The sequence below is a fragment of the Nomascus leucogenys genome, chromosome 22a, assembly GCF_006542625.1.
Source record: "Nomascus leucogenys isolate Asia chromosome 22a, Asia_NLE_v1, whole genome shotgun sequence".
NCBI lineage: Eukaryota > Metazoa > Chordata > Mammalia > Primates > Hylobatidae > Nomascus > Nomascus leucogenys.
The window spans coordinates 115,803,281-115,865,773 of NC_044402.1; the positions used below are offsets into that span (position 1 = coordinate 115,803,281).

General features: G+C 41.6%; 1 protein-coding gene and 1 non-coding gene across 2 annotated transcripts; both read left to right on the forward strand.

Moving 5' to 3' along the window:
- Positions 1–10,368: 10,368 nt before the first annotated feature.
- LOC115832720 lies at positions 10,369–10,467 on the forward strand. Its single transcript, XR_004028229.1, has one exon. It is a non-coding gene; the product is annotated as a small nucleolar RNA U13 (small nucleolar RNA).
- Positions 10,468–18,648: 8,181 nt separating this feature from the next.
- ATIC (5-aminoimidazole-4-carboxamide ribonucleotide formyltransferase/IMP cyclohydrolase) lies at positions 18,649–57,399 on the forward strand. The gene is made up of 16 exons (XM_003254044.3): positions 18,649–18,836; positions 19,167–19,293; positions 24,820–24,896; positions 26,322–26,388; positions 31,898–31,986; positions 32,628–32,779; positions 33,455–33,611; positions 38,978–39,103; positions 39,941–40,048; positions 41,499–41,584; positions 42,609–42,698; positions 46,387–46,515; positions 52,435–52,527; positions 54,401–54,583; positions 56,730–56,885; positions 57,171–57,399. The coding sequence occupies exons 1-16, from the start codon at positions 18,818–18,820 to the stop codon at positions 57,288–57,290; spliced, it is 1,779 nt and encodes a 592-aa protein (XP_003254092.1). The 5' UTR covers positions 18,649–18,817; the 3' UTR covers positions 57,291–57,399.
- The last annotated feature ends 5,094 nt before the right edge of the window (positions 57,400–62,493 follow it).

Below are 62,493 nucleotides of genomic sequence, written 5' to 3' on the forward strand. Positions count from 1 at the left end.
CCCAACACACACATACACACACACACACACACACACACGCACATCCCACATCACCTCTGTTGATGAGTGAAGCTGCAAAGGTAAGGATTAAATTCTAGACCCCAATATTTAACCATCCTTTGAACTCAGGCTGCTTGGCAATAGCATTTCTCCACTTTTTTCTATGTGCTTGTTTCCCTAGACTGATAACATTGAGGACCTACAGCAGTAATAGATATTTAGAGCTAAATGACCCTTTATAAATCATTCTAGCATGATACTTGCCACACAAAATTGAATTTCCACATCCAATCAAAGATGCCATTGATTGTAATATGCACCATTATTTTTTGCATTGCTAAGAAAGAAAAAGCAGCCATTTGATATATCATTGATATTTTCTTATTTATCTATGACTTACTGGACATAGATTTTTAAAAATTCATATACTCTTATGCATATGTAAAAAGGAAAATATAACAAAGTAAATTAAAGTATTTCTAAAATTTTTTCCTTTATTAGGTCATTAATTACATTTTATTCAATGTTATAAAGTCCTCAGGCAACCAGAGTTAGAACATTATGCCCCTAATTAGTATTAGTTCATCAATTTCATCAATAAATTATAGGAAACATGGATTAGACAAACTAGTTCAACCATTGTGGAAGTCAGTGTGGAGATTCCTCAGGGATCTAGAATTAGAAATACCATTTGACCCAGCCATCCCATTACTGGGTATATACCCAAAGGATTATAAATCATGCTGCTATAAAGACACATGCACACGTATGTTTATTGCCGCACTATTCACAATAGCAAAGACTTGGAACCAACCCAAATGTCCAACAATGATAGACTGGATTAAGAAAATGTGGCACATATGCACCATGGAATACTATGCACCCATAAAAAATGATGAGTTCATGTCCTTTGTAGGGACATGGATGAAGCTGGAAACCATCATTCTCAGCAAACTATTGCAAGGACAAAAAATCAAACATGGCATGTTCTCACTCATAGGTGGGAATTTAACAATGAGAACACTTGGACACAGGAAGGGGAACATCACACACCAGGGCCTGTCGTGGGGTGGGGGGAGGGGGGAGGGACAGCATTAGGAGATATACCTAATGTAAATGACGAGTTAATGGGTGCAGCACACCAACGTGGCACATGTATAGATATGTAACAAACCTGCGCATTGTGCACATGTACCCTAAAACTTAAAGTATAATAAAAAAAAGAAAAGAAAAGAGAAAGTAGAAAATAAGCAAGAAATTAAGGAGAGAAAATAGAAAATAGGTTTTGCCTCTCCTGCTACCAAATTATGTTTAAGTCTAACACCTATTTTAGATCCACCATTAAAACTAGATAGACTAGCTTTAGTCAGTTTGGGTTGTAAATAAAGCATGCATAATTGTATGAATGCCTTTGGGCCCTGCAACTTCCTTGTATTCAGAGTCCGACTCCTCTGAAAGACATTTCATTTCAAACCTATATTAGCTGTATAACAAAGTACTCTCAAGTTCAGAAGCTTAAAACCACAAAACTTGATTATCTATTTCTGTGGGTTCCAAGTCCAGGAGTGGTTTGCCTGGCTGGTTCTGGCTGGGGGCCTCTCATGAGGCTGTGTCTCACGGTTAGCTGAGGGTGCAGTCTTCTGCAGGATTGACCAGGGCTGGAGAATCGCCTTCCCAGCTCACCCACATGGCTGTTGCTTGGCCTCAGGTCCTTGCCGGCTGTTGGCCGGAAACCAGTTCCTGGCTACTCTGGCTTCTTCAGAGGGCTGTTGACAAAATGACAGCTGGCTTCTCCTGAGCCAGTGATCCAAGAGAGAGGGAAAGCAAGTGAGAGCCTGAGATGGAAGCTGCCCCATCATTTTCACAGTATGTTACAGGGCCCACCAACCAACCCTGCTACAACATGAGATAGAACCACCCAAAGGTGAGAAGATGGAAGATGAGCATTATTGGGGACTATTTTGGAGGCTGGCTCCACAAATTTAGTTTTTTCAATTTCCATGTTTCTCTGCATAATAACTTCCAGTGTACCATCAAGAGAACTGACAATATAGCGGGGCACGGTGGCTCACACCTGTAATCCCAGCACTTTGGGAGGCCGAGGCAGGTGGATCATGAGGTCAGGAACTCAAGACCAGCCTGGCCAAAATGGTGAAACCCCATCTCTACTAAAAAAAAAAAAAATACAAAAATTAGCTGGGCATGGTGGCATGCACCTCTAATACCAGCTACTCAGGAGGCTGAGACAGGAGAATTGCTTGAACCTGGGAGACAGAGGCTGCAGTGAGTGGAGATCATTTCACTGCACTTTAGCCTGGGCGACAGAGCAAGTCTCCATGTTGGGAAAAAAAAAAAAAAAGAGAGAATTGACAATGCAATATTTGCTAAAAGGGTCAGCCATTTTGCATTTAATGTTGGCACTGTCTTGATCTTGGCAGATATCATTGGAAAGTTTTTTTTTTGTCTGAAAACTATTTATTTACCTTAATGTTCCCAGAGCCAATCTATGTGCAAGACACAAGGTAGGTACTGTATAAATATTTGTTGAATGAATGAACTTTTCAGATGATCTAATCTAATTTCTTCATTACAATATTAGCCCATGGTTTCTCAACCCTTCAAAAACCCTGGCTATCAAAGCAATCATAATTCCTACTTACTAGAATTGCCTGGTCATCATCAGTAGGGGGAAAAATATGTAAGGCAAGAAAGAGGTAGGCGTAAGAATGCAACCTAATAAGGGTGGAGGATATATCCACCCCCATAGCATTTTTGAAAGGTGTTGCAAAGTCCACCCCCACCTTAATATCTTCTTCTCTTTTGATACCAACTACCACTACGACCTGATCTAAAAATGGACTGCCTTTTTAAAAGGAATAAGTACTTTTGAGAAGGGAAGGAAATGAAAGGATTCTACCCTAGCTTTGCTAATGAATCAGGACTGATCTGACAAGCATCACTTTGAAATTTCAAATGAGTATTGGCCTTAGGGCAATGAGATTAAAATGAACACATTTCAATGAGAACCAAAAAGAGGAAGCATTAGGAAGACACGAGGCCAAGGATGACAGGAGCATAGACTCTTGGTCTCACTGTGCTGCTTTCTCTAAAGGATTCTCAACACACGCTAAAAAAGGATATTTGAATGGTTTATAGATACTATATTCTGAAGTTTATAGCATGTTTTTTATTTTTTATATTTCAATTTTCTAAAATTAGAATGCACCTTAATGTGGAATGCTATACTTCTCGAAAATAAGAACGGAATACCTATCCTCAGCAACAACGAAGATAGAAAAGCAATGGCACACATTAGAATTCCAAAATTCAGTGGTTTCTCCTTTCCAGGCTGAAATTTATGCTCCAGGAGGGTGTCTTTTATTTATTTATTTATTTAGTGACACAGTGTTGCCCAGGCTGGAGTGCAGTGGTGCGATCTGGGCTCACTGCAACCTCCATCCTCCGGGTTCAAGTGATTCTCATGCCTCAGCCTCCCAAATAGCTGAGATTACAGGCACACACCACCATGTCCAGCTAATTTTTGTATTTTTAGTAGAGGTGGGGTTTTGCCACACTGGCCAGGCTGGTCTTGATCGCCTGAACTGAAGTGATCCTCCTGCCTTGGTCTCCCAAAGCACTGAGATTATAGGCATGAGCCACTGCGCCCAGCCCAGGAGGGTGTCTTTTAATCATTAGTTCTCTATACCTAATTAGTCCAAGCATCAGACTTCAGAGTAAGAAAAAGCAGTTTCAACTCTACCATTTCCTGGCACTGTGACCTTAGAGCTTCTTCAGGTCTTCATTTTCTGCATCTCAAAAATAGGAGTAGGAATAGAATGTCCGTCTTTGGGTTATAATGAAAATGATTGATAAGAGCACTTCATTAACTGGAAGTCATTGTGCAAATGTAGTTGGTTGTCCTTGAAATTCTGAGTTGCTACTGATGCCCCAGAGAAAAACCTTTGCCCCTCCCTAGTGGTGGTGTGTTCTCCTGGGAGCACAGCTCCTAGAAAATCAGCCTCCTTCATTACCCATGAGGAGATGCTTCTCTGTGGATTCGCTTAATATTTCGTGTGGAACAACTGCATGAACGCATTGCATAAAGAATACGTGGAGGCCGGTCGCGGTGGCTCATGCCTGTAATCTCAACACTTTGGGAGGCTGAGGCGGGCGGATCACGGGGTCAGGAGATCGAGACCATCCTGGCTAACACAATGAAACCCCGTCTCTACTAAAAATACAAAAAATTAGCCGGGCGTGGTGGTGGGTGCCTGTAGTCCCAGCTACTCAGGAGGCTGAGGCAGGAGAATGGTGTGAACCCGGGAGGCGGAGCTTGCAGTGAGCGGAAATCACGCCACTGCACTCCAGCCTGGGCGACAGAGGGAGACTCTGTCTCAAAGAAAATAAATAAATAAATAAATAAATAAATAAATAAATAAATAAGTGGAGAATAATCTAAGCAAGGAAAGGTTGGAGTGTTCTTCTGTGCTTGCACCTTCTTAACCTTCTCCGTTTCTCCACTCTTGTTAAGCCTAAATGTCCTCAGTGCCCTCCTTGCCTCCATTTCCATTGCCTTGTCTTTAACATCTTTGAAAACATCAAATTTTGGTGAGAAGGAGCAAGTCTATAAATGAATTTGTGCTATGGACACTTTGATAACTCACATTTATGTTCTGTTAACTGTAGATCCTCTCTCCTTTCTAGCTTGCACAACCCTTAAAAATGAAAGTATTGTTTAAATACAAAATGTTTATTTAAATGTAGCTCTTTCTAGATTCCTTTCCCTTTAGTCAACACAAAAGTTTTTCCTGAGGGCAAGAATCATGTTTATTCTCTCTCTCTCTCTCTTTTTTTTATAGATAGGGTCTTGCTCTGTAGTCCAGGCTGAAGTATAGTGGCTTACTGCAGCCTCAACCTGGGCTCAAGCAATGCCCCTACCTCAGCCACCTGAGTAACTGGGATTACATGTGTGCACCCACCAAGCTCAGCTAATTTTTTTTTTCCTTAGGGACAGGTCTCACTGTGTTGCCCAGGGTGGTCTTGAACCCTTGGGCTCAAGGGATCCTCCCACCTCAGCCTCTCAAAGTACTAGGATTATAGGCCTGAGCCATGGCACCCTGCCAGTTTATTTTTTATTATGTTGATTTAAGAACCCAGTCCTTGCCCCTGTACTCTCCTGCTATTCATGTCCATCTACTCTTCATATCCATGCTGAATCAACTCCAAAAGTAAATAAAGGAAACACATTCTTAAACGCTGATTGAAAACCTAGCAATGGGTTTTCAAAACCGGGCACAGTGGTTCATCCCTGTAATCCCAGCACTTTGGGAGGCTGAGGCGGGTGGATCAACTGAGGTTGGGAGTTCGCGACCAGCCTGACCAACATGGAGAAACTACATCTCTACTAAAATACAAAATTAGCCCGGTGTGGTGGTGCATGCCTATAATCCCAGCTACTCAGGAGGCTGAGGCAGGAGAATCGCTTGAACCCAGGAGGCGGAGGTTGTGGTGAGCCGAGATTGTGCCATTGCAAGTCAACCTGGACAAGAGCAAATCGCCATCTCAAAAAAAAAAAAAAAGAAGAAAAGAAAACCTAGCATTAAAGAGCTGAAGTAAATTATGTTTTATTCCTTCAGAGAAGATGAGGGGAAATAAAAGAAAAAAGTATATATATATATATATATATATATATATACTTTTTTTTTTTTTTTTGAGACGGAGTCTCGCTCTGTTGCCCAGGCTGGAGTGCAGTGGCATGATCTCGGCTCACTGCAAGCTCCGCCTCCCGAGTTCACGCCATTTTCCTGCCTCAGCCTCCCGAGTAGCTGGGACTACAGGCGCCCGCCACCTCACCCGGCTAATTTTTTGTATTTTTAGTAGAGACGGGGTTTCACCGTGTTAGCCAGGATGATCTTGATCTCCTGACCTCGTGATCCGCCCGCCTCGGCCTCCCAAAGTGCTGGGATTACAGGCATGAGCCACCGCGCCCGGCCAAAAAAGTATATTTTTAAAAGTATAAAATTATGTTAGGGGTTTCACAATACTTGAACTTAAAATTTGTATTTATGGTTGACATCCTTTAACATTTAATGATAAAAAATGTGATAATAAATTATACTGATGCTATTCCCAAGTTTTGCTTCTTCTTGAAAGGTCTTCTGACATCCCGGTTTGATAACAAATAGATGCAATGTGTGGTCTCTTGGGTCTGATATTTAATCTTAATCCTAAACTAAATTGTTGAAAAGAAAGAAGACATATGACAGATGACAACTGTGTTTCATCTTATAATTGAGCATATGGAGTCTTTCTTCTTACTCCTGAAGGGTGACACATTTTCTGCCCCAAGAAAAACATCCAAGTATTTTATTATGCTCTTATTGTTCCAAGTGATCCAAAATATTTTTCTTTTGCTATTGATTTTTATATGGAGCTTTTCCAGATACTAGATTGAAGATTTTAGTTTAACCTTGTAGACTGAACTTTTCTTTTGAAATGCGTAGGATAGTGGTTCCAAGTTCTGAAAATATGATGTATTATTAAAGGTTTCATTTTTTATAAATAAATTCTAAGAAAGTACATCTGATTAAATGAATTCATCTATGTAAAGTGTAGAGAACAGTGTGTGGCAGGTAGTAGTGATATATAACTGTTAGCTATGTATTTATAACGAACATTGTCATAGCTATATATTTGTAATGGGCATATATACATTGCTAGACATCAGTATATTTTATTGAATAAAGTTGTATAAATAAATCCGTACAAATTATTTTCCTTAAAACTTAATGCAAATGAGGTTTTTTGAAAATCCTTAAAATGTGGAAATTTACTTTCCCAGGTGTTCAGCCATGATATATACTTTTAAATCTATGTATATATTCAATTATTTTACTTTGAAAATTACAAAATCGACATATTGGCAGGCAACCCTAAGATGAAACAACACTTTCACGTGCTGATCACTTTTCAGCCCTCAAGCATGTGGGAAGGGACACAGTCTGCCCACCTCCTCAGAGTCCTTTATGGAAATACAAGGATAGTCTGTATCAGGCTGGAGGTTACTAAGGCTTTACTGCGGCTGCCATAGTTTACTAGGGCTGCCATAACGTAATACTATATACTGACTGGCTTAAACCAGAGAAATAATTTTCTCACAGTTCTGGAGGCTAGAATTTCAAAATGAAGGTAATGGAAAGTTTGGTTTCTTCTGGCTTCTCTCTCCTTGGCTGGCAGAGGGCTGCCTTCCTGCTGTGTCCTCACATAACCTTTCCTCCGTGGGGGCGCATCTCCAATGGCTCTTCCTTTTCTCATAAGGACACCAGTCACTTTGAATTAGGGCCCACCCTCATGACCTCATTTAAATTTAAGTATCTCTTTAAAGTCCCCATCTCTAAATATAGTCACATTATCTCTCCACATAGTACTGGGGGTTAATATTCAACATGTGAATTTGGAGGGACACAATTTAGCCCATAACACAGGCCCTGTTCTACTTTTTTCTAATGTTATTTACATTTTTATTCTTTTGGGGCTTTTTTAATTACATCTTTTTTTTTTTTTAGACAGAGTCTCCCTCTGTTGCCCAGGCTGGAGTGCAGTGGCACAATCTCGGCTCACTGCAACCTCCACCTCCCAGGTTCAAGCGATTCTCCTGCCTCGGCCTCCCGAGTAGTTGGGATTACAGGCACCTGCCACCATGCCCAGCTAATTTTTATTTTTAGTAGGGATGGGGTTTCACCATGTTGGACAGGCTGGTCTTGAATTCCTCACCTTAGGTGATCCGCCCACCTCAGTCTCCCAAAGTGCTGGCATTACAGGTGTGAGCCACTGTGCCTGGCCAAATTACACTTTTAAAATAAAGTTTTAATTTGGCTTTTCTTGTTATTAGAAACATTGCCAATCATAGAACTCAAAATCTAGGATTTTTAGAATCAAAGGAACTTACATTTCTGATCTAAAGATCCCTGTATATTATTACTTAGTAACATCTTTCCCTGTATATTACTTAGTAACTTGGACACAGGAGTAAGATATGAAGAATATATCTATAAGGGTCTGGTACCAAAATCCTGAATTTATGCAAACTAGATTCTATATAATCAGTTCTAAGTCTCTGGATTTTTTTTTTTATGAATTCTGGCAAAACCAAGTATATATTGGTTACCACATTTTAATTTCAGAAAATTACCAAAATTTGTAACTTATAGTTGAAACATGCTATATAAATAATATTTAAAAAGTGTTAATGTAAACCTTTTCAAGAAATTCTATGCCTTATTTCAGCTAGCAACTGACAGACAATTCTTAGATTCCATCTAGATCAGTGGTGTCCACTAGAAATATAATGGGGATGACATATGTAATTTCATTTTATTATTTATCTGAGACAGAGTCTATTCTGTCACCCAGGCTGGAGTGCAGTGGCACCATCTCGGCTCACTGCAACCTCCGCCTCCTGGGTTCAAGCAATTCTCCTGCCTCAGCCTCCTGAGTAACTGGGATTACAGGCATGTGCCACCATGCCCGGCTAATTTTTGTATTTTTAGTAGAGACGGGGTTTTACCACATTGTTCAGGCTGGTCTTGAACTCCTGACCTCAGGTGATCTGCCCGCCTCAGCTTCCCAAAGTGCTGGGATTGCAGGCATGAGCCACCGCGCCTGGCTGACGTATGTGATTTTAAATGTTCTAGTGGCCACATTTAAAAACTAAGGAGAAAAAAATAAATTAATTTTATTAATATATTGCATTTAACCCAATATATCTCAAATATTGTCATTTTAATATGTAATCAATTAAAATTACTAGAAATATTTTATATTATTACTGTTCTTGCCTAAGTCTTCAGAATGTGGTGTTTGTTTTATACTTACAGAACTTCTCAATTCAGGTTAGCCATGTTTCAAAGTGCTCAATAATCACATGTGGCTCACGGCTATTATAATACAGTGCCGGTCTAGATAGTTAGTTCAATGGTCAGCAACACTTTATATTAGGTGCAGGTCCATGCTATCCTTTGCTAGTGTGTTTCTGAAACAAGTATATTCATTTATTTTTAAAAATCTTTTAGGGTGTTTTAGGTTACTTCTATAGATTTCAAATCAACTGCCTTCCACAAAAATGACATTGCTTACTCAAATAACAATGTTTGAAAGTAGGATGGCCCAAGATTTGGTTAATTCAAAGCCTTCATAATGGCATAAAAAACTCCAGGCTCCTCTCATCTTTCTTAAACCTCAAGATTCTCTCTCTGGAGGTCTCCATTAAAAATACAAAAATAGTCAAAAGATGGCTGTGACGATTACTATAACCATTTCCATAGAGGAAAAGGCATTGCATCTTCCTTAAGCTTCTTTCTAAGAGGTAGGAAAAATTTTCCCAAAATATCCACCTAATGCAAAAAGAGACACTAAAGAAGAAACAGAGGAACAAAAAAAGTTAGACATATAGAAAACAAATAGCAAAATAGCATAATTAAATATATCAATAATAATATTAAATGTGGGCCAGGTACAGTGGCTCACGCCTGTAATTCCAGCCCTTTGGAAGGCTGAGGTGGGAAGACTGCTTGAGCCCAGGAGTTTGAGAATTAGCCTGGTCAACATACCAAGACCTTCTCTCTACAAAGAATAAAAAATTTAAAAATTAGCTAGGTTGAGGTGGGAGGATTGCTTAAGCCTAGGAATTCGAGTGTGTAGTAAGTTATGATTGTGCCACTGCACTCTAGCCTGAGTGACAGAGCGAGATCCTGTCTCAAAACACCACCACCAACAACAAAAAACATTAAATGTAAATGGAGAAAACAATCAAACTAAGAGGCAGAGATTGTAAAATTTGTTCTGATTTGGACAATAAATTATGGTTCACCTAAAAATAATATATTTTTATTTGGTTTTAATGTCATTAATAGGTAAAAACTCATATTGAAATTCTAATTATAATAACATAATTATAGGACTTTCTCAAGGATAGTTCTAAGGAATTAACACCCACACATTGGTATTGATGTATTTAGAGTATCTTTCTCATTCTTGGAATCAGAGAATCGAAATGCAAGGATATGCAATGAGCCATTGATGGGGATATTGACGTTACCAAAATAATGTAGGAGTTGAGGTAGAACACAAAGACTGTGAACCAGGTCCCCAAATCTCTGTGAATGAATGTCTCTGTCCATGAATTGGGGGTGACGGAGACTAAGAGTAGAGAGTAGTAGAGATAGATCTTTTAAGTGTCTACAGTTAGTGTGTTATCTGCTAGTTATTTTATTAGGCACTCAGATAAGCACAGAGAAAAAAAATGTAGTCCCTGCCCATAAAGAGGGGTTCCGCGTGAAGGGGCAGGCAGCTTAAAAAGAAATGAGTGTGATCCTTTTGCAGTTCATAAGCATGAAGTTTGGGTTTTCACATGCAACTGTGAGAAGTACCTTCCTCAAACCCTGTTACAATGGTGGCTCACATCTGTAATCCCAGCACTTTGGGAGGCCAAGATGGGTGGATTTCTTGAGACCAGCAGTTCGAGACCGGCCTGCTCAACATAGTGAAACCCATCTCCACTACAAATACAAAAATTAGCTAGCCATGGTGGCCTGCACCTGCAATCCCAGCTACTTGGGAGGCTGAGGCACAAGAATCACTTGAACCCAGGAGACTGAGGTTGCAGTGAGCCGAGATTGTGTCACTGCAATCCAGTCTGGGCAACAGAGCAACTCTCTGTCTCAAAAACAACAACAAATAAACAAAATCAACCTTGTTACAACAACAGGACATCGGCACATTATCTGTCTAACGTTAAAAAAAGAAACGGGGCGGGTGCAGTGGCTCACGCCTGTAATCCCAGCACTTTGGGAGGCCAAGTTGGGCGGATCACGAGGTCAGGAGATCGAGACCATCCTGGCTAACATGGTGAAACCCCGTCTCTACTGAAAATACAAAAAATTAGCCTGGCGTGGTGGTGGGCGCCTGTAGTCCCAGCTACTCGGAGTCTGAGGCAGGAGAATGGCATGAACCCGGGAGGTGGAGCTTGCAGTGAGCCGAGATCGTGCTACTGCACTCCAGCCTGGGCGACAGAGCGAGGCTCCGTCTCACAAAAAAAAAAAAAAAAAAGGAAGGAAGAAAGGAAACAGACAAATGAGTGAAATTCAGTGCTACACGTGTTACAATTAAATAAGCTCCTGGATCAAAAAAGTGGAAACAGTCAATCCACCACATGGAGGATACAGCAATCAAGAAAGCCTTTAGAGACAGAGGTAACATAAGATCTATTTGTTCTTGGATTCATTCTGACATTTTATTTGTAGAAACACTGGTAGTAGGAGTCCAGGTGCTGAGAAAGCTGTAACAACTATTAATGCTGACGGTGGCTATTCAGCCAAGTGTGAGATATGGTAGAGACTGGAGTTAAGTGGTTGACATAAGTAATCTAAAATAAGAGGCAGAGGCCGGGTGCTGTGGCTCACGCCTGTAATCCCAGCACTTTGGGAGGCTGAGGTGGGTGGATCACTTGAGGCCAGGAGTTCGAGACCAGCCTGGCCAACATGGATAAACTCTGTCTCTACTAAAAATACAAAAATTGGCTGGGTGGGATGGTGCACGTCTGTACTCCCCACTACTTGGGAGGCTGAGGTGGGAGAATCGCTTGAACCCGGTAGGCGAAGGTTGCAGTGAGCCGAGATCGCGCCACTGCATCCAGCCTGGGCAACCGAGTGAAACTTTGTCTAAAAAAAGAAAAAGTTATTTCCTTGAAGAAGCTTTTCCCTCCCCACCCACAGTCCCTAGGTAGATCCCTCTCCAATAAGACTTGCTTCTGTCTTGCATTATCGGATTTCCCTCTTCACTACTGAATCGATCAGTGTTATGGACGTACAAATGTGAGTATTCTTTCAGATTAAGAAAAAACAAGGCTGAGTGTGGTGGCTCACACCTGTTATCCAAACATTTTGGGAGGCCGAAATCAGGAGGCTCACTTAAGCCCAGAGTAACATAGTGAGACTAGTCTTTACAAAAAATTAGCCAGATCTGATGGCGTGCATCTGTAGTTCCAACTACTTGCTAGGCTGAGGCAGGAGGATCTTGAGTACGGGAGGTCGAGGCTGCAGTGAGCTGTGATGGCACCACTGCACTCCAGCCTGGGCAACCGAGTGAGACCCTATATCAAAAAACAAAAATAAAAACAAAATATCAATAAGCTCCCTGGACCCACTTGTACCACCAGCTACCACCCTATTCCTCTACTCTCCTTTTAGAGTAGTGGTTCTCATCTGGGGGCAATTTTTCCCACAGGAGACATTTGGCAATGTCTGGAGACACTTCTGGTTGTCACAACTGGAGTAGGGGTGCCACTGGTATCTAGTGGTAGAAGCCTCGAATACTACTAAACATCCTCAAATGAGCACGACACACCCCCCATTCCCCCCACACACACAATAAAGCATTATCTGCTCCAAAATATCTATAGTGCTGAGGTTGACAAACCCTGTTTAAGAGCAAAACTCCTTAAAAGTGTCATCTTTATTCCACATCTCCAATTCCTTCCCTCTTTCTGTCTCATTTTTTTTTTTGATATAGAGTCTTGCTCTGTTGCCCAGGCTGGAGTGCAATGGCTCACTGCAACCTCAGTCTCCCAGATGCAAGTGATTCTCCTGCCTCAGTCTCCCAAGTAGCTGGGATTACAGGCGTACCCCACCACACCCAGGTAATTTTTGTATTTTTAGTAGAGATGGGTTTCAGCATGTTGGCTAGGCTGGTCTCAAACTCCTGACCTCAATGATCCGCCCACCTCAGCCTCTCAAAGTGCTGGGATTACAGGCGTGAGCCACCATGCCCAGCCCCCTCATTCTCTCTTGAACCTACTCCAGCCAGACCCTCACCTCTACCACTTCCCCAAATGTGTCCTTGTCAGGATAATCCAACATCTAATGGTCACTCTCAGTCCTCATCAGACTTGACCTGCTGGCAGTATTTGACACACAGTATCATAGGTATCCAGTGTCCTACACTTAACTCTGTTCTTCCCCCCAGGGCTACTACATTTGTATCCTTCCCAATTTCAGCTGATGTCAACTTTATTCTTCCATTTGTACAAGTGATCGTCAATGCTCCTTCTCTTCCTTCCGCACTTGGCATCCAATTTGTCAACAAATCTTATTGGCTCTTCCTTCAAGATATATCTGGGATTTAATTACTTCCTCCAACGTCCACTGCTGCCACTCTGGGCCGTGCCACCCTCATCTTTCACCTAGTGTCAAGGTCCTGGATCACTGCGAGAGCTTTCGTAGGGATCCCCCTGCTTCCACCTTTGCTCTCATACAACCAGAGTGAGTGTGTGAAAGAGGTAAATTAGATGTCACTCCTTCCCAAAACTCTCCAAGGGCTTCCTTTCTCATTCGGAATAAAAGCCGAAGTCTTTACGATGTGCCCACGCGGCCTCATCCAACCTGATTGCTGACATTGTGTCCTCCTTCTCCTAGTTAAAGTTGCCTCTGTTGCTACCATACCGCCCTTCCTGACATTCCTTAGACACTGCAGCCACACTCCCTATGCACGGCCTTTGCACTTGCTCCCACTGCCTGGAACTTTCTCCTTCAAATACCCTGTGGCTTGTTATCCCCCACCCAGCCCTCCAGTCCTCACTCAAATGTACCTTGTCAGTAAGAAATTCTCTGCCAAGCCTTCTTAAAGGTGCAGCTACCTCTGCCCTGCCCCTCTTCTCTGCTTTATTTTATCCAAAAGGATAAAGTGTCTCTTCACCTGTCAGCTGCAGTGGTCATGCCTGTAATACCAGTACTTTGGGAGGCCGAGATGGGTAGATCGCTTGAGGTCAGGAGTTCAAGACCAGCCTGGCCAACATGGTGAAACCCTGTCTCTACTAAAAATACAAAAATTAGCTGGGGGTGGTGGCATGCACCTGTAACCCCAGATACTCCGCAGGAGAATTGCTTGAACCCGGGAGGCAGAGGTTGCAGTGCGCCCAGATCGCGTCACTGCACTCCAGCCTAGTTGACAGAGCAAGACTCAGTCTCAAAAAATCAAAAAACATTAAATTCTTTCCTGAATGAATTTTATTTCTTTTGCTTTTTTTGTCGCTCAGGTTATCTACTAGACCTAATTAAGCAAGCTTATCTTCTTCCAGGCTTCAACTACTACTTGAATTTCATTAACTTTCCACATTTATTTATCTTTAACCTCATTTTTATTCCTGAATTTCATTTGTATTTCCAGCAATTTGCTGTATGATTTTAACTGTGTCCAATTATCTAGACTTTAAAATCAATATTTAGAAACTCAAACATATTTACCCAACCACTCACACTGAACTTAAATTAAAATAAACACATGCCACAACTGTTCTTTCTCTTACATACATTTTTATATTTTGGGTATTGCCTCACCAGTTACTCATATGACGAAGCTAGAAATGATGGAGTCATCCCTAGTTTTTTGTGTCTAATATTTCCTATATTTCATTGATCCCTGCATGCTGCTAATTTTACCTATTTTGAATCGTCTCACATAGATCACCTCTTTTCCACCTTCTTATGTGTGAGTGGATGCAAAACCTTCCTAACCAGTTTCTCTACTTCCTACTATTCCAATTCATTCTTTGTATTATTGTCAGCTTTGTATTTCCAAACATCTCCAGGACTTTCAAGAAAAATGTTTGGGCCGGGCACGGTGGCTCACGCTTGTAATCCCAGCACTTTGGGAGGTGGAGGCGGGCGGATCACGAGGTCAGGAGATCGAGACCACAGTGAAACCCCGTCTCTACTAAAAATACAAAAAATTAGCCGGGCATGGTGGCAGGCGCCTGTAGTCCCAGCTACTCGGAGAGGCTGAGGCAGGAGAACGGCGTGAACCCAGGAGGTGGAGCTTGCAGTGAGCCAAGATTGCGCCATTGCACTCCAGCCTGGGCGATAGAGCGAGACTCCGTCTCAAAAAAAAAAAAAAAAAAAAAAAAGAAAAATGTTTGAATTTCATAATAGGTCATAAATTAGCTTAATGTTCTGAACTACAGTAGAGAGGAATTTTATACCAAGCTCCTGGGAATCCCTTTATATGACATACTACATCCACTTGAGTGGACAAACCCTCAGAGCAAGTCAGCCCAAGATGATGCAGCTTTATTAATCGTTAGAGTCCAATAGGAGATCCAAGATTTGAAAGGGAGATGGGGGTTTTTCAAAGAAAGCGATGAGTTTGGCAGGGCGCAGTGACTCATGCCTGTAATCTCAGCACTTTGGGAGGCCAAGGCGGGCAGATCACGAGGTCAGGAGATCAAGACCATCCTGGCTAACACGGTGAAACCTTGTCTCTACTAAAAATACAAAAAAATTAGCCGGGCATGGTGGCGGGCGCCTGTAGTCCCAGCTACTTGGGAGGCTGAGGCAGGAGAATGGCGTGAACCCAGGAGGCAGAGCTTGCAGTGAGCCGAGATTGCGTCACTGCACTCCAGCCTGGGCGACAGAGCGAGAGCGAGACTCCGTCTCAAAAAAAAAAAAAAAAAAGTGATGAGTTTACACAAGAAACAAACAACATAGGGGCAAAACCAGATTATAACACCTTCAAAGAACTGAAACAATTCATGTACATTAAATATTTTAAGGTATATTACCATGATTTTAGGGTCTTCAAGCTTCTCTTTGGAGGTATGTGAAGTAAGAAGAAAAGAAATGAAAATGTAATCATTATAGTGTACACACACCCTTTCTGTCTTTCTGAAACAATAATCCTGCGATAAACCATTGGTAAAAGATGCATTCTCATCTTTATGAGAACATGTCCCTTTTCTAAGACACTAGCTTGCTGGTGACTAGATCTTTGAAGACATCCCTTGGTGCCCAGAAAGATACCTGATTAGCCAGACCAAGGGAACCAAGGAGATCACACCTCTATTTTACTCTTATTAGTCTCTTTGCAGTTTGTACTTTCAGTAGACTACCTGTACTTAATTTGCTTCTTAAAATATGATGAGGACTGCAGAAAAAATATTATGTCCATATTACCGGTAAAGCAACAAAGGTCCCCAAAAGATGGAGTGACTTGGCCAGGATCACAAAGCTAGTAAAAAACTCATTTACTCTTTTTGTAATTAATATAATAAGTCTTATCAAGTCGGGATGCTAAAACTATGGGAGAATTAATCAGAGTAAATATCTTTATTTTTATTTTTTGAGACGGTCTCGCTGTATAGTGCAGGCTTGAGTGCAGTGGCACTATCTTGGCTCACTGCAACCTCTACCTCCTGGTTCAAGCGATTCTCCCACCTCAGCCCTTCCGAGTAGCTGGGATTACAGGCACTGCCACCATGCCTAGCTAATTTTTTGTATTTTTTTAGTAGAGACGGTGTTTCACTATGTTGTCTAGGCTGGTCTTGAACTCCTAAGCTCAGGCAATCCACCTGCCTTGGCCTCTCAAAGTATTAGGATTATAGATGTGAGCCACTGTACCCAACTTACTTTTTGTATTTTTAGTAGAGATGGGGTTTCACCTGTTGGCCAGGCTGGTCTCAAACTCCTAACCTCAAGTGATCCACCTGCTTCAGCTTGCCCAAGTGCTGGGATTACAGACATGAGCCACTCCCAGCCTGTTATTTTTTTTTTAATTTTATTTAAGAGACAGGGTCTTGCTCTGTAGCCCAGGCTGAAATGCAGCCATGCAACTTTAGCTCACAGTAACTTCGAACTCCTCCCACCTCATCTTCTCAAGTAGTTAGGACTGCAGCCATGCACTATGTTGCCCAGGCTGGTCTCAAACTCCTGGCCTCAAGTGATTCTCCTACCTCTACCTCCCAAAGCACAGGGATTACAGGCATGAGACACCACACCAGGCCCCAGAGTAAACATCTTTAAATGGAAGAGTCTGTAATGAAAGAGGCTCTACAAAATCAGTTTAATGCCGTATTTTCTCTATTATTATTATTATTTTTTATTAAATTTTTTGAGACAGAGTCTCACTCTGTCGCCCAGGTTGGAGTGCAGTGGCACAATCTCAGTCACGGCAAGCTCCGCCTCCCGGGTTCACGCCATTCTCCTGCCTCAGCCTCCCGAGTAGCTGGGACCACAGGCGCCCGCCACCACGCCCGGCTAATTTTTTTGAATTTTTAGTAGAGACAGGGTTTCACCGTGTTAGCCAGGATGGTCTTGATCTCCTGACCTCGTGATCCGCCCGCCTCCACCTCCCAAAGTGCTGGGATTACAAGTGTGAGCCACGCACCCGGCCTCTATTAATATTTTTTAGTTATACTTCATGTGTCTACATTTTCATTCCATCATGAGCTCCTTGAGGACAGTGCTTAGATGATATTTATCTGTCTTCTGACACTGTGTTTCTGCCATCCAGGCAGAAAAGACTCAATAAAAATGTATTGAATCGAATAAATATTTGTAATTCACATGACAGAGAAATGCATAATGCCTAAGCAACTGTTTATTTCCCAGTATCAATAAATGTCAGCATTGTTTTCTCCTTTCCTTGCTTTCAATTTCCTGTAAAAACCTAATGGTGACTGGCCAAGGAAATTTCCTTTTTAAATTCAAATTTGGCAAACACACTGAAGACACTGCGATAATATATTCCTCGTAGGAATGTGAGAAGTGTTCAGAGCAAAGGGTTCACATATTTAGAGGTCAAAAAATTGATTCTAGGCCAGACGCGGTGGCTCACGCCTGCAATCCCAGCCCTTTGGAAGGCCAAGGCAGGTGGATCACCTGAGGTCAGGAGTTCGAGACCAGCGTGGCCAGCATGGCGAAACCCCATCTCTACTAAAAATACAAAAATTAGCCAGGCATGGTGGCACGTGCCTGTAGTGCCAGATACTCGGGAGGCTGAGGCAGGAGAATCACTTGAACCTGGGAGGCAGAGGTTGCAGTGAGCCGAGATGGTGCCACTGCACTCCAGTCTGGGAGACAGAGCGAGACCCTGTCTCAAAACAAACAAGCAAGCAAGCAAACAAACAAAAAACAAGTTGGGCGTGGTGGCTCACCCCCCGTAATCCCAGCACTTTGGGAAGCCAAGGCAGGCCTATCACCTGAGGTCAGGAGTTTGAGACCAGCTTGGCCAACATGGCGAAACCCCATGTCTGCTAAAAATACAAAAATTAGCCGGGCATCATGGCGCCTGCCTATAATTCCAGCTACTCGGGAGGCTGAGGCAGGAGAAGCTCTTAAACCCGGGATGCGGAGGTTGCAGGTTGCTCGTGACATAGCCGAGATCGTGCCATTGCACTCCAGCCAGGGCAACAAAAGCGAAACTCCATCTCAAAAAAACAAAAACAAACAAATAAAAAAACCAGAAAAACAAACAAAAAAAACAAACAAAAAGGGAGGATGGTATATAACTGTCCAGATACTTTCCAGCTTTGCCGCTATATGAACTATTCCTTTTGTTTAGTTTTCAGCATGGGTGCTTCTGGCACTTTTACGTACATTCCAGCTTCTGGGGACCGGCTGCCTATTATAACAGGCATTTGCCCCAGAAGCCGTGGGGTGGCCTCATTTTGGGGGCGTGGGCAGATCGCTGGCTGCTACGCCTGGACTTTGGGATCGCAGGCAGGATCCCCTCCAGCCCAAGCACTCCGCCCAGGCGCGCCAGGCAGAGCGCCGCCCCATCCCGCCGTTCCCTTCCGCCCCGGGGCGCGGATCTTGCATCTGAAACTGAGCAGAGCAAGGCGCCGGGCAGGGCCGGCGGGCCGCGTGACAAGCCCGGGGACAGCTCCGCCCACCCGCTTCCTGAGCCGCCACATCCCGGCAAGCCCTACTACCTGCGCACGTGGTTCCGCCGCTGCTGCCTCCCGCTCGCCCCGAACCCAGTACCTGCAGCCATGGCTCCCAGCCAGCTCGGTGAGGCCCTAGCGCAGCTGCGCGGTCTGCGTCCTCGCCTGCGGCCCCCCACGCTTCTGCCTTGGCTGCGGCCGGCGGGACCCAGCACGGCAGGGGCGGCGCTGCGGGACTGAAAAGTCAGCGTCCCCGCTCCCCCGCCGGGCCGCAGCCTGCGTGGGGCCCGCCTTAGAGCAGCTCGCGGGTTTAGGACCTGGGGAGGCCCGGACCAGGCCTGCGAACGCAGGGTCCAGGTGCTGGCCTTGCGATTCGAGACTCTCCTCCCCCAGACCCTCCCAAGGCCTTGCGGTGCAGTGTGCTGCGAGTCATGAGAAAAAATGTCTTCTCTTTCAGCCTTATTTAGTGTCTCTGACAAAACCGGCCTTGTGGAATTTGCAAGAAACCTGACCGCTCTTGGTTTGAATCTGGTCGCTTCCGGAGGGACTGCAAAAGCTCTCAGGGATGCTGGTCTGGCAGTCAGGTAAGGCATAGCTAGTTCCATCAGGAAGGAATGTGAACACATTAACCAGGAAGTATTGTATTCCGGGCACCAGGAGCAAAATGCCTTTTTTACTCCTCCCAGTAGTGCCGTGAGGTTGGTGCAATACTTTCCCGCTTTATGGGGAAAAAAAGTGAGGCTGAGAGAGATTTAGTAACTTTTAAGACCCTGGACGGCCGGGCTAGGTGGCTCACGCTTGTAATCCCAACACTTTGGGAGGCCGAGGTGGGCTTATCACTTACGGTCAGGAGTTCGAGACCAGCCTGGCCAACATGGTGAAACCCGTCTCTACTAAAAATACAAAAATTAGACGGTGTGGTGGCACACGCCTGTAATCCCAGCTACTGGGAAGGCTGAGGCAGGAGAATCGCTTGAACCTGGGAGGCGGAGGTTGTGGTGAGCCGAGATGGCGCCACTGCACTCCATCCTGGGCGATAGAGAAAGACCCTGGACAACACACTGGACAGATTTAGCAACTTCTGCACAAGTTTAAAGAGTTGAGTAAGGGAGAAGTAGGATTGGAACCCGTGCTGTTCCTGATTTTAGGACCCTAGTCTTAGCCCCTTCCTTAAACAGATTAACTTAGGTGGGCCACTTGTTATGCAAGGAAAACTTCAGTTACTTTGACTGGTGATTTAGTGAAACTTGACATCATGAAGATTCCAATTTATCTGCCTTCCCTTAGAATCTCTGGTAACCATATGAAGGTGCAAATCATTCATTCCCACGTTTACAAGCCCTTCATTAGCTGACTGGACCATGGAAAGAAGGGACTTAGAAATGATTAACCAGGATGCCATTGCTGATGTCAAGGAGTGGCATTCTGGGAGGAGAGGGAGGAAGTCTACTGAAAGGTAGAAAATGAAAAAAACTATAGGATAGCTATTTAATAAACGGCAGTGAGAGTTGGGAGGAATGAGATGCCCACCCCTGAAACATATTTTAGAATGAAAGAGATGAAGGATATCTGTCTGCTTTCTGTTGCCATGTGGAAAATTTGCTTCTTGGTTTCTAGATCCATGTAGAGGTAGGTTATTACGTTTTCTTTGTGCATTTCTCAGCTATGTGAGCAGTACACAGCTTCCCTAAATTTAACAAGTTTAGATGGTAAGAATGCCTTACTTTTATTAACAAATACATAACTATATTTTCGGATGTCTTTTTGCGTCTTGTCTCTGTGGTTTTCATGGGAAACCTGTGAGAATCGTGGCTGGCAAGTTGGCTCTTTGCTCATCAGCAACCGAATGAGAATTCAAAGTCCAGACCTGCGTGCTTTCCAATGGGCCAAGTTGGGTCCTCCTATGGTAATGGAACCTTCTTAAAGCAAAATCCTCATCTGTAGTCTCTTTTTTTTCCCACCAAACTTTGTATTATGGAAACATTTCAGACACAATCAAAAGTAGAAAAGTATAGTGATCCCTCGGGTCCTATATCTGTCACCCACTTTAGGTACTTATCAACTGATTAGTCTTGTTTCTGTACCTCTGCCCACTCCTCACTTATCTTCATTATGGTCATATCTTCTTTAAAAACTGGAAACGTAAATGTGTTTCTCTTCTGTGAAAGGATAAGAAATTCACCATGAGTGATTTATTTAGAGCTCAGCACAGTAAAGTTCACTGAATGAAGTGTAAACAACTTGGAGCATTTGTTTTCCTGCAACAAAGCCCACATTCAGTTGCAGTGGTATTTTATTCAGTTGCAGTGGTATTTTACATATATAAACTTTTATAGTCCTTATAACAACTTTTTAGTGTGGGTAGTGTTATCTTCATTTTATAGGTAAGGAGAAACTAAGCACAACATACTTAAGCAACTTGCTTGAGATTACACAGCTAGTAAGAGGCCAAGATTTTTTTTTTTTTTTTTCTGAGACGGAGTTTCACTCTTGTTGCTCAGGCTGGAGTGCAGTCGCACTGTCTCAGCTCATGGCAACCTCTGCCTCCCAGGTTCAAACGATTCTCCTGCCTCAGCCTCCCAAGTAGCTGGGATTACAGGTGCCTGCCACCACGCCTGGCTAATTTGTATTTTTGATAGAGACAGGGTTTCACCATGTTGGCCAGGCTGATCTCGAACTCCTGACCTCAAGTGATCCCCCGCCTTAGCCTGCTGGGATTACAGGTGTGAGCCACCGCACCCGAGGCCAAGATTTTGTAGGAGTGGAAAGGTGTGATCCTTTGCTCTGCATCGTAAACATCACGGCCAATATTTTTATAAGAGAAGACAGGTTATAATAAGAGAAGAGCATAACATTTATTTAACAAAGTTTTACATGACATGAGAGCCTTCAGAATGAAGACCCAAAGATAGAGGAAAAACCATCCATTTTTATGTTTGGGTTCAACAAAGAATGGACAGAAAGGTGGAAGTATGATTGGACAGCAAGGATATGGTGTATGCTAGTAGACTGAGGTGGAGAAAGCCAGGCAAGCCTGGTTGTCCAGATTCTTCTTGGCTTCTCTAAAATTCTTGCTCCACCCCACGAGGGTCTCCTGACCTACTATTGGGCAAGGAGATGAGAGGATTTCTTTATGGCCAGCTCCTAGACAGAAAGCCAGCGGAAAGTTAGAATCATAAGTTTAATTCTTATGACTGGCTTTGGGGAAAAAGTTCTAGTTTCTGTAAACTGCCCTGGGGAAGAGAAATTCTCATTTCTGTGACTTCAGGGAAGAATGAAGGGTAAGAGGCAAGAGGGCAGGAGAAAGCTATATGTATATTTTTTTTTTTGAGAGGGTTTTGCTCTGTCGCCCAGGCTGGAGTGGAGTGGCACAATAATGGCTAATTGCAGCCTCGATCTCCCAGGCTCAGGCAATCCTTCCACCTCAGCCTCCTGAGTATCTGGGACTACAGGTGCACACGCATGCCCGACTAATGTTTGTATTTTTGATAGAGATGGTTTCACTATGTTGTCCGTCTGGTCTTGAACTCCAGGGCTTAAGCAATTTTGCCTGCCTTGGCCTCCCAAAGTGCTGGGATTACAGGTGTGATCCACCATGCCTGGACAAGGTCTTGGTTCTGGCTGGGTGCAGTGGCTCACACCTGTAATACCAGCACTTTGGGAGGCTGAGGCTGGCAGATCATCTGAGGTCAGGAGTTTGAGCCCAGCCTGGCCAACATGGTGAAACTCCATCTCTGCTAAAAATACAAAAAAGAATCAGCCGGATATGGTGGCGTGCGCCTGTAATCCCAGCTACTCAGGAGGCTGAGGCAGGAGAATTGCTTGAACCCGGGATGTGGAGGTTGCAGTGAGCTGAGATTCCATCACTACACTCCAGCCTGGGTGACAGAGAGAAACACTGTCTCAAAAAAAAAGAAAAAAAAGATCTTGGTTCAGAGGCTGCTTCTGAGCATATTTTTGGGTGTCGTTATCTGCAATAATTTTATCCCAGGAAGTTAACCATTACCTTGTCATGAGGTAAACTGATGGATTTTAATTAGTGAGTATACAGCAGTGAGCATACATAGAATTATTTCCCAAGACTACAGCCATTATGTATAAATTCTTCAGTTCAAAGGAGGAGCAAGCTTTTTAATTACCCCAAATGTTTAATTCTAGAAATAAATCCGCCTTCTATAAGTTTTAAGTGACTGTCTTCATTTGGAGGAAATGGATTTTATTTCCTGAACCCCAGGAAAAGAAATTTTGAATTTGAAAACATTTATGTCACCAGTTTGTGGATGTTGGAACTGTGTGTGTCGTTGGTCAAACACCAGTCATTTGCAAATGGCTCCCTTAATAGGAGAATCTACCCAGGAAATTCCGTATCTTACTGGCAGAACTTGCTGCTTTAAAGTGTTTGTTATAGTCTCAGCTACTTGGAGGATTACTTAATAAGCCCAGGAGTTCTAGGCTGCCATGCACTGTAGTCTTGCCTGTGAATAATCACGTACTCCAGGCTGGGCAACATAGTGAGATCCCATCTCAAAAACTATATATGTTGATTGCAGAAAATTCGAAAATATAGACAACTCTAAAGAAGGTAGTAAAAATGAATTGTAATTCTTAACATGTTAGTATATTTTTCTTCTAGCATTTTTATAAGCATGTACTTTATTTCATAGCTTACACAGAAGATAGATGCGGTTTTGCTTCCTGCTTTATTTATTTCTTTTTATTTATTTATTTTTTGAGACAGAGTTTCACTGTTGTTGCCCAGGTTGAAATGCAGTGGCACGATCTTGGCTCACTGCAACCTCCGCCTCCCGGGTTCAAGAGATTCTCCTGCCTCAGTCTCCCGAGTAGCTGGGATTACAGGCATGCCCCACTATGCCCGGCTAATTTTGTATTTTTAGTAGAGGTAGGGTTTCACCGTGTTGGCCAGGCTGGTCTCGAACTCCCTTACCTCAGGTGATCCATTCGCCTTGGTCTCCCAAAGTGCTGGGATTACAGGTGTGAGCCATCCCACCCGGCCCCTGCTTTATTTTTTCTTATATATTGTGGGCATTTTTACACACCATTACAACTTATAAAGTCTGCCAGAGTGTTCATGGTTGCAACTTTCTAGGGGTCTGCTTTGTGATATGGATTAATATTTATCATCCTTCACTTGATCCTTTGTCACATTGTGTGATTATTTTTTCTAGTTTACTTTTTTTTTTCCCATGTAAAACTTTATGTTTAACATTTCTGTAATCAGACCACTCAATCTTTTGTTTAAAACTTGGAAAGCATTCCTCACATGTTTAATTTTGCTACATGCATGATTTTTTAAATGCTAAACCTTTGATTCATAAGGAATGTATTTTTGTGTGGGTTTAACCAGTTATTCCAATAGCAACACCACTTTATTAAACAGTCTTTTATGTCTTCACTCACTTGATATGCCATCTTCATGCGTTGTTGTTATTTTTTGAGATGGAGTCTTGCACTGTCGCCCAGGCTGGAGTGCAGTGGCATGATCTCGGCTCACTGCGACCTCCATCTCCTGGGTTCAAGTGATTCTCCTGCCTCAGCCTCCCGAGTAGCTGGGATTACAGGTGCCCACCATCATGCTCGGCTAATTTTTTGTATTTTTTTAGTAGAGATGGGGTTTCATCATGTTGGCCAGGCTGGTCTCAAACTCCCCTCCTCAGGTGATGCACCTGCCTCGGCCTTCCAAAGTGCTGGATTTACAGCCATGAGCCACCATGCCCGGCCAAGGATATTTTTAATGCTTTTTGTTACATATTGCCACTTTCTCAGTTGTATGTCTTAGTGATATTATTTAATGAGTATGGCTTATGATTCAGTTTCTAAATTCTCTGAAAATTATAAAACCAATGCTGTAATAGTTACCAATTATCCCTGAACATACACAACAGTTAGGAAACATATTAAATGAACTTTTTTTCGAAAGTAAATAGAATTTTACTTAAGAAATCAAGTATAGTGAAATACTTTAAAAAATCAGAATTTTCTTGTTGAATTTAGGCTCAAAATCTCTTGAAATGAAAACAGTGGATGCTTTGAATAGTGAAAATTACAATTCAGCCACACCAGTAGTACCATTCTGTTTATCTGTTTTTCAGAGATGTCTCTGAGTTGACGGGATTTCCCGAAATGTTGGGGGGTCGTGTGAAAACTTTGCATCCTGCAGTCCATGCTGGTAAGTGGTTAGTATCTTTACTGTAAAACAGTCAGTGGTTTCCAGGAATATTTTAGTTTATAGTGTCCTAAAATAAAGGATGAAAAAGGCTTAAGAGAAATTTACATATAAAGTTAATGTTATGAAGTTGCTGCCAGATTTCATAATACGTTAGAACTGGTTTAAAATCCAGCTTGTTTTACTACTTGATGAATTCAGATTGTTTTCCTCTGCTTGCTATTAGTCCTGACCTGATACCTAATTTAGAGTCTGGTGTTTCCTGCTCGAGTTGCTGAAGATACTTAGATTTCATAGTATAAAAATTCTTTTAAAATAGTTCAAACTTAGAATGAAGCATCACAGTGTAACTGACTTGCAAAAGAATTTTTTTTTCAAAGTGCTTTACATTTGTTCCTTCACCTGAGAATGAATTGTGTATAAACCAAAATGGCAAGAAACTGGTATCCTCCTAGTTTGTCAGTTGTGGTACAATTTGGTGAATAAAGCTGAATGGCTACAGATCATCAGACAAGCCACTGACTTACAGGAACGCATAGACTGTTCTGGAACTAGCAACAGTTTTGTAAAATTCCTTTTACCTTTTTTATATTTTATTGCTCAAGAAACGGGGATCAAGAACTGAAGAAAAAGATTTTTAAATGTATCTTTTTTTTTTTTTTTTTTGAGACAGGGTCATACTCTTGCCCAGGATGGAGTGCAGTGGTGCGATCATGGCTCGCTGCAGCCTCTGTCTGCCTCCCAGGCTCAAGCAGTTCTCCCACCTCAGCCTCCCAAGTAGCTGGGACTATAGGCATGTGCTACCACGCCCAGCTAATTTTTTAGAGACGGGGTCTCACCTTGTTGCCCAGGCTGGTCTTGAACATCTGGGCTCAAGTGATCCCCCACCTTAGCCTCCCAAAGTGCTGGTATTACAGGCATGAGCCACTGTGGCCAGCTAAATATATCTGTTAATCCTAATTTTTTTGTTTGATAACTCCCCAACTACATGTTTGATATTCTTTAGTTGAGAATATTATGCTGGGCATGGTGGCTCTTGCCTGTAGTCCCAGCACTTTGAGAGCTGAGACAGGAGAATTGCTTGAGCCCAGGAGTTTAAGATCACCCTGGGCAACATGGCAACACCCCCCTTCTCTTTAAAAAATTGAAAAGACCATCTGGGTGTGGTGATGCATTCCTGTAGTCCCAGCTACTTGGGAGGCTGAGGTAGGAGGATCACTTGAGCCCTGGAGGTCGGGGCTATAGTGAGTTGTATTACGCCGCTGCAGTCCAGCCTGGGCGATAGAGCGAGACCATCTCAAAAAAAAAAAAAAACATTTTTTTTTAATCAAGAGGATTTAATTTGATTGAAGATACTATGTTGAAAGAAATTCCTTAATCTGACTTATTGTTTGAACCTAATGACTTTGTTTAACTTTGTTAAATTAGGAATCTTGGCTCGTAATATTCCAGAAGATAATGCTGACATGGCCAGACTTGATTTCAATCTTATAAGGTAAAAACCTGAAATTGAACTTTTAACACATTACGGACCAACAACAAAGACTGTGCCAAACCTGGTATCCCTGGTTTTTCTTACTCACTATAAACCTTTACTGCGTACCTTCTGTGTGACTTTGTATGTGTGTAAGCATTTTGGTTTGGCCAGATTTATATACCAAAATACATACTTAAGTTTTTTAGGAAGTTACAATCTAAATCTTAGTATGTGTAGGTTGAGTATCCCTTATCTGAAATGCTTGGGACCCAGAAGTGTCTTGGATTTCAGATTTCTTCAGATTTTGGAATATTTGCAAGTAACATACCAGTTGAGCATCCCTCAGAAATCCGAAATGCCCCAGTGAGCATTTCCTCCAAGTGTCATGTTGACGCTCAAAAATTTTCAGATTTTGGAGCATTTCAGATTTCAGGTTTTCATATTAGTAATTATCAACTTGCACAACTAACTGAGTTATTTGCATAAAGATACTGGCTGTTTCTCTTAAATGTACATAACAGCTTTATTGAGATCTAATCCACATACCATACCACTCACCAATTTAAAATGTACAAATCAGTGGTTCACAGAAGTTGTGCAACCATTACTGTGTTAGCCTATCCTGCATTGCTATAAAGGAATACTAGAAGCTGGGTAATTTATGAAAATAGGTTTATTTTGGCTCATGATTCTACAGACAGTACAAGAAGCATGGTGCCAGCATCAGCTTCTGGTGAGGGCCTCAGGAAGTTTATAATCACAGTGGAAAGCAGAGGGGGAGCTGGCATATCCCATGAGAGAAGAAGCTAGAGAGGGAGAGGAGGAGTTGCCCAGCTCTTTTACTTTTTAAATTTTATTCTTAATTTAATTTAATTTTATTTTGAGACAGGGTCTCGCTCTGTTGCTCAGGTTGGAGTTCAGTGGCATGACCTTGGCTCACTGCAACCTCTGCCTCCTGCGTTCAAGTGATTCTCCTGCCCCAGCCTCCTGAGTAGCTGAGATTATAGGTGTTTGTCACCACGCCCAGCTCATTTTTACTATTTTTAGTAGAGATGGGGTTTCACCATGTTGGTCAGGCTGGTCTCGGAACTCCTGACCTCCAATGATCCACCCACCTCGGCCTCCCAAAGTGCTGGGATTAGGTGTGAGCCACCACGCCCAGCCTGCCCGGCTCTTTTAAACAACCAGCTCTACCTGAACTCAGAGTGAGGACTCATTATGGGGAGGGCACCAAGCCATTCATAAGGGATCTGCCCTGGTGACCCAGTTATCTCCCACCAGGCCCCACCTCCAACATTGGAGATCACATTTCAAAATGACATTTGGAGAGGACACACATCCAAACCATATTAATTGCCACATCCAATATTAAAACATATTCATCACCCCCACCCCAAATCCTATGCCCATACGCATTTATTCTCCATTTCCCCAACGTCCTCCAGCCTCGGCAACCACCAATTGTTATGTCTCTGATTTGCCTGTAGTGGACGTTTTTGTATAAATGGAGTCTAACAATACATGGTTTTTTTGTTCCTGGCTTCTTTCACTTAGCATGTTTTCAAGGTTTATCCATGTTATAGCATAGTATCAATAGTTCATTTCCTTTTTAGTGCTGAAAAATGATCCATTGTGTGGTCATACCCCGTTTTGTTTATTAGTTCATTTGTTGATGAACATTTGGGTTTTTTCTACTTTTTGAATATTATGAATAATGCAGCTATAAATATTTGTGTATAAGTTTTTGTGTGGACATACGCATTCATTTCATTGGGGTATATACCTAGGAGTGGAATTCCTTGATCATATGGTAACTATGTTTAGCTTTTGAGGAACTGCGACCCTGTATTTCAGAGTGCTGCACCATTTTACAGTTCCAGCAGCAGTGTGCTGGGTGGGGTTCCAGTTTCTCCACATCCTCATCGACGTTACTATCTGTCTTTTTGATTCTAGTCATTCTAGGGGTTTTGAAGTGGCATCTCATTGTGGTTATAATTTGTTTTCCAAATAATGTGGAACACCGTTGCATGTGCTTTCTAGCCAGTTGTGTACCTTCTTTGGAGAAATGTCTGTTGAGACCTTTTGTCCATTTTTAGTTGAGTTATTTATCTGTTTATTATTGAGTTGTAAGTTTATTTCCTCTCATTCTATGGATTGTGTTAGCCTTTCTTGATGGTGTCCTTTGAACATCACAAGTTTTTTCTTTTTTTTGAGACGGAGTCTTAATCTCGCCCAGGCTGGAGTACAGTGGTGTGATCTTGGCTCACTGCAACCTCCACCTCCTGGGTTCAAGCGATTCTGCCTCAGTCTCCTGAGTAGCTGGGGTTACAGGTGCCTGCCACCACACTTGGCTAATTTTTTTGGATTTTTAGTAGAGATAGGGTTTCACCCTGTTGGCCAGGCTGGTCTTGAATTCCTGACCTTAGGTTATCCGCCCGCCTTGGCCTCCCAAAGTGCTGGGATTATAGGTGTGAGCCACCGTGCCTGGCCCACCAAAGTTTTTAATTTTGATGATGTTGAATTTATTTTTTCTTTTGTTGCTTGTGTTAATGGTGTCATATCTAAGAAACCATTGCCTAATCCTCAGTAATGAAGATTTTTGTGTATATTTTCTTCCTTTTTTTTTTTTGAGATGGAGTTTCGCTCTTGTTGCCCAGGCTGGAGTGCAGTGGCATGATCTCGGCTCACCGCAACCTTCGCCTCCTGGGTTCAAGCGATTCTCATGCCTCAGCCTCGCAAGTAGCTGGGATTACAGGCGCCCGCCACCACGCCCAGCTAATTTTTTTGTGTTTTTAGTAGAGACGGGGTTTCTCCATGTTGGCCAGGCTGGTCTTGAACTCCTGACCTCAGGTGATCCACCCGCCTCGGCCTCCCAAAGTGCTGGGGTTACAAGCATGAGCCACTGCACCCGGCCTGTGTACATTTCTTTTAAGAGTTATTTTAATGTTAGCTCTTATACTTCAGTCTTTGGTTCATTTTAAGTTAATTTTTATATACAGACATGAAATAGAAGTCTTATTTTATTTTGTATGTGGTTGTCTAGTTGTCTCAGCATCATTTGTTGAAAAGACTGTTCTTTGCCCAATAGAATGGTCTTGGTACCCTTGGTCTGTGTGCCTGCTGTTATGCCAGTACTACACTATTACTATAGGTTGGTAACAAATTTTGAAATCAGCAAGTGTGAGTCCTCCAACTTCGTTTTTCTGTTTTTTTATTTTTTATTTATTTATTTATTTATTTTGAGACAGAGTCTGGCTCTGTTGCCCAGGCTGGAGTGCAGTGGCGCGATCTTGGCTCACTGCAAGCTCTGCCTCCTGGGCTCACGCCCTTCTCCTGCTTCAGCCTCCCGAGTAGCTGGGACTACAGGTGCCCGCTACCATGCCCAGCTGATTTTTTTGTATTTTTAGTAGAGACGGGGTTTCACCATGTTCGCCAGGATGGTCTCGATCTCCTGACCTCGTGATCCGCCCGCCTCAGCCTCGCAAGTGCTAGGATTACAGGTGTGAGCCACTGCGCCCGGCCCCAACTTTGTTTTTCTTATTCAAGATGGCTTTGACTCTTCAGGGTCCCTTGCATTTCCACATGATTTTTAGAATCAGCTTGTCCATTTCTGCAAAACAACGCAGTTGGAATTTTCATAGGGACTGTGTTGAATCTGTAGATCAATTTGGGAAATGTTGCCATCCTAAGAATAGTAAATCTTCCAGTCCGTGAACATGGGGTGTCTTTAATTTCTTTTAACATTGTCTTGTGAAGTAGAATTGTTTTTTTAATTTTTTCTCATTCATTGCTAATGTATATTTTAATACAGTTGATTTTTATATATTGATCATATATCCTGCAGCTTTGCTGAACTCATTTATTAGTGCTAAAAGGTTATTTTTGTGAATTTGGGATTTTCTGTATACTAGATGGTATCATCTGCAAATAGATATAACTTCACTGCTTTCTTTCCAGTCCTGATGCCTTTTATTTTCTTTTCTTTGCTAATTGCTCTGGCTAGAACTTCTAGTACAGTGTTCAGTAGAAGTGGTAAGAATGGACATTATGTTTTGTTTCTTTTTTTTAAGATGGAGTTTTGCTCTTGTTGCCCAAGCCGGAGTGCAGTTGCGTGATCTTGGCTCACTGTGACCTCTGCCTCCCGGGTTAAAGTGATTTTCCTGCTTCAGCCTCCCAAGTAACTGGGATTACAGGCATGTGCCACCTTGCCCGGCTAATTTTGTATTTTTAGTAGAGATGGGGTTTCTCCATGTTGGTCAGGCTGGTCTTGAACTCCCCACCTCAGGTGATCCGTCCTCCTCAGCCTCCCAAAGTGCTGGGATTACAGGCATGGGCCACCTTGCCCGGCTAATTTTTGTATTTTTAGTCAAGATGGGGTTTTACCATATTGGCCAGGCTGGTCTCGAACTTCTGACCTCAGGTGATCTGCCTGGCTCAGCCTCCCAACGTGCTGGGATTATAGGCGTGAGCCACTGCGCCCGGCCTCTTGTCTTGTTTCTGAGTTTAGTAGACAAGTATTTCAGTCTTTCACAATCAAGTATGATGTTAGCTGTGGGTTTTTCTTACACTTTGTCATGTTCAGTAAATTCCCTTCTATTTTTAACTTGTTGAGTGTTTTTATATGAATAGCTGTTGAATTGTGTCAGATCCTTTTTGTACATCTATTGAGATGATCAGGTGGTTTTTGCATTTTTCTGGATTCAGTTTGTTAGTGTTCTGTTGAGAGTTTTTGTGTGAAGATACCTAAGAGATACTGGTCTCTAGTTTTCTTGTGGCATTTGTCTGGTTTTAGTAGGAGGGCAGTAGACTTAATAAAGATGAGCTGCGAAGTGTTTCCCCTCCTATTCTGTTCTTCTGTTGTTTTTATTTTTTTTTTTAATTAGTTTTCAGCAGTTAGGCTTGTTTGGAGCCTGCCTCTAGAGCTCCTCGCACTACAGGCCTAGGAGTGGAACTGTACTTCACTGATGGTTAATTTTAGATTACTTCTGTATTTTAAATTATTCTTTTGGCATTCCTATTACCATCATTTTTATGACCTCTCTGAAGGCAAAACAAATGTTTCACCCTTAGAATGCTCTGATATTTTTCATCATTGTGCCAATCCATTGGAAAAAGAATCTAAATTCTAATGTTCTGGATAATAGTGATCACATTCCAAAATGAGAATGTTATCTGTAATCTTGTACTTTATACTTCTATTAAAATGTTCTATAAGTTTTTGATGGCTTGGTGGTTCTGGGTAGCTAAGGTTATACAAGCAGCAGCGTTGCAGTGTGACGTGGAGGGAGTACTGTGTATTCAGATCCTGGGAGCACCTGCTGACTAAATTACCTCAGCTCGACCCCAGCAGGACACCCTGACTTTTTAACACACTCGTTAGAATTCTAAAATGTCAGGCTCACAGTTTATATATTAGTTCTGTATGGCTTTTGGTTATGTTAATAGTACTGACTTGTTTTTTTCCTAGATAGCTATAAACCACGAGTGGACTTTTTAATGACAGCCACATTTGTCTTTGTTTTTATAGAGTTGTTGCCTGCAATCTCTATCCCTTTGTAAAGACAGTGGCTTCTCCAGGTGTAACTGTTGAAGAGGCTGTGGAGCAAATTGACATTGGTAAGTCAGAAAAACCATTTTAGAAGACCGAGAGAGGAGAGGATTATTTAAATTTTAGTGAGATTTCATTTTGAATTTTATTACTGAGGAAATAGAAAATAGCTACTTCTGGATTGTGTTTTGGGATTACTATAATTCATTTATATTTTCTAAGCTTTTTTGTGTGCAGAGATTCATCTGGGTTATTTTCCTGATTTATTTATTTATTTATTTTATTTTTATTTTTTTGAGACGAAGTCTTGCTGTGTCATCCAGGCTGGAGTGCAGTGGCGCAATTTTGGCTGACTGCAACCTCTGCCTCCTGGGCTCAAGTGATTCTCTTGCCTCAGCCTCCTGAGTAGCTGGGATTACAGGTGCACACCACCACGCCCGGCTAATTTTTTTTTTTTTTTGTATTTTTTGTAGAGATGGAATTTCACAATGTTGGCCAGAGTGGTCTCGAACACCTGACCTCAGGTGATCCACCTGCCTCAGCCTCCCAAAGTGCTGGGATTCCAGGCATGAGCCACTGCACCCAGCTTATTTTCCTGATTTTTAAGCCAGGAATTAAAATGGAAGTACATGCACAATCACTTTATTTGAAAGCGGTTAATAAGCTGATAGGGACATACAAAAATCAATACGTCTTTTGTTCTTCAAAGGTGGAGTAACCTTACTGAGAGCTGCAGCCAAAAACCATGCTCGAGTGACAGTCGTGTGTGAACCAGAGGACTATGTGGTGGTGTCCACGGAGATGCAGAGCTCCGAGAGTAAGGACACCTCCTTGCAGACTAGACGCCAGTTAGCCTTGAAGGTGGGATGCACTTTCATGATATTGTAAGTTACATCCATGGAGTGCAGTGTTTGCCAGACCAAGCAGTATTCAATTCTTGGTAGATTGCATCACCTACCAAAGGTCTGCTTGGAGCTGCTATCGTTTTGTTAAAAATGGAGAGACCAGCTATTACAGAGGTATTCTGTCAAAAAGATTGAAAGAGGGCCAGGTGCAGTGGCTCATGCCTGTAATCCCAGCACTTTGGGAGGCCGAGGCAGGTGGATCACCTGAGGTCAGGAGTTTGAGTTTGAGACCAGCCTGGCCAATGTGGTGAAACCCCGTCTCTACTGAAAATACAAAAATTAGCCGAGTGTGATGTGGTACGCCTGTGATCCCAGCTACTCGGGAGATTGAGGCGGGAGAATCTCTAGAACCCAGCAGGCGGAAGTTGCATTGAGCCGAGATCACACCACTGCACTCTAGCCTGGGTGGCAGAGTGAGACTTTGTCTCAAAAAAAAAGATTGAAAGAGAATTGGAAAGGGGTAATTTGTTGGGCCATTCAGTGCTTTGGTGTTATTCATGATGTCATCATGTTGTGCAGCCACCACATAGCGCTGAATAGTGAGATCTCATTTGCTGTGGATGTAGAAAACCATCTTGTCCCCAATTTGGAAAGTGCTGCTAGTGTCTCACAAAACTTATGCTTTTTGTAGGCATTCACTCATACGGCACAATATGATGAAGCAATTTCAGATTATTTCAGGAAACAGTACAGCAAAGGCATATCTCAGATGCCCTTGCGGTATGGAATGAACCCTCATCAGACCCCTGCCCAGCTGTACACACTGCAGCCCAAGCTTCCCATCACAGGTAAAGCCCAAGCATTCTGTGGTATGGTTTGCTGTGTCTGGAGAGTGTTTGTTTCTCTGTATTGCATCTGATGTGGTTCACATTCAGAAGATGATACATTCCATAATGCCTCTCGTAGCCATCTGATAACCATCTGGTTTGAGACGCCATTTGGGCTGAAGAGCACAGAAGTTGAGTAGTCTGGAGTTCTGAAAAGATGTCATGGGGGAGATGGAGATTGGAATGTCTCTGCCATGTAGATCTTTTTGAAGACATGAGACAGGATGGGATGGCCTGGATTTTATAGAGAAGAGGGTCAAGAAAGCCTTGGGGTAAAGGCTTGGTAGGTATACTGTGGAGGAACCAGCAGAAGAAAAGTTGTAATTCCAACCTTTTTGAATGCATTTGAGAACAGAAAAGGGACTGTTTGTTTTGCAAATGTTGTAAGAAGCCATTGCCTTGGAATGTTGGATCTAGAAGCCCAATTGAAGTCGGCCAAAATAGAAATGTGATGTTAAGAACTAACGCTGATAAAGAGGTTTCTTTGAACAGAGAAAGTAGGACTTCCCCTGGGTTTGTAGAGTTTAGAGAGGGTTTTTAAATGTGTGTCCTGTTCTGTTCCAAAGGTAGGCTGTTAGAGTCTGTCCTGCTCTGGTACAAGGGAGAGTAGGGGCAGGGACAGGCGAGAGTCCCAGGCATGGAGGCCTTGGAATCCCAAGCACTGCCGGGGCAGCTGGCCTTGGCTGAGAGCAAGGGCAGCCTCCTTCCTGCCTGGGGCGGTCAGCATTTCGTGGGGGGGATGCAGCCTGGGCTTCCTTTCCCTGTCACCAGCTGAGAGAGCGATGGGGAGGGGAGCATGCCAGGTGGGAGGAGAATCTGAAAGCGTCTTCATGTTTGCCGCGTTCTATTGTTCTGCCTCAGATAGATTTTTTTTTTTTTTTTAATTAAGACGACGGAGTCTCGCTCTATCACCCAGGCTGGAGTGCAGTGGCGCAGTCTCTGGTTCAAGCGATTCTCCTGCCTCAGCCTCCTGAGTAGCTGGGATTACAGGTGCGCACCATCATGCCTGGCTAGTTTTTCTGTTTTTAGTAGAGATGGGGTTTCACCATGTTGGCCAGGCTGGTCTGAAACTCCTGACCTCAAGTTATCTGCCCGCCTTAGCCTCCCAGAGTGCTGGGATTACAGGTGTGAGCCACCACACCTGGCCTGAGATCTCAGATACATTTTGACACTAACACTTCCCAAGTCCCCACAGACACCCTGTGAAGTCCTCTAGGCTGAAGTAATCTAAGTAATTTGTTTTCTCTCAGCCTTTCTGGGCTTCACAGCACAATAATCTTTTAAAAATGGAAATCGGATGATGTCAGACCCTACTTAAAACCATTCCTTGGCTTTTCTTAAGCACCTTGCCCTGCCCCACAAACCCTGTGCTGCCTGCCTGCCTCCTATCTGCCCCCTCTGCAGCTCTCCCTGCCCCTGCTCCTAGCCCCTCCGCCCTGTGCCTCCAGTGGGCCCAGCTCCTTCCACTCCAGCACCTCTGGCTCCTTGTCCCCTTCACCCAAAATTCTTCCCTCTGCCCTTCACGATCTTGGTTTCTTGTTACTCAGGCCTCACCTCCTCAGAGAAGCCTTCCCTGACCACTTAGACCAAAGTAGCTGCCCATCGTGCTTTCATCCCGTCACCCTGTTTTGCTGCACGTGTTTCTGTTCAATCTGTTGAAGTTGTCTTCCCCCATTAGGATGGCAGCTTTTTTTTTTTTTTTGAGATGGAGTTTCGCTCTTTTTGCCCAGGCTAGAGTGCAGTGGTGTGATCTTGGCTCACGGCAACCTCCGCCTCCCAGGTTCAAGTGATTCTCCTGCCTCGGCCTCTCAAGTAGCTGGGAATACAGGCACCTGCCACCACACCTGGCTAATTTTGTATTTTTAGTAGAGATAGGGTGTCACTATGTTGGCCAGGCTGGTCTTGAACTCCTGACCTCAGGTGATCTGCCTGCCTCGGCCTCCCAAAGTGCTGGATTACAGGCATGAGCCACAGCGCCCGGCCAGGATATCAGCTTTTGAGAGCAGAAGCTGCGTCTGTTTTTGTCGCTGAATCCGCAGGGCTTAGAAGACTGCTTGGCACATTCCCTAAATGTTTACTGAATGAATAATTAGCAACCTGACATTTTGCACAAATTTTTCCTTGTAGGACTTCTTGAAACTGATTTGTCTGCTGTTATATCTGACCTATTTCCTGCTTATAGTTTATATTCTCCATTAAGATTCTGAGGCAAAAAAAAATCCCCATGTACTGTCAGTTCTTACACTTTTCATTTTCCAAAGCATTTTCATTGGACTATATAAAAGCCTTCATTGTTCCTTAGACTGTGTGTGCGTTTCTTTTGAAGTTTAAAGTATTATTTGTGGTAAACATGGCAGAGGCGGCCCTGGACACGTAAATAAGTGTTTCTTGTGCGAGATTCCCAGGGTTTTTCCCCAACATGGGCTTATTTCCACAACAGAAAAGGCGCTTTGCCTTTTCATGTGGTTTGAGTATTTGGCAGTGATGTTATTACACAGTGTACGGTTGCGTTTGTATCTAAAACAAAATTGAAGCAAGAACAAAGATGGGGTTGTGTGAGTGTGTGTATGTGTCTGAGATTTTAATGACTGGTTTGCTTATGATTGGAAACAAGATTCCTATGTATTTCAGCTATTTACTAGATTAAGCAGCTTTCCGCATTTCTCTGTGGCACTTTCTATTTCAGTTATTAATGTCTTTGAAAATTTGATATTTGAAGGGGAACCGGATACTCATTTTTTTTGAGGCAGAGTCTTGCTCTGTCGCCCAGGCTGGAGTGCAGTGGTGTGATCTCGGCTCACCACAACCTCCGCCTCCCAGGTTCAAGTGATTCTCCTGCTTCAGCATCCTGAGTAGTTGGGATTACAGGCATGTACCACCACGCCCAGCTAATTTTTGTATTTTTAGTAGAGACAGCGTTTCACCATATTGGCCAGGCCAGTCTCAAACTCCCAACCTCAGGCGATCCACCTACCTTGGCCTCCCAAAGTGTTGGGATTACAGGCATGAGCCACCGCACCCATCCAGATACTCTTTTAACTATGAGATGTTTCAGAAACCAAAAGTTTTCTCCCACTTATCAACCTTAACCTAAACCATCTATGAGGAGTGGGAGGGAGGTGGGGGAGTTGTACATATGGTGTTTTGTTTTATTACGCCTGTTGTATGCCTTAGGGGATATTTTACTTTTATTGTTTACTATTTATTGCCTAGTTTGTTTCTTCTGTGCCTCTCCCATAAATTTCATGAGGACAGTGATTTTATTTGACTTGATTTTTGGTTGGGGGAATTATTTTTTCAAGTTCTTTTTAAAATGGGGTTTTTTTTTTTTAGAGTAGTTACACGTTTACAGAAAAAATACACAGTGATTATAGGGAATTTCCATATACCCCCCTTCCCCACAGTTTGTCCTATTAACATCATGCATTAGTGTGGTATATTTGTTACAACTGATGAACTGATTTTGATTCATTATTAACCAAGGTTCATAGTTTAAAATTCATTCTTTGTGTTGTACATTCTGTGTGTTTGGAAAAATGCATAGTGGTATGTATCCCCCATTACAGTATCACGCAGAATAGTTTCGATGCCCTATAACTTGCTTGTGCTCCTCCACCTCATCCCTCCTTTCCCTTCTCCCCAACCCTTTGCAACCACTGTTATCTTTTTCTGTTTTCTTTTTTTTTTGGAATGGAGTCTTGCTATGTTGTCTGAGCTGGTTTTGATATCCTGGGACTCAAGCAATCCTCCCGTCTCTGCCTCTCAAGTAGCTACGATTACAGGCATGCACCACCATGCCCAGCTATTTTTACTGACTCTGTACCCATTTCCAGAATGTCAGATAGTTGGGATCATACAGTATGGAGCCCTTTTAGGCACTTTCAGTTAATAACATGCATTAAGTTTCTTGCACATCTTTTTGTGGGTTGGTAGCTTATTTCTTAATGCTGAATAATATTTCATTGTGTATGAATGTACCACAGTTTATCCATGGACATATTGAAGGGCATCAAAACTTCAAGGACAGTTTTTGGTAGTTTATGAACAAAATTGCTATAATCATTTGTGTGCAAGTTTTCAACTCCATTTGATAAATACCTAATGTTTTCTTTTATTGTATACTATTTATTGCCTGTTTTTTATTTGCCTCCCCAGTAAGCTCCATAAGGACAGTGACTTTTTTTTAAGAGGGTGACAGGGACGGTTTTTTTCACTGATGTATCCTGAATACCTAGAACAGTGCTTTTAACATCATAGTAGGCACTCAGTAAACATTTGGCAAGGTCTTTAAAACTATCTTAACCCATGAAGGACATGAAATTATACATTTCTGTTTTGTTTTGTTTTGTTTTTTGAGATGGAGTCTCGCTCTTGTCGCCCAGGCTGGAGTGCAATGGCGCGATTTCGGCTCACTACAACCTCCACCTTCCAGGTTCAAGCGATTCTCCTGCCTCAGCCTCTCGAGTAGCTAGGATTGCAGGCACCCACCACCACACCCGGCTAATTTTTGCATTTTTAGTAGAGATGGGGTTTCACCATATTGGCCAGGCTGGTCTCGAACTCCTGACCTCGTGATCCACCCACCTCAGCCTCCCAAAGTCCTGGGGTTATAGGCGTGAGCCATTGTACCTGGCTCATTTTTGTTATTAATGGCCCACCATTTCTTTCTGTGTGCTGAACTTCTTATGTTTATTCACAAGAGATACTAGCTCATAAAAAAATCTGCCAATGTTAAGAAACTAGGTAATGGAAAACTCTGAAGTTGCAGTCTCCTTTTAACTACAGTTCTGCTTTAGGCAGAGTCTGATGAGTTTGCCATCAAAGAAGAAAAAAACCCACATTATTTCTTCTCCTCTTCTTCCACCCACAGCTGTTGCTTTAGTTTGTAATATAATTTCTTAAATCGATAGGGTTTATAACTTAAATTTTGTACTGTCTCTGTAATTACCTCAATTGTTTAATCTTAGTTCTGTATTTACATGAATTCCTGACTGATCACTAGTCTTGTCATAGTTTCTCCCATCCCTAAATCTCTATTGTGGATTTATTTCTAGACTGGCTGGTTCTGGTCCTCCAGTCGTGTGTGTGTGTGTGTGTGTGTGTGTGTGTGTGTGTGTGTGTGTTCATGTACATGTGCATTTTTTTTTTAAAGATGGGCTCAGGCTCAGTTGCTTTGTTCTTTATCATCAAGATTTTATGTTTGTGTGTATCTGGCTCTTAATTATACTTAAAACATTTGTTTAGTCATGTTATTTTTTTGAGAAGTGTGCACACATCTGACCTTACTGATCCTGCTTAGTAATGTGCATGTATATTTTTACATTTAGTTCTAAATGGAGCCCCTGGATTTATAAACTTGTGCGATGCTTTGAACGCCTGGCAGCTGGTGAAGGAACTCAAGGAGGCTTTAGGTATTCCAGCCGCTGCCTCTTTCAAACATGTCAGCCCAGCAGGTAAAGCTCTGTGCTCTGGAAAGCTCCAGAATTGTTCGAAAGGCATTTCTTCTTAATTTATTTTTTTAATATTAACAAGTTCTAATGTGAATATAGACATGCTATGAAATCTGAAAGTCATCTGTTGATAACATATCAATGTAATAATATAAAATCTGATACACACACAGAATTATGTAATATTGTCAGCTAGGAAAATGAGGCAGGAATTTGTTTGTGGAGTGGAACCATGAAAGTTTAGAAAATAAAAGTGAAATGTCCTAATGCAGTAGACTAAGTCTTTTCTCACATCTTTGAAAATGTAACGGAGTAAACATAAAGAAGAAGTTCTTAGGACTCTTTATCTGAAACTTCTTATAGTCATTGTATGAGATACTTTGCTTCTGTATTTAAATCATTAATTCCTCAGTTGAGTTGTCTGTACACCACATCTTGCTGACAGTCCTCCAGCACATGATTTGTTCTCAGATGTTTATTGGATGTTGAAGTGATGTGAGTGGGGAAGAAATAAATGATGTGTGATATCAAAGTTATATCAAGCAGAATAGAGAGAAAGAGTCAGTAATGAAGTAAACCAGCTTCACCTACACGCTGGGTACTGTCAGGCTTCAGTGGCTCTGTGGTTTCAGAGGGCAGAGAGGAAATTTCCCTCACACTGCTCCCACAGCCATATTTTTAGTGTTTAATTATCTGGCTACATAGATTTCTGTTTAATTTAGCACAGGCACTAGAAAACGTGCTGTATAGACTGGATGTTAAGAAAACTGTCTTGATTTAGGAGTTGATAGGTAGTAACTTCAGCTTTCTTGGTTTATGATTTTACTATTTTCTAACCAGGTGCTGCTGTTGGAATTCCACTCAGTGAAGATGAGGCCAAAGTCTGCATGGTCTATGATCTCTATAAAACCCTCACACCCATCTCAACAGCATATGCAAGAGCAAGAGGTCAGACTCATAGGGCTTTTGGATTTGGGGGAGAAAGAAAAAGCAATATTTTATCCTAAATAGAATAAAAAGGATAGAATAAAGAAAAAAAAATAGATATTCTGTATAATAAATAGATGAAATTAAGGACTTCTATCTCTATATAAATATATAGTTATTCTATATAATGTAGTTTGATTAATGTAAAATACCCTTTGTTTCATTATAGGATTTCCTATTTAATTTGTTAATATTTGAGAATGATTCTATGAGTACCTCAAAATACATTTCTTTATAAAAGTATATGTTCGTATTTTAGGCTGGGCGCAGTGGCTCATGCCTCTAGTACCAGGACTTTGGGAGGCCGAGGCAGGCGGATCACGAGGTCAGGAGATTGAGACTATCCTGGCTAACACGGTGAAACCCTGTCTCTACTAAAAATACAAAAAATTAGACGGGCGTGGTAGTGGGTGCCTGTAGTCCCACCTACTCGGGAGGCTGAGGCAGGAGAATGGCGTGAACCCGGGAGGCGGAGCTTGCAGTGAGCCGAGATGGTGCCACTGCACTCCAGCCTGGGTGACAGAGCGATACTCTATCTCAAAAAAAAAAAAAAAAAAAAAGTATTTGTTAATATTTTAATGTAATAAATGGAAACACAATTGGAATTTGGTAAATGTAATTTTGCTAATTTTGGCTATTGAATGCGTTTGTTATTGTTTAATATGTGACCAAAATTGAAATTACAAAAAGCTTTTTTTTTTTTTTTGAGACAGATTCTTGCTCTGTTGCCCAGGCTGGAGTGCAGTGGCACCTTCTCAGCTCACTGCAACCTCCACCTCCTGGGTTCAAGCGATTCTCCTGCCTCAGCGTCCTGAGTAGCTGGGATTACAGGTGCGTGCCACCACACCTGGCTAATTTTTTGTATTTTTAGTAGAGACATGGCTTCACCGTGTTGGCCAGGCTGGTCTCGGGCTCCTGACCTCAAGTGGTTCACCTGCCTCTGCCTCCTACAGTGCTGGGATTACAGACGTGATTTATGGCTCTTCTAACTTTACTAAATTTGGTTAGAGTCATGTTTTATCAGAGACATTTACTTGTTGAATTTAATAACCCGTGAATATTCCTATAATATTTCTGAAAGTTCTTGAGAAACTATTATCATAGTTTATCATCTACAGCAGTGGTCAGCAACTTCAGCTGAATCCAGCCTGCCACCTGTTTTTGTGAATATAGTATATATAAATTGGTCCTTCACAGAAAAAGTTTTCTGAGTGTCACTCTAGAGGGTAAAATTAAAGAGTACTTTCTTACTGGTTACTTCAGTTAAATGACTTATTGATCTGTTAAAATCTTGTGTAAACAGTAAGGTTAGCTTCAGAGAAATGAATTTTATATGACAGTGGAGAATTTTATTACTTTTTCTATATCAGGATAGTTTGTGATAAATACTTCATTTTAATTTTTTTTACAGGGGCTGATAGGATGTCTTCATTTGGTGATTTTGTTGCATTGTCCGATGTTTGTGATGTACCAACTGCAAAAATTATTTCCAGAGAAGTTAGTGGACATTCATGTATCTTAATCTGTGTGTTGAATAAAGCTTTATTTGTTCATAATGTTCATTGAAACCATAACCTATAATATTTATGTTTATAATATCTTTAAATTAGCTAAGTTTATCATTTAATGTTCATATTTTAAATAGAACATGAATCTTAAATTGTTAATTTTGAAATATAGTGAATTATTGTTTCAGATGGACATTTGGCTGTTAAGATGTTTTTTACTTATATATTTATTTTAAATTCTTTGTTGTCTTCATGCCAAAGTTATTGTTTCTGAAGAACAGAAGTTGTAATTTTAGGTGGTGATGCGATAATGAATCTTACTGTATAATGGGAAAAAAATAGAAACTACATTAAGAAACTTACCCCATCAGTTGAATACCAAACAGGTATTCCAGACAGGTGGGGGTACTGTTGGTAGCAGGAAGACAGGAAGAAAAGAAAAAAAGGTTAAATAGCTCAGAAAAGGAAAAAAATAGGCAGAGGTGAAGGTTGAAGGAGTATGTGGCTTGGCACTATTTTGTTGCTTTAGGATTCTTTCCATGGCCACTGCCATCCCTGGGTTACAGGTTACAGGAGGGCTATGGCATTTGTGTCTTTCGTCATGTTAAATCTCTGATTTAATCTGGTCTTGCTATTAAGGAAAACGCCTTGCCAGAAGAGGTCGTTTAACCACGTACTAGGAGAGTCAGGACTAGAATGTGCTCTTGCTCATTCAAAACACTCCCTGAAGAAATATTTCCTCCTGAGGTATATGTGTTAGAGCAAATCACTCATATTTTCTTAGTTTAAACTGAAATGAACAAAAACTTAGAAAGGACAGAAAATTAGGATCTGCTATACAGAAAGCTGTATTCTAATAGATTTCTCTTTAAGTATAGTGTTAGCATTGTCTGTTGGAGGCAGAAACCAGAATATGCTGCAACATTATTTAAGACTGATAATTGCTGCTAGATTTTTTTAAGAGATGTTCTCTGATTTTTAAAAATAGAGATCGAAATTTAATATTTTTGCAGGTATCTGATGGTATAATTGCTCCAGGATATGAAGAAGAAGCCTTGACAATACTTTCCAAAAAGAAAAATGGAAACTACTGTGTCCTTCAGGTGAGTGCAATTCATGTTTGAAGCGGTAATTTGCTCTTTTATTCTGTGTCTCTTTCCCCCTTGTTTAATCTTTCCTTTGTACTCATACCTTTCTAGTTTATCCTTATTATAGTTTCTTTTCCCCTAATCCTGCGTTTAAAAAAATACTTTTAACGTGGAGTTTTGAGATGAGAGTAGCTTTCATCATGTTTTTACCCTCAGTTTTAACTTTTTGCTGATTGTGATGGCTCATGCCTATAGTTTCAGCCGCTTGAGAGGCTGATATGGGAGGATGGCTTGAGGCCAAGAATTGGAGGCTGTATTGTGGTACTATGATGCCTGTGAATAACGACTGCACTCCAGCCTTGGCAGTGTAGTAAGACCATGTCTCTAAAATACTAATAATAACAATATTTAATGGAAAGTCTCTCCATCCTTCTGTTACCTTTTGAAAAAATAACTAATATTTTAAATTTCTTGTTTATCTTTCCTGAAATAGTCTATATATTGAGCAAATATTTGCATGTGCATTTCTTTTTCTATTTTCCTGTTGACAAAAGTGTACCCTGCTTCACCTTCTTGGAAGTTTGTCCTGTATCTGTGTATTTTAACTTACCTGGACAGTCACCAGTCTTTAGCTACCACAAATACCCCTGCAGTGAATAACCTAGAAAAGTCCCGAGAGTGAAATTAAGGCTTAATAACAAGCTATATGTGTACTGGTAATCTTAATTGATACTGCCCCTTTTAGATGTTGTAGGCAAATTCATTGTCCTAACTGAAATATGTAAGTGTAGGGACCAGCCCCACAGGGTCGGCGGGTCTCTCCCCGTGTGCGGAGACGAGAGAGTGTAGAAATAAAGACACAAGACAAAGAGATAAAAGGCAGCTGGGCCCGGGGGACCACTACCACCAAGTCGCGGAGACCGATAGTGGCCTCGAATGCCAGGCTGCACTGATATTTATTGGATACAAGACAAAGGGGCAGGATAAGGAGAGTGAGCCGTCTCCAGTCATAGGTAAGGCCACGTGGGTCACGTGTCCACCGGACAGGGTGCCCTTCCCTGCCTGGCAGCCGAGGCAGAGAGAGAGAGGAGACAGAGAGAAAGACAGCTTATGCCATTATTTCTGCTTATTAGAGACTTTTAGTACTTTCACTAATTTGCTACTGCTATCTAGAAGGCAGAGCCAGGTATACAGGATGGAACATGAAGGCGGACTAGGAGCGTGACCACTGAAGCACAGCATCACAGGGAGACGGTTAGGCCTCCGGATAACTGCGGGCGAGCCTGACTAATGTCAGGCCCTCCACAAGAGGTGGAGGAGTAGAGTCTTCTCCAAACTCCCCCCGGGAAAGGGAGACTCCCTTTGCTGGTCTGCTAAGTAGCCGGTGTTTTTCCTTGACACTGAGGCTACCACTAGACCAGGGTCCGCTTGGCAGCGGGCGTCTTCCCAGACGCTGGCGTTACCGCTAGACCAAGGAGCCCTCTGGTGGCCCTGTCTCGGCATAACAGAAGGCTCGCACTCTTCTTGTCTTCTGGTCACTCCTCACTATGTCCCCTCAGCTCCTATCTCTGTATGGCCTGGTTTTTCCTAGGTTATGATTATAGAGCTAGGATTATTATAATATTGGAATAAAGAGTAATTGCTACCAACTGATGATTAATGATATTCATATATATAATCATATCTAAGATCTATATCTGGTATAACTATTCTTATTTTATATTTTATTATACTGGAACAGCTCATGTCCTTGGTCTCTTGCCTTGGCACCTGGGTGGCTTGCCGCCCACATATAAGGTTGCCTGTTTCCCAACACTTTTGTCAGCATTGTGGTTTTATACTTTTAAAAAGTCTCTGCAATTAGAAAATGGCATCTCTATGTAGTTTTAACATTGTGTGCGGTATGAGCATTTTTTCATGTTTGAATGTTTTATTCCTTTTTATGAACCATCTTTCCATATTCTTTGATGATTTTTCTACTAAGTTGTTGAGGTTTTTTTTTTTTTTTAGACTGATTTTTACGAGCTCTTCTGTATTGGGAAAACTAGCTCATGGTCTAAGATTATGCACTGATAAAGCAAAGAGTTATTTCAGTTTAAAGTAAAAATTCCTAATGCTACTTTTCACATAGTATTGATATCAGAGCTCTGTGGAATACTAATTCTGTATAAGGAAAGTTATTAAGTATGTCCCTTTGATGGTAAGATACCAATAATTTTATAGTTCACCATAGATTCCATGTCAGCAATTCAAGGAAAGAAGAAAATACCACATTAAATACACATACTTACTTTTTTTTAGCCACTTGACAGTCTGTTGCCCAGGCTAGAGTGCAGTGGCGCGATCTTGGTTCACTGCAGCCTCTGCCTCCTGAGTTCAAGCGATTCTCCTGCCTCAGCCTCCTGAGTACCTGGGACTACAGGCGTGCACTACCAGGCCTGGCTGATTTTTGTATTTTTAGTAGAGACTGGGTTTCACCTGTTGGCCGGGCTGGTCTCAAACTCCTGACCTCAAGGGATCCGCCCGCCTCAGCCTCCCAAAGTGTTGGGATTACAGGTGTGAGCCACCACGCCTGGCCCCCAGTTTCTTAATCAAGTTTTTTTTTGTTGTTGTTGTTAAGAGTATTATGTACTGAACAACCATTAGCATTTTCTTGTAGCATCATGGAAAATATTTTCCAAGACCTGAGTCATTGCCTTGATCTCTTTAACACCTGATAGTACCATGTTGGAGAGTGTCAAAGGAATATCAGGACTTCATTGGTATTTTACTCATTTGAGAATTTGGCTTAGGTTGCACATTGTACACATGATTATAAGCATGAGACAACTTATCCCTCTACCTGACTAATGATAAGTTTCTCCTAGCATCAGTTAATAGGAGAACATATCAATTTTAGAAATTTTATAATGCATAATACAAAGGAACATTTTAGAACTCAAGAAAATGTAGATTAAACAGAACTAATATTTATGGGGTCTTGCTTATAAATTATATGTCAGTGCTTTCTAAATCAAAGATCATCCAAAGCATAAAGAAGAAATAGTGTCAAGTTTAAAAAAAAATCCAGGGAGAGAGTAGTGTTACACGTATTGTTCCACACACTTAATGTTCTTTCGGTTCAAAATTTGGGAGAGGAAGATGGCAGTAAATGATACAAATTCCTTCCAAATAGCAAAGACACAGATCACAAATCCTGTTTTCTCACTTTTAGCTTCTAATTCATGGGCTAGCTGGGTTATTTTGTAACAGATTTTTAGAAAGGAAAATTAGAATTCAATTTTTGTGGCATGGCTTATTTAATTAGCACATCTGTTTTATCTGCTGACCTTCCAAAAGAACCATATAGATAGTAACTTAACCAAAAATACACTCACTGGAATCATTGGTTTTTAACATGTTGTATATAGGTTGTAAAATCTGTAAAATGCTGTTGGGTAGTAAAACCTATAAAAGACTTTGGAGAAAAGTATTAGCGCCTCGCTATTGTATTGTATCATACTAGAATGTTGAATTGTATCATACCAGAATGATTTAACACATCATTTGGTGTGTGAGAAAAGTTAGAAAATTAGAAAAATGTGTAAAAAATTAGAAACATCCATATAACCTTACTTACAATGAAATCCTTTGTACATAAATTAAATGAAAAATTTGAGGGAAGTGGAGAGATTAACTTTAACTTTTAAAATTTGTATTTTAGATGGACCAGTCTTACAAACCAGGTGAAAATGAAGTTCGAACTCTCTTTGGTCTTCATTTAAGCCAGAAGAGAAATAATGGTGTCGTCAACAAGTCATTATTTAGCAATGTTGTTACCAAGAATAAAGATGTAAGTTGGGAAGTATCTGAACTGACTGCTAGTAACTTCCATTGGTCTGTTTTCAATACTTAATGAGCTTTACATTTATTAAGGTCTGGATTTAGAACTGGTCTATATGCACACAGCTAGCTAGCTTATCTTTGAGTCATCAAATAAGCTTTGGAGTTTTAAGAAATGAATCAATGGCCATGTTAGAAGCTTCTGTGTGTATGTACATACTAGAGATATGTAGCTTTAATCGTACATAAATGGGATCATGTCTTCCATAATCTGGCTCCTGTAACTTGCCTTTTTTCCATGTACTAGGTTACAAATGTGTTTTTATATCAATAAATACAGATGCTGGGTGCGGTAGCTGACATCTGTAATCCCAACACTTTGGTAGGCCAAGGGGCAGATCTCTTGAGCTCAGGAGTTTAAGACCAGCCTGGCCAATGTAGTGAAACCTTGTCTCTAGAAAAAGTACAAAAATTAGCCTGGCGTGGTAGCTGCGCCTGTAGGTCCAGCTGCTTGAGAGGCTGAGGTGAGAGGATTGCATGAGCCTGGGAGATCGAGGCTGCAGTGAACCATGTTTGTGCCACTGCACTCCAGTCTGGGTGACAGAACAAGATCCTATCTCAAAAGTAAATGCATATTCATATCTTTATCTGAAAGTCCATGTGGCGATCAGTCCATGTGTACATGTGTAGATGTACTACGATGGATATTTATTTTTCTTATTTTTACTTTGATTTATTTATCTTTTTATTTTATTTTTTTTGAGACAGAGTCTCGCTCTGTCACCCAGGCTGGAGTACAGTGGTGCAATCTCAGGTCACTGCAAGCTCCGCCTCCCGGGTTCACACCATTCTCCTGCTTCAGCCTCCTGAGTAGCTGGGACTACAGGTGCCCACCACAACGCCTGGCTAATTTTTTTTGTATTTTTAGTAGAAACGGGGTTTCACTGTGTTAGCCAGGATGGTCTCAATCTCCTGACCTCGTGATCTGCCCACCTTGGCCTCCCAAAGTGCTGGGATTACAGGCGTGAGCCACCATGCCCGGCCTTTATTATTTTTTTTTTAAAGAGACTTTTGAATGTTTTTATCCCTTTGAAGCTCTCTGTGTTTGAATGTTTTTATTCCTTTGAAGCTCGCTCTGTTGCCCAGGCTGGAGTGCAGTGGTGTGGTTATAGCTCACTGCAACGTGGATCTTCTGATGGATATTTAGATTGCTTACATTTTCAGTGCTGTGATCAATGTTTTTATATAGACAAGTTTTTGGACTTGTGCTTTTTGTTATCTTGTAGTAGGGACACGTTCCTAGGATAATAATGGTGATTTTTGTGTTTTGGATATATTATCTCATTTAACACTTAGGTCACTCTACAGGGGTGACTACCATTGTGTCGATTGTGAAGATCACAAAATTGTACCATAGAGGACAGTTAAGAAATTTGACCGGAGTTACACAATAAAGAATGGACAAGCTGACATTTATTTTCTGGAGTATCTTAATTGAGCCTTCAGTTTGAAGGATGCTTTTCCTAGGTCTAAAGTAGGCTGTGCTTGTTTTTCAGTACTTTGCAGGAATCATTCCATTGCTTTCTGGTCTGTCTGGCTGATAGCCTGGAATTTTTTATTGAGTGCTAGGCATTGGGTATGAAAAAACTGTAGCAATATTTTGAGGGTTGGATGGTGTTATTTTTCTCTCCAGAGTTGACTTGTCCTTCTTTTGGGCAGATAAGGTGTAGGAGATATCTTCATTCTGTCAGAAATTGTTGAGCTTCCTGAAGGCTAAATAGGAATTTAGCCTTCAGTCTTTGTGAAGACTGGTCTGTTTATGGTTCATTCCTGCCCCTAAATCCCTAAGTATCTACTGATGTACACTGAACTCGGCTTTTGTCCCTTAGTCCTCTGAGACTGCCAAAAGTTGTGCCCAGCCAATTTACCTTTAGTTTATTGTGTGCAACTTAGAAAATGCCTTGAGGAGAAAAGCATAGACTGTCAGGCCCATTTCTTCCTGCTTCCATTTTCTCTGGGATGTTTGTCTGTTAGTACTTGCCGTCTGTCCGCTCTGCTCAGCTTTTCTGTTTGTTACTAAAAGAGGATTGGTCTCTTAACAAGCTATTTGCTATAACAGAAGAAGATGAGGGGCTGCAGCTTGCTCCCAGGTCTGAATCCTGAGGTCTTTGCAGTAGAATTCCTGGAAATAAGCCTCAAAATCTTTATCCAGAGAGCTCTGTCTGTTGATAAGCATACGATGATTAACATATCTTTTTTGTTTGTTGATTTAATGGATATTCTTTCATTTCTATCTTTGACAATTAATGGTGTCCTGAAGTAAAGAAACATGTAGGCATTATACATAGAAATATCTTTCAGCCCTTTGGAATCCACTCTGGTTGGTTCATGTACTTTAAAAAATACTGAATGGATATTGACCTAGATTCCATGGTACCATGTTGAGAATTGTGCCTAGCTACTGAGAGTCTTTTTTCTAAGGTTTGTAGATATTGGATTCATTAATAATTTAGTGATCTTGAATAGGTTTTGTGCCTCTGGATATTTTTTATGAGTGGTAGGTATGATCTTAATCGTTTATCTAAACTCTCTCCTTGCTTCATGTGAATTCTTAGTAGAAATCTGGAAACTTAAGGATGAGGGAATGATAGGTTTATTCTCCTTTCTGTTTCACCCCTGTCTTTTTAAGTGGATTTTTGTTAGCATTCCAGCCTCAGAATTACTAGGTCTGGAACCATTTCAGTCCTGAGAGAGCCAGACAGGTGGACAAAATGTTTATTAATACTGAATATGTTTGAATTATTTCCTCTTCTCCCATTTTTCTTGAATAGTGCTTTAATTGTGTTAACTATTTGTAGCATGTTTCTAAGACTGGATTCCCTTACTCCCAGTCCACTGGCATTTCTCGTATTCCTTGATCCCAACCCAGGATGCCAAGTGATTAGTTTCTGATCACGCTGCTATGAAGAAATTCCTGAGACTGGGCAATTTATAAAGAAAAGAGGTTTGATTGACTCACAGTTCCACACAGCTGGGGAGGCCTCAGGAATCTTATAATCGTGGCAGAAGGCACCTCTTCACAGGGCGGCAAGAGAGGGAATGAGTGCAAGCAAGAGAAATGCCAGGTGCTTACTGTCAGATCTGATGAGACTCACTCATTATCATGAGAACTACATGGGGGAAACTGCCTCCATGATCCAGTTACCTCCACCTAGTCCCGCCCGTTGACACATGGGGATTATTATAATTCAGGGTGAGATTTAGGTGGGGACACAGCCAAACCATATCACGAAGATTATCTTTGAAGGTCTAGACATCTATGAAACTGGCTTTTGCTACTAAGTTTTCTGGGAACCAAAGCAATCAGATTTATAGTTGGTGACTCAAATAGCAGATAAAAGATAAAAGATATATAACATTAATAATACCTTAGAGTAATAAATTCTTAAGAAATCCTAGTAGCTTTTTTAAATTAAACTCTTAATTTTGAGATAAAAGTTGTAGATTCACATACAGTTGTAAGAGTTCCCATGTAACCGTTACCCTATTTCTCCTAATGCTAGCATTTGTCACACTACAGTACAATTCCACAACCATGCCATTGACATTGATAACAGTTAAAGACACAGGGCATTTCCAACACTGCGGTGATCCCTCATGTTCTTCTGTAGCCAGGCTCACTTGATACTGCTTCCACCCTCTCCTTACGCTTGGGCAACCACAAATCTGTTTTTCCTTTCTGTAATTTTCACTCATCATGCATTCATGTACAGTTTTTGTGTGTGTGTGTGTGTGTGTGTGAACATAAGGTTTTTGTTTTTTGGGGAAACAGCGTCTAACTCTGTTGTCCAGGCTAGAGTGCAGTGGCGCGATCTTGGCTCACTGCAATCTCCGCCTCCCGGGTTCAATGATTCTCCTGCCTCAGCCTCCCAAGGAGTGGGATTACAGGCATGCGCCACCACACCCGGCTAATCTTTGTATTTTCAGTAGAGATGGGGTTTCACCATGTTGGTCAGGCTGGCCTGGAACTCCTGACCTCAGGTGGTCCACCTGCCTTGGCCTCACAAAGTGCTGGGATTACAGGCATGAGCCACTGTGCCCAGCCTAAACATAAGTTTTTATTTCTCTTTGATAAATGCCCAGGGTTGTTAACTGCTTTGTGGTATGGTAGTTGCATGTTTAGTTTACTAAGAAACTGCTGAATTGTTTTCCAGAGTGGCTTGTACCATTGTGTATTCCCACCAGCAGTGGGTGAGTGATCCAGTGTCTCTGCATCCTTACTAGCTTTTGGTATTGCCACTTTTTTTTTTTTTTAAGACATTCTGATAGGTATGTAGCAATATCTCACTGATTTTAATTTGCATAAATGCTCATGATGTTGAACATTTTTTTGTGTACTTATTTGCTACCTGTGTATCCTTTTTGGTGAAATGTCTCTATGTCTTTTGCCCATTTTCTAATTAAATTTTTGATTATTACTGAGTTTTTTTGTTTTGTTTTGTTTTGTTTTGAGATGAAGTCTCGCTCTGTCACCTAGACTGGAGTGCAGTGGCACGATCTTGTCTCACTGCAGCCTCCACCTCCAGGGTTCAAGTGATTCTCCTGTGTTAGCTTCCCGAGTAGCTGGGATTACAGGAATGCGCCACCACACCTGGCTAATTTTTATATTTTTAGTAGAGATGGAGTTTCACCATGTTGGCCAGGCTGGCCTGGAACTCCTGACCTCAGGTGGTCCACCCGCCTTGGCCTCCCAAAGTGCTGGGATTACAGGCGTGAGCCACTGCGCCTGGCCTGTTATTGAGTTTTTAAAGTTTTTTTATGTTTTATGTGCTAGTTTGTTGTTGGAGATTAGTTTTGTTAATTTTCTCCTAGTCTGTAGCTTGTCTTTTCATCCTCTTTTACGAGGAATCTTTTACAGAGTAAAAGTTCTTAATTTTACTTAAGTCAAATTTATCAACTTATCCTTTGGCTGTAGCGAATATCCTCTGTCCACTTAGCATACAGATGTGGACTATCATCCTTCTTTTCCATTTGTATTCGTGCCTTATACTAAAGATAGTGATATTTTTGGGTGTTATTCTTGTTCTATTTGGACCGGTAATTCCTAATGGTTTTTGAACAGTTTCTACTTAAATTATTCTAAACAAAAGAGAAAATGATCCTAATTTGATTTTTCCAAACAGTCTTGGCTGTCTGTGTGCATCATAATGATTTGTGATGTCTGTGAAACAATTCTCCGCATTGGTTCTGAACATAAATTTTACTATGTCTCCAGATATTTAAAAGTACTCTGCTCAAGAAAATACTGTTTGTCAGTTTTGGAATGGATATGTTAGTTCTTACCTCGTGTGATATAAAAAGGCTTAATCCACGATTGCTGCAAAATAATATTAGTTTGTGTCTATGGATGCATTGTGCTAAGTTCCACCACAAATGTGTTAAATATTTAAGTAAATCATGGTAGTGTGTAGGAGAACAGTTAATTTCCCTCTGTCATTTGAGTGATATAACTATGTTGTAGGTCTTTCACATTAAATAGAACTAAGAAGCTTAAAGTTGGCCAGGCGTGGTGGCTTACACCTGTTGTAATTGTGGCACTCTGGGAGGCCGAGGCACGTAGATGACTTGAGCTCAGGAGTTCAAGACTGGCCTGGCCAACACGGTGAAACCCCATCTCTACTAAAAATACAAAAATTAGCCAGGCATGTTGGTGTGCGCCTCTAATTGAAGCTTGAGAATCTCTTGCACCCGGGAGGTGGAGGTTACAGTGAGCCGAGATTGTGCCGTTGGAGATTGTCCCATTGTGCCTGGGAGACAGAGTGAGACTCTGACTCAAAAAAACCGCAAAAAATAATATTTAAAAAAAGAAGCTTAAAGTTAAATGAGTTTAAAAGGCCCCATGTGATTTACCATTGTGTATGTGTTTCAGTTGCCAGAGTCTGCCCTCCGAGACCTCATCGTAGCCACCATTGCTGTCAAGTACACTCAGTCTAACTCTGTGTGCTACGCCAAGAACGGGCAGGTAAGTGGGCTGTTGGACTTGCCTTCGGGGGACTGTTGTTTTACGAAATGATATGTAAACATCCGTCTGCCTTAGACATTGGACAGCTTGAAAGGGAATATTTGCCAAATGTTTCTCTTTTGTGTTTGTCAGTGTTTCGTCAGTACCCTGGTGGGCTGTTAAAACTAATGATGATCAGAAAATATCTTTAGAAACAGGTACTCAAATTAGTTGTGCCGCTTCTTGCCTTGAATAGGTTGGCACATTTTGGATTAGTGAGACTCTAATAGCTGTTACAAAACTGGATTATTTACTCTCCTTTTCCCCCATTGGTATTATTTCCAGGGAAGAGGAGGTAAGTTACGGTACTGCCACCCGCCAGCCTATATTTTTGCAGCCTGCAGGGTGTTTTCACATTATTTCTTACGTTGTCTTATCAAGAATCTGCTCAGTAGAAAGACTGTTAGACTAGGAGTTAACCTCATCTTTAAAAAATCAGGTTTATTGAGGCATAGTTTGTGTACAGTAGAATTCACCTTTTTAAATGTACAGTTTGACCAGTTTTCACGAATTTCACAGTATGTGACCGCTGCCACAATTAAATACTGAACATTTCTTACTGTGTGATGTTAAGCAAGATATTGAACTTCTCTCCTAGTCTTCTTAGCCTCAAAATACAAGATTGAGCTGGTTCACCTCTGAGGTCTCTGCTAGCCTTTTCTTCACACGGTGTCCTGAGCTTATCTCTTGGCATTTGTTAAATTATTTGTCCCAGAAGTGACATGGAGGCGGGTGGATATGAATTAGCTTATGGCCTGGAAGACCCCAGATTGCCAGTCTCTGTAGTAACAAACTCCTGGGAGATTGTGTCTACTGGCGTCATGTTCTAAAAAGTTCTGTAAGTCCGTGTAGAATGAGTGCTTCATTCCTGATGTTGAGGAGGAGGTGGCTGCACAGGTATTTGTGGTCTCTTTTATTCTCTTGTAGCTGTGGGCAGGGTTGCCAGCAGCTGTGCTCAGAAAGAGATGGACTGTTGGGCAGACAGCTTAGGGGCTGTTCATTATAAGAACTAAAACCAGAAAACACACCTGTGCATTTAAGTCCTTGGTGCTTAGAATTCAACCCATAGAAATAGAGGAAGGAAGGAAGAACATTTGTACCTGGTGGAATTGTTTCTACTTTTAGCTACCCATGTCAGATCCTTACCTCAATTTCTGAGAGTTGATATTTTAACTGTAATTTATACACTAGGGCAAACAAAGACTTTCAAGTAACCATAGTTATTTTTGTGGTCATTAGTGTTATTTATTTATTTTTTATAGAGACAGGGTCTTGCTCTGTTGCCCAGGCCAGAGAACAGTGACATGATCATAGCTCACTGTAGCCTTCGACTCCTGGCCTCAAGCGGTCTTACCGCTTCAGCCTCCTGAGTAGCTGGGACTACAGGTGTGCGCCACTACGCTTAGCTATTTTTTTATTCTTTTTGTAGAGATGAGATGTTGCCATCTTGCCCAGGCTGGTCTCCTGAGCTCAAGCAATCCTTCTGTCCTGGCCTCCCAAAGTGCTGGGATTACAGGCATGAACCAGTGCACCCAGCATTGGTCATTTATTTTAACTTTTTTTTTTTTTTTGCCCTCAAACCATCAATTTTATTGAATTCTAGAATATTAATAGTCGTATGTCACACATCACTGAAGAGGTATGAATAGTAGTTATAAACCTCTTAACCCCACCCTTTTTAATGACTTAAAAATTATTTATATTTCTCTTATTTTGGCCTGATATGTTCTTCCACAAAACTAATAAATAGGTTTTGGAGAGTGTGCACAAAAGATCCTTTTGAGAAGAAAGTGTCGTTGGAAGAGGTGTTCACTTTAATGTCTGTGTTCCTCAGGTTATCGGCATTGGAGCAGGACAGCAGTCTCGTATACACTGCACTCGCCTTGCAGGAGATAAGGCAAACTATTGGTGGCTTAGACACCATCCACAAGTGCTTTCGATGAAGTTTAAAACAGGAGTGAAGAGAGCAGAAATCTCCAATGCCATCGATCAATATGTGACTGGAACCATTGGCGAGGTGAAAGACTTGGCATTGGGTTCTGGGCTGTGTTAATATTCATTTCATCCCTGTTATTATGTGTAACAGATTTTAGCTTCATACACAGAGGAAAAGATGCTTTCCTTGAAATTCTATGTTATCTAAAATTGATCATTGAAACTTCTTACACATTTCTCATGTTCTTCTGTCTCATGTAACTTTCTTCATTGTTTTTGACCCCTTTCTGAAACCACAGACCTCTGTTTTTTTAAGTTGCAGCCTTGGTGTAGGTTTGTATATTTGTACTTCCCCTGTAGATTATAAGCTTTTGATGACAAGGACTGCTTTTCACCTACGTCGAGGTGCCTGCCACCATGTCAGGCATGGTGCTTGCTGTCCGACGGGTCTATATTCAACATTAAATACAAATTGCCTGACGGCAGGTAACCCTGGGGTCTTCTCCCACCACGTTTTCTACATGTGCCATTAATAACTTGATATATTTTGTTTACATTTTATGTTCTTCTGTTTGAAGAAGGTGCGTAGGAACATTACAGTCACAAACGTTAGGTAGGTAGCCTGCCAGAAGAAAAGATCTAGCCCAGTTTCTGGATATATTGCATGCCTAACAAAATGCTGGATGGAAAACAGAAGCTTGCTAATCAAATACTAGATGGTCTTCTGAAGAGCCAATTGACTACCCTCAGTTTTTTATTCAGGAGCAGGAATCAACATAAGTGTCATTGAAGAGTGAGGCTGCAGAATGTAACTGAAGTCCTTAAGATATCTTTTTTTTTTAACTTTGATACTTGAATTTTTCTGTTTGATACTACCAGTCAACGCCTGCTACTAGTCCTGAAAGAGTCCCGGAAGTGAACAAGAGTAAAAGTATGTCAAAGCTAAAACATCATCCAAGATAGAAGCACCTTGTAAAATATGATTAACTGTCTGTTTGTGCCACTATGACACAATACTGCAGGCTGGGTAACTTATAAACCATAGACATTTATTTTTCATAGTTCTAGAGGCTGTGAAGTCCTAGATCAAGGTACTGGTGGGCTGAGAGTCTGGGGAGGCCTACCCTCTGCTTCCAAGATGGCACAGCCCTCTCTGGAAAGGACAAACACTGTGTCCTTACTTCACAGAAGGGCCATACTTCCCCTGAAGCCCTTTTATAAGTCTGTAATCCATTCATGAGGGCCCCACCCTCATCGCCTAGTAACCTTCTAAAGACCTTACTTCTTAATACTGTTGCATTGGGGATTAAGTTTCAACATGAATTTTGGAGTGGATACACACACTCAAAACATAGCAAATATTATGAATTGTGTTTTGTCTACAGCTGCTTTTATATTTAGAATAATTTTTGTATAAATGTAGTTATAGAACATTCATCCTCATCTCTTTCCTAGATTGGATATAGAGGGTTTTTTTGAAAACCCTTGGAACACAATTTTTTATTTGCTTTCTTTGCTACAGTACTACCAAAGCAGTAGATTTAAATTAGACAGTAGTCTAATAGACATAAAGTAGTAGATACGAAGTAGATTTAAATTAGAGATTTTAAAACAGTGTATTTTTATGTAAGTAGCTTAGCCAAAAATAAAAAAATTACATATGTACTTGGAATAAACTGATTTAGAAAGCAAAATGGTATTATCTTTATTTGGTAAACTTAGAATCACTTTTTTTCCTTAATGAAAATATTTCTAAAAGCATCAAAGAGATTCTAGATATGTGAACTTCCATGTAAATAATGGTAATTATTTAATCAAGAAATCCTGGCCGGGCGCGGTGGCTCATGCCTGTAATCCCAGCACTTTGGGAGGCCAAGGTGAGTGGATCACGAGGTCAAGAGATTGAGACCCTCCTGGCCAACATGGTGAAATTCTGTCTCCAAAAATACAAAAATTAGCTGGGTGTGGTGGTGTGCACTTGTAGTCCCAGGTACTTGGGAGGCTGAGGCAGGAGAATTGCTTGAACCTGGGAGGTGGAGGTTGCAGTGAGCCGAGATTGCACCACTGCCCTCCAGCCTGTTGACAGTGCAAAACTCCGTCTAAAAATAATAATAATAAAAAGAAGTCCTAAGAAAAATGCCCAGGTGCTTTCTGGCATGGTGATTTGCACCACATAGAACTAAAGATGATGTCAGACCAAGCTTCTTCCTTTCTCTCTCCCCGCATAGGATGAAGATTTGATAAAGTGGAAGGCACTGTTTGAGGAAGTCCCTGAGTTACTCACTGAGGCAGAGAAGAAGGAATGGGTTGAGAAACTGACTGAAGTTTCTGTCAGCTCTGATGCCTTCTTCCCTTTCCGAGATAATGTAGACAGAGCTAAAAGGGTAAGTATGGAATTGGGTGCATTTGCCTAGAGTTGAGCATTATGTAGAAACTGTTTCAGAAATCCTGCTTTTGATTTTTAAAAGGTGTGGCAAAGTGATACAGATCAGTAATATTCAGAGAACCATTTGACTTCTCCATTGGGTGGATGGAGAACCCAAATCCTGTTGTTATTTTGCCTTTTTGACTGAGTGTATCTTTGTTAGCATATGCTTTTTAGAGGGGATTCTGAGTTTTGCAAGTTTTTACATAAAATCGCGTTTTGAAAATCAATATACTTCCCCCAGAGTGGTGTGGCGTACATTGCGGCTCCCTCCGGTTCTGCTGCTGACAAAGTTGTGATTGAGGCCTGCGACGAACTGGGAATCATCCTTGCTCATACGAACCTTCGGCTCTTCCACCACTGATTTTATCACTCACTGTTTTTTGGCTTGCTTATGTGTAGGTAAACAGTCACGCCTGAAACTTTGAGAATAACTTCTTAAAAAAATAAAACAGTATCTCTTAATCACTGGATCCATAGTTTTTGGTAGTTGTGTTTTATGTTAAAGATGCAGGCTCTTTGAACTGACACATGACACATAAATGAGGAATTGCAGAGCACCCCTGCCTGCCGGAGCTCAGCCCATCCCACAGCACTGCCCGTGTGAAACATAAACATTAACAGGAACCAAACGAGCTGAGCAGCCAGAGGACATGGCACAAGTCACTGTGTATAGGCCACACTTAAGGACTGGGAGTTACACCCATCTTAAAGGTGTGGAGTATTGATGTAAATTACCTAGAATTCTTCTGCATGGGAGTTGTATATTAAAGCTCCATGTTTCCTCCCAGGGGAGTCTTCTCATGCCGTTTTTTTTGTTTGTTTTTCATTTTTTTAATTTATTTTTTTGAGATGGAGTCTCAAAAAAATAGTTCTGTCACTCAGGCTGGAGTCAGTGGCACGATCTCGGCTCACTGCAATCTCCGCCTCCCGGGTTCAGGCGATTCTCCTGCCTCAGCCTCCCGAGTAGCTGGGACTATAGGCGTGCGCCACCATGCCTGGCTAATTTTTGTATTTAGTAGAGACAGGGTTTCACCATGTTGGTCAGGCTGGTCTCGAACTCCTGACCTCATGATCCACCCGCCTTGGCCTCCCAAAGTGCTGGGATTACAGGCGTGAGCCACCATGCCCGGCCCTCATGCCATTTGTTTTTAATCACACTTCTGAGAAGCTTGGTTGTCTACTTTACAAACAAACAGCAGATTGGCACCTGTGAACTGGAACCTTAGAGGGGATTGGTAAGTCTTGTTGACCCCCTCTATGGATAATCTGATGTATATTTTTCTCAGTGCTAAGTGAAATGTTTCCCAGAATTTCAGCAGCCCTAGATTCACCCTCTGGAGCTGCATAAAAATGTAGTCAGTATTTGGTGCTCAGAAATTGTACCCAATATTCCAGTTACAGGCTTATCACTGCAGTGGGCACAGTGGGAGGGCAGTGCCTTCCTTCGTCAGGACAGACCTGTGCATCTGTGTGTCCTGCCTGTGTGCTCCTGACCGTTCCCGTGCATTGCACCTGTGTCCAACTAAAACCCTTTGCCATTGTTCACCTTTACCGATGAGTCCTACCCTCTTCCCAAGTCTTTAACCTATCCCCTTGCTAAATAAAAATTTCTGAAGTTTTTTCTTAATGGTCATCTTTCTAAGTTATTTCTGGTTCAGCTAATCTTCCAGCCCCAGCATAGGATCTGCCCACATTGAAACAAGGCTGACTTGTGTGATCAGTAAAATACTGCAGGAAAAATAAGACTTTTGAGGCTAGGTCCTAATGCATTGCAACTTCAGCCTTAGTTTCTTGGATTACTTCCTCTGGGATAAGCCAAGACCACGTTTAAGATTTAAGCAGCCCTCCACAAGGAGAGAAGCCATCTTGCTTACACTAGTTGCCAGCCACATGAGTGAGCCACCTCAGAGGTGGATCCTCCAGCTTCAGTCCCAGGCAACATCTGGCTTCAACCTCTTCAGAGTCCTGAGCCAGAACTGCCCAAAAGAGCTCTTGAATTCCTGACCCACAGATACAGAGAGATGCATACTGTTGTAAGCCACAAAGTTCTGGGGTAATTATGTAGCAGTAAATAGCGAATACAGATTTTGGCTTATAAGTTAAGTGTGCATTGTCTTTTTGATGGTTTTTTTGGCTTGACCAAAGGTTAACATTAAGGGTATGATAATGGGAACAGGCTGGGCACTGTGTCTCCTGTCTATAATCCCAGCACTTTGGGAGGATTGCTTGAGGCCAGGAGTTCAAGACCAGCCTGGGCAGCATAGCGACATCCTCATCTCTTAAAAAAAGAGACAATTTTAATTAGCTGGGCATGGTGGCTCCTGTTTGCAGTATTCTTCACATAAATGAAGAATAAATAAGTGGAGAATTTACAACTCCCATGCAGAAGAATTCTAGGTAATTTATATCCATACTCCACCGATGGGTATAACTCCCAGTCCTTAAGTGTGGCCTGTACACAGTGACTTGCTTTCAAAGAGGAGAGTATGGAAATGGGAATAAAATAGTAACTACAGTGGAGAAAACTGACACTTTCTCAGCCAGATGATCAAGGTCAACATTGATAATGTCATGTTGCTAGGAAATACCTCAAAATGGGAGAATGGCACTTTACCTTTTTGGTCTTCTTTCCAAAACCCTATACTCAGCTTAATCGTGAGAAAAACATCAGACATAACCTAGTTGAAAGACTTTACAAAATACCTTCCTACTGTCAAGATCATCAAAAAGAAGAGAAGCATGAGAAACTGTCATGCTTAGAAGGGCCTAAGGAGATGTGATGACTAAATGCAGTGTGGTGTCCTGGATAGCATCCTGGAACAGAAAAAGGACGTTAGGTAAAAACTAAGAAAATCTAAACTGTTTAGTCAATATGTATCAGTATTGGTTCACTAATTGTAATAAATGTACCATGCTAATGTAAAATAATAATAAAAGGAGAAATTAGGTGTGATGTATCCTCACAATTTTTTCTATAAATCTAAAACTTAGAAAATAGGTCGGGCGTGGTGGCTCATGCCTGTAATCCCAGCACTTTGGGAGGCCGAGGTGGGTGGATTACCTGAGGTCAGGAGTTCGAGACCAGCCTGGCCAGCATAGTGAAACCCCGTCTCTATTAAAAATACAAAAATTAGCCAGGTGTGGTGGCAGGCGCCTGTAGTCCTGGCTACTTGGGAGGCTGAGGCAGGACAATCTCTTGAACCTGGGAGGCGAAGCTTGCAGTGAGCTGCAATCGCTCCACTGCACTTTAGCCTGGGCGACAGAGCAAGACTCCGTCTCAAGAAAAAAAAAAATTATTAGAAAATAAAAAGCCTATTTTAAATAGTGTATAACCACATTCGAGTATCATACTAAAAGGATAAGTCATTTTGAATATCAAATACCCAATCACCTTTAGATCTCCCCCAATGGCTAATTTTTTTTTCTTTTTTCAGTTTTTTGATTGTGCAACCCAAGCCTGGTACATCCATTGCATTTGATTGGCATGTCTCAAGTGTCTTCAACACCTGGTTTCTCCTTTTTAGATTTTTTTCTTGCAATCGATTGACTGAAGATTTTTGGTCTCATAGTTTCCCACATGCTGGGCTGTGCCATTGCATTCCTGTGATGTTGTTTAGTTTGTGCCTCTGCTCCTTTCTTACACACTGATAACCGAAGTTACGTAAATTTTTTTAGTTTGACTTATTGAAAATTTAGGAAAAGGTTTTGAGACTTCCCTCCATGAGGATGACTTTTCCAATTTCTTCCTGCAGGTTTATAAATGTTTACTTCATATATATTTAAGGCTAAAAACATGGACACATGTTTAAAGTTATTATTGCTTTTGGTTTTGAGTTTTCTTTAATGCATTTTGTTAACCTTTCCCTTTGCAGTCAGCCCATTTGTATTCAATTATTGATGTATTTGAGGCCTATTTTGACTATCCCGTAAAGTTTGACCTACTTTTAATTCCTTAACATTGTTTTGAATGTACGGTTGTATTTCCCCCCAATCTAAAAGCTTTAACTCCCAGTTTCTCCCCCATTACCCCTACTCCACCCCATTCCAAACTCCTGTTGATTCCTCGACTTGAGATTACATTTTCACTTAGCCTTTTTTTTAAGACCAAACTTTCTAAGGTTTCTGTTTACTTTCACTTCATCTATCTATTGCAGTGCTTCCAGTTTCTCTTCTTGTGTTAACCGTGTGCAGCGTCTGTGTGGTGAAGCTTCTGAGACCTTATATGTCTAAGGTTTTTTTGTTTGTTTGTTTTCTTTTTTTTGAGACAGATTTTCACTCATGTGGCCCAGGCTGGAGTGCAATGGCTTGCTCTCGGCTCACTGCAACCTCCACCTCCCAGGTTCAATCGATTCTCGTGCCTCAACCTTTCGAGTAGCTGGGATTATAGGTGCACGCCACCACACCCAGCTACTTTTTGTACTTTTAGTAGAGATGGGGTTTCACAATGTTAGCCAGGCTGGTCTTGAACTTATGACCTCAGGTGATCTGCCCACCTCGGCCTTCCAAAGTGCTGGGATTACAGGCATGAGCCACTGCACCTGGCCAGCTAAGGATATTTTTTATCATGCTTGTATATTTGAATTCATTTTGGCTGTGCTTAAACAATTCTGGGTTTTAAATTCTTTAATGCTTTGAAAATACTGTTCAGTTTTTTCTTGCATCCATTGTTGTATTTAAAATCTGATGTCAATCTGGTTCTTGTTCCTTCTCTGGAAACTTTTTTTTTTTGAGACAGTCGTTCCCTGTTGCCCAGGCTGGAGTGCAGTGGTGTGATCTCTGCTCACCACAGCCTCTGCCTCTGTGGTTCAAGCGATTCTCATGTCTCAGCCTCCCGAGTAGCTGGGACCACAGGTGTGCACCACCACACCTGGCCAATTTTTGTATTTTTAGTAGAGATGGGGGTTTCACCATGTTTCCCAGGCTGGTATTGAACTTCTGGCCTCAGGTGATTTACCCGCCTCAGCCTCCCAAAGTGCTGGGATTACAGGTGTGAGCCACCATGCCCAGCCCCCTTCTCGGGAAACTTTTGATTTTTTCCTGGGTATTTTCAAGCTTCTGTAGTGTGTCTAGGTGTGGGTGTTATTCCTGTTTCCCTTTGTTGGCATCTGGGTTTTCCATGCTAGGAAATTTATTCCTGTTATTTCTGCTAATCTTTCCTCTCTCCCATTTCTTCTCTCTGTGGTATTTTATCCAAATGTTAGTGTTTCTAAGCAATTCTTCTATTTCTTAGCCTTTCTTTTATATTTTATATTTCATTTTTTTTATTCATCTCTCCAGGAGATTTCTTTAGTCTGGTCTTCTAATTTTCTCATGAATTCCTACAATGTATCCATTCTGCTGTGTGTCCTGTCTATTGAGCCCTTTATTTCAGGAGTTTTATTTTTCCCTTCAAATATTTCTGGTTTTCTTTTCCAATTGTTGGTATCGTCTTTCTAGCTTTGTTTTACTGTTTCTACTTCTGTGAGAATCTGTAATCTAGTATGTTACTGTTCTTTTAAAATCTCTTTACTCAAGTATTGTGGTATGTTGGCCTGTGAGCTCATTTTCCCTGACTAACTTTGGCT

Bases quoted from the DNA above. Each gene is read 5' to 3' on its own strand.
- ATIC (XM_003254044.3), top strand. The intron at 39,104-39,940 runs GTAAAGCTCTGT...TTTTCTAACCAG, and splicing joins CAAACATGTCAGCCCAGCAG to GTGCTGCTGTTGGAATTCCA. The intron at 54,584-56,729 runs GTGAAAGACTTG...CTCCCCGCATAG, and splicing joins TGACTGGAACCATTGGCGAG to GATGAAGATTTGATAAAGTG.